General features: G+C 45.5%; 3 protein-coding genes across 3 annotated transcripts in view; 1 reads left to right on the top strand and 2 right to left on the bottom strand.

The window, feature by feature from the left end:
- The window catches only part of LOC106606219 (regulator of G-protein signaling 9), a 28,621-nt gene extending 20,150 nt beyond the window's left edge, over positions 1–8,471 (bottom strand). The window contains exons 1-5 of the mRNA XM_045715841.2: positions 8,251–8,471; positions 7,249–7,345; positions 6,172–6,222; positions 5,842–5,948; positions 441–492 (exon numbers count right to left, since the gene is read on the bottom strand). Coding sequence (XP_045571797.1) covers positions 441–492; positions 5,842–5,948; positions 6,172–6,222; positions 7,249–7,345; positions 8,251–8,316 — 373 coding nt within the window. The 5' untranslated portion in view covers positions 8,317–8,471. The remainder of the gene's footprint in view (positions 1–440; positions 493–5,841; positions 5,949–6,171; positions 6,223–7,248; positions 7,346–8,250) is intronic.
- A 1,562-nt stretch (positions 8,472–10,033) lies between these two features.
- Positions 10,034–43,208, top strand: LOC106594878 (guanine nucleotide-binding protein subunit alpha-13). The gene is made up of 5 exons (XM_045715845.2): positions 10,034–10,381; positions 27,057–27,283; positions 35,769–35,819; positions 37,980–38,180; positions 38,411–43,208. The coding sequence occupies exons 1-5, from the start codon at positions 10,099–10,101 to the stop codon at positions 38,780–38,782; spliced, it is 1,134 nt and encodes a 377-aa protein (XP_045571801.1). The 5' UTR covers positions 10,034–10,098; the 3' UTR covers positions 38,783–43,208.
- An 18,594-nt stretch (positions 43,209–61,802) lies between these two features.
- Positions 61,803–72,089, bottom strand: part of LOC106593002 (monocarboxylate transporter 7) — an 11,656-nt gene continuing 1,369 nt past the window's right edge. The window contains exons 2-5 of the mRNA XM_082972924.1: positions 66,700–66,962; positions 64,676–64,819; positions 63,356–63,484; positions 61,803–62,761 (exon numbers count right to left, since the gene is read on the bottom strand). Coding sequence (XP_082829050.1) covers positions 61,818–62,761; positions 63,356–63,484; positions 64,676–64,819; positions 66,700–66,946 — 1,464 coding nt within the window. The 5' untranslated portion in view covers positions 66,947–66,962 and the 3' untranslated portion in view covers positions 61,803–61,817. The remainder of the gene's footprint in view (positions 62,762–63,355; positions 63,485–64,675; positions 64,820–66,699; positions 66,963–72,089) is intronic.

The following is a 72,089-nucleotide window of genomic DNA, read 5'->3' on the forward strand; positions in this document are numbered from 1 at the left end:
GTGGAACTTGTTCAGTTTATGTCTCAGTTGTTGAATCTTGTTATGTTCATACAAATATTTACATGTTAAGTGTGCTGAAAATAAACGCAGTTGACAGTGAGAGGACATTTCTATATATATATTTACAAAATAAATATATGGGAGATTGGAAATGATGCAGCCAATTACATTGATAGAAGCCACAATCTATCTGCAGTATTGAAGCTGATCTACCCACTAATTTATTATTTGTTTAAATACATAAAAATAAGTATCTGCCAGTGTCTGGACATTCACTCTCCTTTCACTACAGAAGATAAACCCACCATAGTCTATGTCCTCAGACGGGCCACTACAGAAGATAAACCCACCATAGTCTATGTCCTCAGACGGGCCACTACAGAAGATAAACCCACCATAGTCTATGTCCTCAGACAGGCCACTACAGAAGATAAACCCACCATAGTCTATGTCCTCAGCGGGGAACTTCTGCACAGGCCAGAAATAAGGGGTCTGAGGAAAGGTTGGGACAGACAGTGACATGAAGATTAGTCATTTGCTCTGCCTCTGACACGTAGTTACAGGTAGATAGACACAGGTAGTTACAGGGAGATACAGGTAGATAGACACAGGTAGTTACAGGGAGATACAGGTAGATAGACACAGGTAGTTACAGGGAGATACAGGTAGATCGACACAGGTAGATCGACACAGGTAGTTACAGGGATATACAGGTAGATAGACACAGGTAGTTACAGGTAGTTACAGGTAGATAGACACAGGTAGTTACAGGGAGATACAGGTAGATAGACACAGGTAGCTACAGGTAGATAGACACAGGTAGTTACAGGGATATACAGGTAGATAGACACAGGTAGTTACAGGGAGATACAGGTAGATAGACACAGGTAGTTACAGGGAGATACAGGTAGATAGACACAGGTAGTTACAGGGAGATACAGGTAGATCGACACAGGTAGATCGACACAGGTAGTTACAGGGATATACAGGTAGATAGACACAGGTAGTTACAGGTAGTTACAGGTAGATAGACACAGGTAGTTACAGGGATATACAGGTAGATAGACAGGTAGTTACAGGGAGATACAGGTAGATAGACACAGGTAGTTACAGGTAGATAGACACAGGTAGTTGAAGGGAGATACAGGTAGATAGACACAAGTAGTTACAGGTAGTTACAGGTAGATAGACACAGGTAGTTACAGGGATATACAGGTAGATAGACACAGGTAGTTACAGGGATATACAGGTAGATAGACACAGGTAGCTACAGGTAGATAGACACAGGTAGTTACAGGGATATACAGGTAGAAAAGACACAGGTAGTTACAGGGAGATACAGGTAGATAGACACAGGTAGTTACAGGGAGATAGATACAGGTAGATAGACACAGGTAGTTACAGGTAGATAGACACAGGTAGTTACAGGTAGATACAGGTAGATAGACACAGGTAGTTACAGGTAGATTGACACAGGTAGTTACAGGGAGATACAGGTAGATAGACACAGGTAGTTACAGGGATATACAGGTAGATAGACACAGGTAGTTACAGGTAGATAGACACAGGTAGTTTTAGGGATATACAGGTAGATAGACACAGGTAGTTACAGGGAGATAGACACTGGTAGTTACAAAGAGATACAGGTAGATAGACACAGATAGTTACTGGTAGATAGACACAGGTAGTTACAGGGAGATACAAGTAGATAGACACAGGTAGTTACAGGGAGATACAGGTAGATAGACACAGGTAATTACAGGGAGATACAGGGAGATAGACACAGGTAGTTACAGGTAGTTACAGGTAGATAGACACAGGTAGTTACAGGGAGATAGACACAGGTAGTTAGAGGGAGATACAGGTAGATAGACACAGGTAGTTACAGGGAGATACAGGTAGATAGACACAGGTAGTTACAGGGATATACAGGTAGATAGACACAGGTAGTTACAGGGAGATACAGGTAGATCGACACAGGTAGTTACAGGGAGATACAGGTAGATCGACACAGGGAGATACAGGTAGATAGACACAGGTAGTTACAGGTAGATAGACACAGGTAGTTACAGGGAGATACAGGTAGATAGACACAGGTAGTTACAGGTAGATAGACACAGGTAGTTACAGGTAGATACAGGTAGATAGACACAGGTAGTTACAGGGAGATACAGGTAGATAGACACAGGTAGTTACAGGTAGATTGACACAGGTAGTTACAGGGAGATACAGGTAGATAGACACAGGTAGTTACAGGGAGATACAGGTAGATAGACACAGGTAGTTACAGGGAGATACAGGTAGATAGACACAGGTAGTTACAGGGAGATACAGGTAGATAGACACAGGTAGTTACAGGTAGTTACAGGTAGATAGACACAGGTAGTTACAGGGAGATAGACACAGGTAGTTACAGGTAGATAGACAAAGGTAGTTACAGGTAGATACAGGTAGATAGACACAGGTAGTTACAGGGAGATACAGGTAGATAGACACAGGTAGTTACAGGTAGATAGACACAGGTAGTTACGGGGAGATACAGGTATATAGACACAGGTAGTTACAGGTAGATAGACACAGGTAGATAGACACAGGTAGTTACAGGGAGATACAGGTAGATAGACACAGGTAGTTACAGGGAGATACAGGTAGATAGACGCAGGTAGCTACAGGTAGTTACAGGTAGATAGACACAGGTAGTTACAGGGAGATAGACACAGGTAGTTACAGGTAGATAGACACAGGTAGTTACAGGTAGATACAGGTAGATAGACACAGGTAGTTACAGGGAGATACAGGTAGATAGACACAGGTAGTTACAGGTAGATAGACACAGGTAGTTACGGGGAGATACAGGTATATAGACATAGGTAGTTACAGGTAGATACAGGTAGATAGACACAGGTAGTTACAGGGAGATACAGGTAGATAGACACAGGTAGTTACAGGTAGATTGACACAGGTAGTTACAGGGAGATACAGGTAGATAGACACAGGTAGTTACAGGGATATACAGGTAGATAGACACAGGTAGTTACAGGTAGATAGACACAGGTAGTTTTAGGGATATACAGGTAGATAGACACAGGTAGTTACAGGGAGATAGACACTGGTAGTTACAAAGAGATACAGGTAGATAGACACAGGTAGTTACTGGTAGATAGACACAGGTAGTTACAGGGAGATACAAGTAGATAGACACAGGTAGTTACAGGGAGATACAGGTAGATAGACACAGGTAATTACAGGGAGATACAGGGAGATAGACACAGGTAGTTACAGGTAGTTACAGGTAGATAGACACAGGTAGTTACAGGGAGATAGACACAGGTAGTTACAGGGAGATACAGGTAGATAGACACAGGTAGTTACAGGGAGATACAGGTAGATAGACACAGGTAGTTACAGGGATATACAGGTAGATAGACACAGGTAGTTACAGGGAGATACAGGTAGATCGACACAGGTAGTTACAGGGAGATACAGGTAGATTGACACAGGGAGATACAGGTAGATAGACACAGGTAGTTACAGGTAGATAGACACAGGTAGTTACAGGGAGATACAGGTAGATAGACACAGGTAGTTACAGGTAGATAGACACAGGTAGTTACAGGGAGATACAGGTAGATAGACACAGGTAGTTACAGGTAGATAGACACAGGTAGTTACAGGTAGATACAGGTAGATAGACACAGGTAGTTACAGGGAGATACAGGTAGATAGACACAGGTAGTTACAGGGAGATACAGGTAGATAGACACAGGTAGTTACAGGGATATACAGGTAGATAGACACAGGTAGTTACAGGGAGATACAGGTAGATCGACACAGGTAGATAGACACAGGTAGGAACAGGTAGTACAGGTAGATAGACACAGGTAGTTACAGGGAGATACAGGTAGATAGACACAGGTAGTTACAGGTAGATAGACACAGGTAGTTACAGGGAGATACAGGTAGATAGACACAGGTAGTTACAGGTAGATAGACACAGGTAGTTACAGGTAGATACAGGTAGATAGACACAGGTAGTTACAGGGAGATACAGGTAGATAGACACAGGTAGTTACAGGTAGATAGACACAGGTAGTTACAGGGAGATACAGGTAGATAGACACAGGTAGTTACAGGGAGATACAGGTAGATAGACACAGGTAGTTACAGGGAGATACAGGTAGATAGACACAGGTAGTTACAGGTAGTTACAGGTAGATAGACACAGGTAGTTACAGGGAGATAGACACAGGTAGTTACAGGTAGATAGACACAGGTAGTTACAGGTAGATACAGGTAGATAGACACAGGTAGTTACAGGGAGATACAGGTAGATAGACACAGGTAGTTACAGGGAGATACAGGTAGATAGACACAGGTAGTTACAGGTAGATAGACACAGGTAGTTACAGGGAGATACAGGTAGATAGACACAGGTAGTTACAGGGAGATACAGGTAGATAGACACAGGTAGTTACAGGGAGATACAGGTAGATAGACACAGGTAGTTACAGGTAGTTACAGGTAGATAGACACAGGTAGTTACAGGGAGATAGACACAGGTAGTTACAGGTAGATAGACACAGGTAGTTACAGGTAGATACAGGTAGATAGACACAGGTAGTTACAGGGAGATACAGGTAGATAGACACAGGTAGTTACAGGTAGATACAGGTAGATAGACACAGGTAGTTACAGGGAGATACAGGTAGATAGACACAGGTAGTTACAGGTAGATAGACACAGGTAGTTACGGGGAGATACAGGTATATAGACACAGGTAGTTACAGGTAGATACAGGTAGATAGACACAGGTAGATAGACACAGGTAGGAACAGGGAGATACAGGTAGATAGACACAGGTAGTTACAGGGAGATACAGGTAGATAGACACAGGTAGTTACAGGTAGATTGACACAGGTAGTTACAGGGAGATACAGGTAGATAGACACAGGTAGTTACAGGGATATACAGGTAGATAGACACAGGTAGTTACAGGTAGATAGACACAGGTAGTTTTAGGGATATACAGGTAGATAGACACAGGTAGTTACAGGGAGATAGACACTGGTAGTTACAAAGAGATACAGGTAGATAGACACAGGTAGTTACAGGTAGATAGACACAGGTAGTTACAGGGAGATACAAGTAGATAGACACAGGTAGTTACAGGGAGATACAGGTAGATAGACACAGGTAATTACAGGGAGATACAGGGAGATAGACACAGGTAGTTATAGGTAGTTACAGGTAGATAGACACAGGTAGTTACAGGGAGATAGACACAGGTAGTTACAGGGAGATACAGGTAGATAGACACAGGTAGTTACAGGGAGATACAGGTAGATAGACACAGGTAGTTACAGGTAGATAGACACAGGTAATTACAGGGAGATACAGGGAGATAGACACAGGTAGTTACAGGTAGTTACAGGTAGATAGACACAGGTAGTTACAGGGAGATAGACACAGGTAGTTACAGGGAGATACAGGTAGATAGACACAGGTAGTTACAGGGAGATACAGGTAGATAGACACAGGTAGTTACAGGGATATACAGGTAGATAGACACAGGTAGTTACAGGGAGATACAGGTAGATCGACACAGGGAGATACAGGTAGATAGACACAGGTAGTTACAGGTAGATAGACACAGGTAGTTACAGGGAGATACAGGTAGATAGACACAAGTAGTTACAGGGAGATACAGGTAGATAGACACAGGTAGTTACAGGTAGATACAGGTAGATCGACACAGGTAGTTACAGGTAGATAGACACAGGTAGTTACAGGGAGAAACAGGTAGATAGACACAGATAGTTACAGGTAGTTACAGGCAGGTACCTGGAAGCGGTAGAGGGTGCTGTCGGGGACCAGGACCAACTTCCTGTGGTTCTGGAGGGGGTAGATGTACCCGTAGGCCACCAGCATGGTCCCAAACGCCTGGGCCTCTGGTGAAGGGGGGAGGAGGGGGGGAGGAGAGGAGGGGGGGAGAGTTCATATATTATAAAAGCTCTTGGTTATACTTTAGTTTACAACATTTAACTAGTAGTGACTTGCTTGCATAATAACATGGTAATGAAGTAGTAATTACATTTAAAAAATACCTTTATTGTGTTGGATTAATTGATATGAGTACCCATTCAAATCCATTCATAGAATCCAGTTGCTTACCTTCTGTGGTAACCTTCATTTTGGTGACAATCCATGCTAAAATGTCCTGCCCTGTGTGATGGATGACAAGTGAATATTGATATTCACAGCATGACAACAGTGAGCTGGCTCTCACAGGCCTGGTCTACACACAGACTATCTGTTGAAGGTACTACCTGGCTCAGACACAGTGCAGAATCCATCACTTAATAACAATGTGTGGGAGTTTATACCGTATAGCTTAACTTGTGATTAGATTGATCAGTATATTTGATTGATCAGTCTGTTTGTCAGGAAAAACTACAAATTACAATAACAACCAGCACTGAAGCAGGAAGTACCATGACTGTGATGACAATTTCCTGTCTGTCACATGGTCCTTCCTTCCCTTCATCTCCAGCCCTCGTCCCAAATGGCACCCTATTTCCTATATAGTTTTGACCAGGGCCCATAAGGCTACATAGTGCACTATGTAGGGAAATGGGTGCTATTTGGGATGAACAGGAGTGCTGGAGATGAAACGAAGGACCATGTTGCTATATTATTCCCTATATAGTGCTCTAGTTTTGACCACGGCCATAAGTCCATGCAGTGCACTATGCCGTTTGGGATGCAAGTCTGATCTTTCCCCCCTGGCCCTGGTCTTATCCCAGGATTAGAGGGCAGCTTGGGAGCACAAAGCACCCACACAGATCTGATCCAATTGACAGCTGTCTTATATAACCTTCAGTAGCAAGCCTAGCAGCCAGTCTATAAGACAGTCTGCCGCAGCTCTAGAATCTTAGCTAGTCCAATAACTAACCACAACTTCCCAGAATTCAGTTTTTTTAAATAACAACAATGTAGCATTGATGGAAGGTGTTTCCCTACTGTTTCCCCTACTGGGCAGCACCGCTACCTAGCTTTCTATTGGCTTCAGTTGAATGTTTGGGTTGTTTCAGCCCTGCTACATGGCTACGGTGGACATATTTACTCCACCAGGAAAAGGATCTAGGGCAAAACATTGTAATAGTATAATAGAGATGGGAGGGGATATTGTCTGAGGAGATATATCTCTCAGTGGGGCGACCATCTGGTGCTGTGAGTCTCTGGACTCACCGTTGATGACGTGTGGGATGATGGTTACGTTGAGTTTCTGGTCGGCACCCTTCACCCCACTCTTAGGATCCTGCATCTCAACCACAAACACCTCCACCTGCAGGTGGAGCAAGGTGGGGAGAGAGGACAGAAACCCACACTCAAAATACACTTTGGTTTGTTTCAACGAAATGGAAGAAAACAGTCCTATCAGGTCAAAGGTCATAGTGATGTGTTCTGTATGATACCTCTGACCCCTGAGATGTGGAGGACCTGATTGGCTCAGAGCCATTTACCCCGGCTGTCCAAGCAGCTAATTGGTTTAGAGCAGGGGTTCTTAAACTTTTTTAGCTCGAGACCCAAATGAGAAATTGACCGTCCTCCTGTGATACAAATGGTCCATCAACGACCCAAATCAAGAAGAAATAGTGGGTGATTATAGATGTATTCTCATAACTCACGACCCACCTCTCACATTACCCAGGGCCAACTTTGGGACCCCGACCCACAGTATAAGAAAGCCTTGTTTAGCAGTTAGATTGGATCTCTGAGAGGTCTACAATCTCTTCACTGTAAACAAAATAAATATACAGTAGCCTACAGGTCATGAAACAATAGTGTGAGTCTAGTAGCATCTTTAGATGAAGCTATGCAGATGACCACATTGAAAGTCGTGATGACTTCACAGCTGTTCCATTTGTAATTGGATGGGAACAGGATTATGAGCGGCCAAATACACCCAATTAGAACCTCTTGCGAAAAATAACATTTTAAAATGAACTTTTACAAACCAATTGATTCGTTTTTTTAAGACATGAAAAGGGGAAATTTAAACAACAATCTTGGGGCTCCTCATGAATTTACTGTAAACTATAATAATCTATCAACAAGTAGACTATCACCAGCCCACCTAAAATCAATTGACATGATGTGAACTTTTAGTTTATCTAAAGTCTATTACCTTTTTCTCAAAACATTTAAAAGTACTGATAAATGACGTAAACGTACTGGTAGGTAACCTACATTTTTTAGGCATGCCATCCGTGGTCGGTAGTGCTGACCATAATCTCTCAGTGTCCTAATGGTCATGTTTGCCGTCAGTCGATACGCGGACCTAAAGAAGAAAATCCAGGTATGAAATGTTGATGAAATAAAAAGTGATCACACAGGTATAATGGTATACCCGGGGCTGGGACCGAAGCCTATTCCGTTGACCGCGCGTCAGAGATTGCGTGAGAGGGGCCAGAATGAGCGAGGACGGATTTATCAACCAATGACAGCTCGGCTAAACTCTAGTTTAACAACCTGTTACTTGTGACAGTGACACATACATACGTCACACCATCAAGCAGCTATCAATTTGGTGGCATTACGGCAGTAAAACCTTTAATTGAAATGTAACAGTATTTGGATTATCGCCAATTGAAATATAAAAATATTTAAAAAATCCACGTAAAATATTTGTCGCCCAGGAATGTGGTGAAAGAGAAAGGATAAAAACAAGCAACTTTTTTTTGCGATCAATTCACTGGATGATAAAATAATAATAATTTGTCACAGATATACTTGAATTTGATCTCTCATTTAGGCCTATGAATTTCACAGGTAAACTAGGGCTAGCCTACCTCAACAACAGATGGTGCCAAAAACGACACCACAGGTGAAGGTGAAGGTGGTGTCGTGACCGACATGACTCCCCGGGTATACACTGCCCTCTACCGCACCCAGGTGGTACTGCTGATAAATGCATGATATTAAATTATGACGACCTGCATGCAGTGCACCCTTCTGATGTGTTGTCATGTTGTAACCAATATATATCTCACCTCCTGAAGCCTCACCTCCACGATACCACATCCGCGAGGTTGAGTGTAGACGAGAGTGTTCGGAGTGAATCTTGTTGTTGCGTGCCTTTCTTTGTTGAAATTCATGCTTTTTAATAAAACGTTAATCAAATACAACCATGGACTGTTTATTTTGTTGCTGTTTCTCCAATATGGCGACTCATCTTTCTAAGTGAGGCACAATGTGTGTAGGCTATGGTTTGTTACTGTATTAAAGGTATGATTTTTCAATTGTGTTATCAATTATTATTCGCAATTACCTTTTGAACAAATTCCTATATTGAAATTCCCCTAGCCATAAATACATTTGTAGACTGGCCTAAAACAATTAATTTCAGTTAGTCTAGAAATTGCAATGAGTGGGTTTCAAAGTGAAACAAAATTAGAGGATATGGGCAATCTAGACCTTTTGTCATCCGCCCAAACGTTTATTCACACTGAGAAAATTATATTACACTGGCCCGGGTTGAACCGGGCAATGGCCCGTCACATCATCGGGCGAAAACTGCGAGGGAGGAGCAGCCTTCTCAAATCAAACAGCAATCTGCGCCGCTCGGTCATGTTGTCAACAAGGCAGCTAGGTGCATCGTCCAAAAACATTCATCTCTTTTCCATAAAATAAATGTAAGAATTTTCATACTAGTTTTCATTGGGAAGGCAGATAAATCGTTTTTATCAAAAGCAATCACTTTTGTATGTAAAATACAGAACCCTATTCATCACTCCATGTGCTTGAATACGTCACTTTTGTTTTCAGCCGACTTCGCCGTCGTCGGCCAGAGCGGGTTACCTGGCTCAGGCCCGGGAGGCAGCCCGGTTCCAAAACGAATGCAATCACTTTTCACTCGGTTTAAACTCCACACACCGCGGTAACCAGGCCAGATAAACGAACCCCCTCATTGTGCTAGCCCTGTGCGCGCTCACACACCCACGTTATCGTAATCGCGCCCCGCCCCGTCCGCGAGTAGACTCTAGTCGCTAGCCTCAAACCAACTCTCTCTACTGTATCGATGAAGTTGTTTCAAAGATGGCGGATTTCCTGCCGTCCCGGTCCGTTTTATCTGTATGTTTTCCAAACTGTCTCCTCACGAGTAACGAGGCAGAACAATTAAGGAAATCTAAAGAAATAGACAAAAGTATTTCGCGGGATAAGACGTATGTGAAGCGGCTGGTGAAGATTCTGCTACTCGGAGCGGGAGAAAGCGGCAAGTCCACTTTCCTGAAGCAGATGCGCATCATCCATGGTCAGGACTTCGATCAAAGGGCCAAAGAAGAGTTCAAGGCCACGATTTTTAGTAATGTAATTAAAGGTAAGGCACCTTAGGTTGTTCGTTGTACTTTATAAAACGCCACTGGTGAGTTTTTCGGGGCCTTTGTTGACTTATTTGCTCTGTTCAAGAGTTCATGTCTGAGTGGGAAGTAGCCAGCTAGCTAGCATGCTAACAGTAGCCGTAACTTGTGCTTGGTATGTTTGCTAACTAGCTATGTTGAGAGGACGGGCGTACTCACATCTGTTTCTTCGCTAGCCTAGTTAGCTAGCTAACACACACAAAGCTAGAAGAAACGCCCATGTTATTTGAAAGTGTTTGTGCACAGTGGGATTTGAAGAGATGAGGCCACACAGACAGAGCGGGGTTTCCCATTGAACATGATTCAGTTGTCTAAGTATATCTCCTGATATCACGCGTATTGTTTGTCCCATGTCAGTATTATTCAGGGGTTGGAAAATAGTATGACAGTTTATCAGCTGTTTTTATCAGGCAGTTTACCAGCTAGCAGTAAGCTTTGGCTAGCTAATGCGATAGCTAGCTTTGTTGCTGTAGTTAACTTATTTATACACTTATTTGAGTGTTTTTAGAAACATGAATCTTGAACAGTCATAGTGAAATAACTTGGTAGCTAATTTGGAAATCAGAAAGCTTAAAATTGTTTTAATCACAGCGGATATAACTAGATGAAGTATATCATAACCATCATTAAACATATTTTAGAAAACGTCATGCCATATATCTGACTTTTCATGTTATGGAAACCTAACCGTATACGAGGATGGGCATCCTAAGGGATTCAAATGTGGAGACGGATAATAAACTGTTGAAAATGTTTAGGGTGGTTACTGAAGGCAAATATGTAATTAGTAACTCCTTGTTCGTTGGTACGGAGTGTATACTGAACGAAAATATAAACGCAACTATTAAATATTTTACTGAGTTAGTTCATAGAAGAACATAAGTGAATTGAAATAAATTCGTTAGGCCCTAATCTATGGATTTCACGACTGGAATACAGATTCATCTGTTGGTCACAGATACCTTAAAAAATGGGCCTCAGGAACTCGTCACAGTATCTCTGTGCATTCAAATTGCCACCTGTAAAATGCAATTGTGTTCGTTGTCTGGTAGCTTATGCCTGCCCATACCATAGCCCCACCACCATGGGGCATTCTGTTCAAAACGCTGACATCAGCAAACCGCTCGCCCACAGACGCACCATGCATGTGGTCTGCGGTTGTGAGGCCGGTTGGACATACTGTCCCCAAAAAATTAAATGACCTAGGCGGCTTATGGTAGAGAAATTAACATTCAATTCTTGGCAAAGAAGAAATGCTCAATAACAGGGGTGTAAACAAATTTGTGCACAACATTTGAGAGAAATGTGCTTTTTGTGCATATGGAACATTTCTGGGATCTTTTTATTTCAGCTCATGAAACATGGGACCGGCACTTTACATGTTGCATGTATATTTTTGTTCAGTGTATAATGTGTGAATATATGTAGCTATAGAAACAAGAGGTGGCTGGTGGGAGAAGCTATAGGAGGACAGGCTCATTGGAATGGAACTGAGTCAAATCTGTGGTTTCCATATGTTTGATACCATTCCATTTATTCCATTCCAGCCATTACAATGAATCCGTCCTCCTATAGTTCCTCCCATGAGCCTCCTCTGATAGAAACCTTGGAACAGAATGTTTCTTCAAACCTGCACTATAAAGGTGTTTACACACGAGCAGCACTAAATGGCAGTTGAACCGCGAGAAAATCTGGCTACCGTGTAGAGACGAGCGGTCCCGGTTGTTGTCAGCTTGAATATTGTCATTAAAACATTGTTTGATTGGTTGGCAAGATGAACTCTGTGAATTGGTCACCATGTGCTACGGCCGCTCAAGACTTCAGCTAATTTCATCTTCTGGTGCTGAGCCAGCTGTGAGCGAGCACCACGAACCTTGCCACTTCCGTTTTGGCACACGCCGCCCTACTGTTATTGAACTCTATGAGACCTTTGCCGGTTGCCACGGCCCGTCTGTAAACGTGGCGACTCTGCTGTGGTAGACAGTATACAAGACGCGCTTCCGCATAGCCTACCACTGTCAATCACAGCAGAGTTATTATAGGCACCGGTTTGGAGAAAAGTTAGGTTCAGGCAGTTTCCATACAGATATCCACACATTATACAATCGGGACCGATGGACAAGGAATCACGGATTATTGATATACCTTCAGTAACAGGATTTTCGTTAAAAGTACATCCCCTTAAAAATGTGGCAGTTATTTTTTGGGCTTCAGCATTTTAACCAGTTACGACGCCCATGCGCGGAAGCACTGCGTCCTTTATAGGGCAACTCGAGACCATGTTGTTTTGAGGCAGCGATAAGATGTGATCACTCATATTCCAATTGTTTGTATTCAGTCTGTCAAACTTGCTAGCTAGATCAATTGGCTACTTTGTTTCTTACCTAGCTATTTCTTATTTTACTGTAAATAATCTTTACTTGTCGAAGCCCCCCGAATGTTGAGTGTTTAGTTGAAAGTTCAACACCAGTGGATTTCAGTCATGTTTTGGTAGACTGAGGCATTAGGCTTAGCTGTATAAAATCTGAAGAGAGAGAACATGAGGGGTGTTTCTGCCTCCAACTTGCGTGGTCATACCTGGTCTGATAGTCGTGACAACCCAGCCCTGCACACACTAGTCAACGATATTACCAGAGATGTACAGCAGTACCACAGTCAGATAACTCCTGTTATGTAAACAAACATATTTTATGCGGGGGGGAACCACTCTGGGTGGTTTCCCCCCCCCTAGTTGGCTACTTTGTTCATTACGCAGACTACTTTAGGTTTCCTGGAACACACTGGTTTGTTAGTGTAGCAGTCCTGAGGAAATAAATTAATTGTCAACTATACAATTATAGTCATTGTGTTTTTTTGACAACTTTTCCTTTGTGAGTCATTGATCACAATGAAGCTATTTATCTTAGATCTGTCATACATAGACTAAACTCTTCCATTAATGTCTTCTTGACAGGTGCACACACCGTTTCTTACAACTCCTATTAAAGGACCATGTTGAGTCATTGTGTTCATTTTAGATGGGTACTTTACTGTTATTTGTTCATCAGACAGAGGATGTCCCCAGTAGCTCTGTCTGTGTGGGTGGGTGCAGGGGGTTCCCAGCCTCACACGATGATGTCATATCCTTACTGTGAAATGCATGAAGGAGGGGGATATATTTATTTATTTGAGGTCGACCGATTAGGATTTTTCACCGCCGATACCGATTATTGGAGGACCAAAAAAAGCCTATACTGATTAATCGGGCGATTATTATTATGCTTTTATTTTAATATGTGTATATTTTAATATGTGTGTGTATGTATGTGTATATATATATATTTATATACATACATACATACACACACACACACACACACACACACACACACACACACACACACACACAGCTCTGAAGTGACAACGATACTGAAGAGTCTGCTTAGGAGACAAATACTCTCAACTGTTTGAATAATAAAAATAGAATTTAAGTTAACTGTGATGAATGCTGAAAACAAAAACTGTAATTTCTATATGCAGGAAATCCTATTTTAATAATGGGCATGGTAAGAATTGACTACCAAAGTGCGAGTCATAATTCCCATGACACCGTCTAGCAAAATCTGAAAAGCGGTTCCTTCATTTATTCCATAGGATATTTTTAGATTAACTTAAAATAAGGTCTGTGTTTGGTTTAGGCTTACACCACCTTGCCAATTTTATAACTGTGTAGATATCCATAGGATATAACTCTGATCAATATAAGCGAAGATAATTTGTTTTGTAGAGTGGATTTATGAAAATATGTTGACAAACGTTACCTAGGGAGATTTACACGGGTATCAAAACGCCGAGGCGGTTTAAGCACAAAACACAGACCTTATTTGAAGTAGATCAAGACATTCTCTATGGAAGACATGAACGGTAAAATAACGAAGGAACCCCTTTCAAGTTCAGCCGCAAGTTATTACAGGAATTATGACGTGTCCACTATTTCTCTCTAAACCATATATCTTTGACTATTACAAGCCTGCTGCTGCCTACCACCGCTCAGTCAGACTGCTCTATCAAATATCAAATCATAGACTTAACTATAATATAATAAACCTTAGGTCATTAATATGGTCAAATCCCGAAACTAGCATCTCGAAAATATTATTCTTTCAGTGACATACGGAACCGTTCCGTATTTTATCTAACGGGTGGCATCCGTAAGTCTAAATATTCCTGTTACATCGCACAACCTACAATGTTATTTCATAGTTCCGTAAAATTCTGGCAAATTAGTTCGCAACGAGACAGATTCTGTATACCCTGACTCTGCGTGCAACGAACGCAAGAGAACTGACACAATTTCACCTGGTTAATATTGCCTGCTAACCTGGATTTCTTTTAGCTAAATATGCAGGTTTAAAAATATATACTTGTGTATTGATTTTTAAGAAAGACATTGATGTTTATGGTTAGGTACACGTTGGAGCAATGACGGTCCTTTTTCGTGAATGCGCACCACATCGATTATATGCAACGCAGGACACGTTAGATAAACTAGTAATATCATCAACCATGTGTAGTTAACTAGTGATTATGATTGATTGATTGTTTTTTATAAGATAAGTTTAATGCTAGCTAGCAACTTACCTTGGCAACGTAAAGCAGGTGGTTAGAGCGTTGGGCTAGTTAACGTAAGGTTGCATCCTCAAGCTGACAAGGTAAAAATCTGTTGTTCTGCCCCTGAACAAGGCAGTTAACCCACCGTTCCTAGGCCGTCATTAAAAATAAGAATGTGTTCTTTAACTGACTTGCCTAGTTAAAAAAAGTTAAAAAAAAAATAATAATAAATGACATCGGTGGCCAAAAATACCGATTACCGATTGTTATGAATTCTTGAAATCGGCCCTAATTAATCGGCCATTCCAATTTATATCTCAGACAGACAGGAGGTTAGGTCCTAACTGAGGGTGATTGGCTGAGCCCAGGCAGGATCCCCATGAGGAACGCTGTGTATTGTCTTCTATGACAGATGAATGATGTGAGTCCTGAGGTTCGTCCCAAATAGCTCCCTATACACTGTACTAACGTTTTAACCAGCGCCCTATGGACCCTGGTATAAAGTAGTATGGGAAAGGGGGAAAAAAATTATGAAATGTATGCACTCACTACTGTAAGTCGCTCTGGATAAGAGCGTCTGCTAAAATGACTAAAATGTTTTAAAAAAATGTAAAAAGTAGTGCACCATTTGGGGACGAAGCCCCTGATGACGCTGCTCTATTCTCATCGTCAGCGTCCCTCAGACAGGAAATATAGATATAGCCTATAGACCTGGTGGTCAAAGGCCTGTTTTTAGGACGTTATCTCATCTGTCTTCTATTTGTAAACAAAGGGCCATGGCTCATCATGTTATGATTGAAATTCTTTAATCCATCTCTAAATCTACCTCCATTAAGTCTTCATTTCTGACCTGAGGGGGGTGTGTGTGTGTGTGTTTTAGCTAAATAAATGGTCTGTCCCTGTCTCCTAAATCTTGTTCTACTTATTTACATTCTACAGGCCTGTTTTTCTGCACTGTATTTTATCCCTAAGAAGTGATACTATCTCCCCTCCCTTTGTCTCTCTGGAAGAACAGCCTAGTGCATGTCTGGATACTATAGCCTAACTCTAGACGTGCCACCCTGTTCCCTAGATAGTGTACTACTTTTTGACCTGGGCCCATAGGGGGTCTGGTCAGAAGTAGTGCACTATATGGGGAATAGGGTGCCATGTGGGCCAACATGCGTTTTGTAGCATTAATGACATTGGCAGATTTTGGTCCAGCCGACTCGTGAGGAGCTAGCAGGGGCCTCGAGTGTTGCACTTCCTCTTGTGAGGTCATAGATGGATGGAAGGGTGGTGTTAGATCTAGGCTGAACTCTCCCAGCAGTGAGTCATCACTTTCAGTTATTAAACAGAGATGTTAGAACAACTTTATTTTAAAGCCTCTGAGTCTGTGCTGATCTAGGATCAGATACCCCTGTGTTATTCATTGATCTAATAGGCAGAACTGATCCTAGACCAGCACTGTCTCCTACTCTGAGATGCTTTGTGAATATGTGCTATGAACACCTGTTCAGTCTAGGACAGGGTTGCCCAACTCTCTTCCTGGAGATCTACCATCCTGTGGGTTCAGTCCAACCCTCTTCCTGGAGATCTACCATCCTGTGGGTTCAGTCCAACCCTCTTCCTGGAGATCTACCATCCTGTGGGTTCAGTCCAACCCTCTTCCTGGAGATCTACCATCCTGTGGGTTCAGTCCAACCCTCTTCCTGGAGATCTACCATCCTGTGGGTTCAGTCCAACCCTCTTCCTGGAGATCTACCATCCTGTGGGTTCAGTCCAACCCTCTTCCTGGAGATCTACCATCCTGTGGGTTCAGTCCAACCCTCTTCCTGGAGATCTACCGTCCTGTGGGTTCAGTCCAACCCTCTTCCTGGAGATCTACCATCCTGTGGGTTCAGTCCAACCCTCTTCCTGGAGATCTACCATCCTGTGGGTTCAGTCCAACCCTCTTCCTGGAGATCTACTGTCCTGTAGGTTTTCAGTCCAACCCTAATTTAGCATATCTGATTCAGCTAGTTAAGGTCTTGTTGAGCAGCTAATTAGTAGAATCAGGTGTGTTTAAATTAGGGTTGGACTGAAAACCCACAGGATGGTAGATCTCCAGGAAGAGGGTTGGACTGAACCCACAGGATGGTAGATCTCCAGGAAGAGGGTTGGACTGAACCCACAGGACGTTAGATCTCCAGGAAGAGGGTTGGACTGAACCCACAGGACGTTAGATCTTCAGGAAGAGGGTTGGACTGAACCCACAGGATGGTAGATCTCCAGGAAGAGGGTTGGACTGAACCCACAGGACGTTAGATCTCCAGGAAGAGGGTTGGACTGAACCCACAGGATGGTAGATCTCCAGGAAGAGGGTTGGACTGAACCCACAGGACGTTAGATCTCCAGGAAGAGGGTTGGACTGAACCCACAGGATGGTAGATCTCCAGGAAGAGGGTTGGACTGAACCCACAGGACGTTAGATCTCCAGGAAGAGGGTTGGACTGAACCCACAGGATGGTAGATCTCCAGGAAGAGGGTTGGACTGAACCCACAGGACGGTAGATCTCCAGGAAGAGGGTTGGACTGAACCCACAGGATGGTAGATCTCCAGGAAGAGGGTTGGACTGAACCCACAGGATGGTAGATCTCCAGGAAGAGGGTTGGACTGAACCCACAGGATGGTAGATCTCCAGGAAGAGGGTTGGACTGAACCCACAGGATGGTAGATCTCCAGGAAGAGGGTTGGACAGCCCTGGTCTGTGGTCTTTGGGTTTGATAGAACAGGTTGATTTCCAGGAGTCAATCTGTTTAGTCCTGTCTGAATATCTGTTTAGTTCTGTCTTAATAACTGGCTAGTCCTTTCTGAATATCTGTTTAGTCCTGTCTGAATAACTGGCTAGTCCTGTCTGAATATCTGTTTAGTCCTGTCTGAATAACTGGTTGATACCCTGTAAGCCCTGAGCTGATCCTGCCTCTGCGTCCCCAATGCCACCCTATTCCCTACATAGTGCACTATGTTTGAGCAGAGCCCTATGTGCCAAAGTCAAAGACTTGATGATTAGTTGTCTAATTGAATCCGGTGTGGCAGTTTAGGGCCCAAGGAGAGAGAGAAGGGAAACCCTGATGTAAGGAATCGGGTTCCATTTGAGCCTGTCATCTGCTCTGATCCACAGAGGCTGCTGCTGCCTCGTCTCAGCCCTCTGCTCTGATCCACAGAGGCTGCTGCCTCGTCTCAGCCCTCTGCTCTGATCCACAAAGGCTGCTGCTGCCTCGTCTCAGCCCTCTGCTCTGATCCACAGAGGCTGCTGCCTCGTCTCAGCCCTCTGCTCTGATCCACAAAGGCTGCTGCTGCCTCGTCTCAGCCCTCTGCTCTGATCCACAAAGGCTGCTGCTGCCTCGTCTCAGCCCTCTGCTCTGATCCACAGAGGCTACTGCCTCGTCTCAGCCCTCTGCTCTGATCCACAAAGGCTGCTGCTGCCTCGTCTCAGCCCTCTGCTCTGATCCACAGAGGCTGCTGCCTCGTCTCAGCCCTCTGCTCTGATCCACAGAGGCGGCTGCTGCCTCGTCTCAGCCCTCTGCTCTGATCCACAGAGGCTGCTGCTGCCTCGTCTCAGCCCTCTGCTCTGATCCACAAAGGCTGCTTCTGCCTCGTCTCAGCCCTCTGCTCTGATCCACAGAGGCTGCTGCCTCGTCTCAGCCCTCTGCTCTGATCCACAGAGGCTGCTGCCTCGTCTCAGCCCTCTGCTCTGATCCACAAAGGCTGCTGCTGCCTCGTCTCAGCCCTCTGCTCTGATCCACAGAGGCTGCTGCCTCGTCTCAGCCCTCTGCTCTGATCCACAGAGGCGGCTGCTGCCTCGTCTCAGCCCTCTGCTCTGATCCACAGAGGCTGCTGCTGCCTCGTCTCAGCCCTCTGCTCTGATCCACAGAGGCTGCTGCTGTCTCTGCTCTGATCCACAGAGGCTGCTGCTGCCTCTGCTCTGATCCACAGAGGCTGCTGCTGCCTCTGCTCTGATCCACAGAGGCTGCTGCTGCCTCTGCTCTGATCCACAGAGGCTGCTGCTGCCTCTGCTCTGATCCACAGAGGCTGCTGCTGCCTCTGCTCTGATCCACAGAGGCTGCTGCTGCCTCTGCTCTGATCCACAGAGGCTGCTGCTGCCTCTGCTCTGATCCACAGAGGCTGCTGCTGCCTCTGCTCTGATCCACAGAGGCTGCTGCTGCCTCTGCTCTGATCCACAGAGGCTGCTGCTGCCTCTGCTCTGATCCACAGAGGCTGCTGCTGCCTCTGCTCTGATCCACAGAGGCTGCTGCTGCCTCTGCTCTGATCCACAGAGGCTGCTGCTGCCTCTGCTCTGATCCACAGAGGCTGCTGCTGCCTCTGCTCTGATCCACAGAGGCTGCTGCTGCCTCTGCTCTGATCCACAGAGGCTGCTGCTGCCTCTGCTCTGATCCACAGAGGCTGCTGCTGCCTCTGCTCTGATCCACAGAGGCTGCTGCTGCCTCTGCTCTGATCCACAGAGGCTGCTGCTGCCTCTGCTCTGATCCACAGAGGCTGCTGCTGCCTCTGCTCTGATCCACAGAGGCTGCTGCTGCCTCTGCTCTGATCCACAGAGGCTGCTGCTGCCTCTGCTCTGATCCACAGAGGCTGCTGCTGCCTCTGCTCTGATCCACAGAGGCTGCTGCTGCCTCTGCTCTGATCCACAGAGGCTGCTGCTGCCTCTGCTCTGATCCACAGAGGCTGCTGCTGCCTCTGCTCTGATCCACAGAGGCTGCTGCTGCCTCTGCTCTGATCCACAGAGGCTGCTGCTGCCTCTGCTCTGATCCACAGAGGCTGCTGCTGCCTCTGCTCTGATCCACAGAGGCTGCTGCTGCCTCTGCTCTGATCCACAGAGGCTGCTGCTGCCTCTGCTCTGATCCACAGAGGCTGCTGCTGCCTCTGCTCTGATCCACAGAGGCTGCTGCTGCCTCTGCTCTGATCCACAGAGGCTGCTGCTGCCTCTGCTCTGATCCACAGAGGCTGCTGCTGCCTCTGCTCTGATCCACAGAGGCTGCTGCCTCGTCTCAGCCCTCTGCTCTGATCCACAGAGGCTGCTGCCTCGTCTCAGCCCTCTGCTCTGATCCACAGAGGCTGCTGCCTCGTCTCAGCCCTCTGCTCTGATCCACAGAGGCTGCTGCCTCGTCTCAGCCCTCTGCTCTGATCCACAGAGGCTGCTGCCTTGTCTCAGCCATGCATGTTGTTTGTATCCTGTTTACCCTCCCGCAGCCTCTTAATGACTACTGCGCTAGGAGACTGTGTGTGTGTGTGTGTGTGTGTGTGTGTGTGTGTGTGTGTGTGTGTGTGTGTGTGTGTGTGTGTGTGTGAAGCTGTGCCTGTTCGGCCCTAAGGGACTCCAGAAAGGAAATGTGATTCTGACTTTTATGGAACATTGGGAAGGGATTGTTTCTTTACAGCATACTGGTACATCATTCTGTGTCGTGTAGAGAGAGAACAATGTCAGTTGGCATTCTACACAACATTGAATAACTGTGCTGTGTGCCAGCCAGGAGAAACCCTCTGTGTACCTCGCAGAGCCAATGCTCCATTACTTCCCCTGCAGCCAAGTGTTTCTGCTGGGTCAGGGCTTGTTCTGGTATGGATGTGGCGGTGACGAAAGAGCCTCGGCGGCGGTGACGAAAGAGCCTCGGCGGCGGTGACGAAAGAGCCTCGGCGGCGGTGACGAAAGAGCCTCGGCGGCGGTGACGAAAGAGCCTCGGCGGCGGTGACGAAAGAGCCTCGGCGGCGGTGACGAAAGAGCCTCGGCGGCGGTGACGAAAGAGCCTCGGCGGCGGTGACGAAAGAGCCTCGGCGGTGTTTGTTAGCTGCTGTCTAGAGGTCAAAGGTCATTTGAAAACAATGACTGGAGATTGCATCAAGGGAAATACTCAGAATTCCACTGACGTGAAACAGTACACCACACCTCCTGTCCTTAGTGTCAACCACTCAGGTGATCACTTCCTGTGTGTGTGTGTGTGTGTGTGTGTGTGTGGTATATTTTGTGTGTAATAACATCATTAGGCACAGTCTACCAAGAAACCTCAGACCCTAAACTTAAGTGTCTATTCAGTGTTTTCATGTTGTCAGCTGTAGTGTCTGTTTCAGGTACCCCACCTAGCAGAATCTGGGGAGAACACTGTCTGACTTCCAGGGATGGGAGAAAAATGGATACATTAGAGTATTCAATGTATTATTTTTGACAATATTATATCGATTCAAATGCTTTTAGTTGCTAGGTAGCTAATGTTAGCTGCTAGGTAGCGCTTGTCTTCAGTATTAATTCTCCTATAGCTTGGCCTCCGTCTTCTGTTTTTAATTAGTGATCCAATGTGTTTCCAGCACTTTTATTTCCATGACTGATCAAACTCGTTTTTATTATCTCTCTCTCATCCTTCTGCAGCAGACATTTAGTGAGCAGTATGTTCGGATCATCGAAAAACACGTTAAAACCGCAGTATAGAATCTCAGTACATGTCGTATCATGAGTCGTGATGCGTATCGAATCGCGACACTATGGTGCCGATACAATATGTTTCTTGGTAATAGGCTGGGGATTGACAGGATGTCTGGCTTCCCATCATCAACAACACACAAGCCTTTTGAATGTTTGACGTTGTCTGAAAGACCTGCTCATCTTTTACCTATTGGAAGTCTCTTCAGACCTTCATTTACTGATTGATCCCCAGAGAGTTATTTAATTGGTGCATTTATAATCCCCTTTAACCTCTCCAGCGTCTCATCCCGTCAGCGGGATCAAAATCCAGCGAAAAATCATATTGCCAATTAGCATTAAAAAAAATCATAATAAAAAAAAAATATATATATATATATATATATATATTTTTTTTTTATAGATACACCTCTCCTGAATCGACCCACGTCGTCCGATTTCAAAAAGGTTTTACAGGAAAAGCAAATCATTAGATTATGTTAGATGAGTCCATCGTAAAAAGCAGCTTCATAGCCATTTTCCGACCAACCACTTGCATCACATATAATCAAAAAACAGCTAAATGCAGCACTAACCTTTTACAAACTTCATCAGATGACACACCTAGGACATCATGTTATACAATGCATGCATTCTTTTGTTCAATAAAGGTCATATTTATATATAAAAACAGCATTTTACATCGGCGTCTGACGTTGACTAAATAATTTCCCCTGAAATGCGTCCCGGTAAACAATGCTACAATTCCCTAAATTACTATCCGATAACGATTTTTTTAAATTTATATTGTCAATCTAACATTTATAGATGAATATCTCTTGAGAACACCTGTCATACCAGATTTTAAATTAACTTTACTGGGTAATCACACTTTGCGATAAAAGGAGATGCGATACTCAGAAAATGAGCTAATATACAGAGCTCGGCGCCATCTTGGAACAATCGCATGTCACATCTCATCTTGTATAATATTGTCAATAATCGCCTACCTTTAGTTGTCTTCATCAGAAAGCATCCCAGGTCCACAACAGATGTATTTTCGGTCGAAAAAGTCCATACTTCACGTTCCATTAGCCTGCTGTTGGTAGCGCGTCCTAGGGCTCTCTCCAAGCGCAGGGCTGAAGTTCCGGATAAAATAAGATTCTCCCGCCTGTAGGTTCGTTCAAACATGTCAAACGTTGTAAAACATTAATCTTCAGGGCCTGTAACACCAAGAGAGCCAATAAGATTCGAGGGGGATGATTTCATTGCCTTTAAAACCGTTTCCAAAGTTGGGGGTAGACATGGCCGCCGGCGTCATAATGGTGATGGCCCATCCCCTGTGACCAATTTCCAATGACTCTCATTCACTGAGTTTCGACTGTATAAGGCTCAAACCACTGTGAAAAGACTGGCGACATCTAGTGGAAGCAATAGGAAGTGCTCACTGAACCATGGTTAACGGTGTGATTTATAGGGAAAGATGAGAAGTCGAGTCCACAATTCTGAATTCCACTTCCTGTTTCAATCGGTCTCGGGGTTTTGACTGCCATTTGAGTTCTGTTATTCTCACAGACACCATTCAAACAGTTTTAGAAACTTTAGGATGTTTTCTATCCATATATAATAAGCATATGCATGCCCTAGCTTCTGAGTTTGATTAGTAGGCCGTTGAAAATGGGAACGATTTTTTTTCAAAATGCGCTGTGGCGCCCCCTATCCTAGGGTATCCTCAAGAGGATCCTTTAATAATTATTCATCAAGGAACTCGAATGTCCCCGTCATTCTGTCTCTGTAGCTCCTCCGGTCTTTTGTCTCTCTCTCTTTGTGTGTGTGTGTGTGTGTGTGCGCGTGTGTGCTCACTCTCAAAGAAATGACAGTTGAATCTCTGCAGAGAAAGGAACTAAACAGTGATAAGACTGTGGAAGGAGGAAGCTATTATTACCCGTGAGCCCTGTGCTCTAACTCCCAGAGAGGCTCTCTGTTCTGGCCTCCGAAACCCTTAGCTGTGTTTTTATACATTAATATTTGATGGCTCATTAGCATCGTGACTAATGTTTTTCTATGGACGTAGGCTATTGATCGTTAGCATCGTGGCTGTTTTTTCTTTGGGCGTAGGCTATTGATCGTTAGCATCGTGGCTAATGTGTTTCTATGGACGTAGGCTATTGATCGTTAGCATCGGAGCCTAATGCGTGCGATGGATGTTTTGCCATTGATCCTATCCTACATTATTACATCAACAGCCCAGGCCGTGTGTGTGAGAGAGCCCCTGGAAAACAGCCCTGTTTAGTGGGAGAGAGAGAGCGCACCTGGAAAACAGCCCTGTTTAGTGGGAGAGAGAGCCCCTGGAAAACAGCCCTGTTTAGTGAGTGAGTGAGTGAGTGAGTGAGTGAGTGAGTGAGTGACTCTCTGACTAAATCTCCATAGTGTCCTCATGCAGTACTATACATTCTACCTGGTAGTCAATATCTGGGGGGGTTTATTAGGTTGTGGCAAAAATCATAATTGTTTTATTTTAAAAATAAAATGTTTAAACCTTTTTATTTAACTAGGCAAGTCAGTTAGGAACAAACTCTTATTTACAATGACGGCCTACCGGGGAACAGTGGGTTAACTGCCTTGTTCAGGGGCAGAACGACAGATTTTTACCTTGTCGGCTCGGGGATTCGATCCAGCAACCCCCTTGATTACTGGTACAATGCTCTAAACACTAGGCTACCTGCCGCCCCATCCTCACTTTACAAATGAATGAGCCAGCCAAAAGCATTTCCTCCTGCAAATATGCTGCTTCTGCTTATAACTATTTGTTGGTCTGTTATGGTATGGAAATACTGGTCTGTAGCTGGCAGCCAGTCTAATTATACTTCTCCTTATCAGTGGTCTGTAGCTGGCAGCCAGTCTAATTATACTACTCCTTATCAGTGCCTTTAGTCCTTCTCTATTTATCACTGTCAGTTAACTTCTTACGGATCATTGGGAAGCTACCATCCCACCTGGCCAACATCCGGTGAAATTGCAGAGCACCAAATTCAAATTACAGAAATCTTAATATTAAACATTCATGAAAATACAAGTGTCATACATTTAAAACCTTAACAACTTGTTAATCCAGCCGCGTCAGATTTCAAAAAGGCTTTACGACGAAAGCACACCATGCAATTATCTGAGGACAGCGCCCCGCACACAAAAGCATTACATATATTTTCCAACCAAGCAGATGCATCACGAAAGTCAGAAATAGTGTTAAAATAAATCACTTACCTTTTGAAGATCTTCATCTGGTTGCAATCACAAGGGTCCCAGCTACATAACAAATGGTCCTTTTGTTCGATAAAGTCCTTCTTTATATCCCAAAAAAGTACGTTTCAATGGCGAGCTTGACTCAGTAATCCACCGGTTTCCCTCGTTCAAAACGCATATAAAATGAATCCCTTAAGTTACCAATAAACTTCTTCTAAACAAGTCAAACAACATTCCTAATCAATCCTCCGGTACCCTATTATGTAAATAAATGATACAATTTAAGACGGAGAATACTGGAGATAAATAACGAAGTTATGCGCACTCACCGGAATGCGCTACAAACACTACAGCCAAAATGGGAGCCACTTAGAAAAACTCCAAATTCTAGCTAATTTTTCAAAAAACAAGCCTGAAACGCTTTCTAAAGACTGTTGACATCTAGTGGAAGCCCTAGGAACTGCAATCTGGGAGGACTTCATTTTATATTCCTATTCCCAGCCATTGTAATCAGATGTGAGCTGGGGAAAAAAAGAAAATTCTGTATGGATTGTCCTTGGGTTTTTGCCTGCCATATCAGTTCTGTTATACTCACAGACATTATTTTAACAGTTTTGGAAACTTTACTGTTTTCTATCCAATACTACAAATGATATGCATATCCTAGCTTCTGGGCCTGAGAAACAGGCAGTTTACTTTGGGCACCTCATTCATCCAAACTTCCGAATACTGCCCCCTAGCCCGAAGAAGTTAACACAATATTAAAACCTCTATGGCTGTAGTAGTAGTGTCCCTGTACTGTGCTTGTCGTTCATCCCAAATGACACCCCATTCCCTTTATAGTGCACTACTTTAGACCAGGACCCTGTATATATGACTCCTTACTGTAGGGGTCTGGGATATCTATAGGCTGTAGCTCTATGTGGCTCTGCTCTCTCTCTCTCTGTGTGTGGCATTTGGAGACTTTACAGAGCCATCCTGGTTGGCACCAAATGTTCCATGAAGACAATAACATTGTCATAGAACCTTTGGCAACATGGTGGCCGTTTTGAAATTCTAAACCTCAAACCAAGTTTATCAAACTCCATAGAAATAAACTTCAAACTTGATACGGTGTCTATGGGCCTCCTCCCGTAGACCTGCCTTGACCCAGTTTCTGGGTGACTTGACTATCCGTTTCAGCCCTATTTTCACTTTTGACTTCAACAAGACTGACTTTGATTGACTCTTAGTCTCAGCAGGACATGAACTGGTCTGTCAGGTTCCTAGAATCTCCCCAGAGAGAGGGGCTGATTAGAGGGGCTGAGGCCAAGGCCAGGTCAAGGAGGGTAGGCGACCTAGGTCCCTGGGCTCAGCTAAGGATAGACTGTCAGAGCTGTCTGTCTCAGGATGTGTGTGTGTGTGTGTGTGTGTTTGACAGAGAGGAGAAAGGAAGGGGAGGAGGGCCCCACCTCTCACCACAGGAACCACACACAAACACTCAGTCACACACCACCTCCATCACCAGCAGTTGGTGTCACGCACACACTCTGGTCACCACACCACCAGACAGTGACACATCCCTGCAGACTTCACGTGGACCAACCCATGTCAACAGCAGTAAGGTGGCAATCTTTATTTTTTTAACCTTTTATATAACTAGGCAAGTTAAGAACAATTTCATTCACGAGGCTACCTGCCGCCCCTCTGACCGCGAGGCTACCTGCCGCCCCTCTGACCGCGAGGCTACCTGCCGCCCCTCTGACCGCGAGGCTACCTGCCGCCCCTCTGACCGCGAGGCTACCTGCCACCCCTCTGACCGCGAGGCTACCTGCCGCCCCTCTGACCGCGAGGCTACCTGCCGCCCCTCTGGCCGCGAGGCTACCTGCCGCCCCTCTGGCCGCGAGGCTACCTGCCGCCCCGGGTTAAGCCATAACGTCACCAGTGTGGGGGTGAGCTGGCTGTGTGTTTCAGGAGGACCAACAGCCCTGTTTTATATACCAGAGAAACAGTGGAACCCATTACACCCCTAAAGTCACTCCCAAATGGCTCCCTATTAAATGTATGTATGTTTCCAAGGTCCCCACAAAGATAAAGGCTATGTTAGGGTTAGGAGTTGGAATGGGAAAGAATATTGTGTCCCCACAAGGATAGTAAAACATGTACTGTGAGTGCATGTGCCTAAAACTATTTGAGTGTGTTCTTGCACTACAGAAGAAACAGGTTTGTGTGTATGACTGTGTCCCTCGCTCTCGCTCCCTTGCCCCCCCCCCCCCACCACCACCCCCCCTCGGTCTCTCTCTCCAGGGGTGTTGGTGGAAGCATGACCTTCTACTTCATGCCTAGTCATTAGCTCAGTTGGCTAACAGTCAGTGAACTCTCTCCCTCCCAGGGGTGCGTGTGTTGGTGGATGCCAGAGAAAAGCTCCACATCCCGTGGGGAGAGGCGTCCAACCAGAGGCACGGAGAGACCATGATGGGGTTTGACACGAGGTCGGCCAGGATGGCCCACGGCATGGTGGAGACCAGGGTCTTCCTGCAGTACCTGCCCTCCATCCGGGCCCTGTGGGCCGACACGGGCATCCAGGATGCCTACGACAGACGCAGGGAGTTCCAACTGGTGAGGCCCCCCCCCACACACACACACACACACACACACACACACACACAGGCCCAACATATACAACCAACAAAAGGGCTTGCAGCTGGAATGATGGGCACAGAGTAATTGAGTGTTGGACTCTGTCTCTCGCTGTCTTTCTGTTGCTCTCTCTCTCTCTCTCTCTCTCTCTCTCTCTCTCTCTCTCCCTCTCTCTCTCTCTCTCGGTGGTCTTAGTGTTGGCTTGTAAAGCAGTGTGTCGTTCTCTTGTTGATGATCTATAGCTGTACTGAGGACTGTGCAGGGGATTCTCCAAACTGGAACTGATGCTCTTTTTACTCTGTAAACTACCATCACTCATTCAGTTTAGGGACAGTCACCAAGCCTCCTCCAGCTCCAATCCCTCACCCCCCTCTCTTATCATGATAAAACATAGAGCAGACAGAGACCACACACACACTGTTAAAGGACTAGTCCCCCCCCAATACAGCAGTGTCTGTCAGTCTGTCCTACATCAGAAGTGGCTTTCCTAGATGCATGGTGACATTTCAGCTGCCTTGTTCACTGTTACGGTATTTAGAGGCCAGATGAATCCAATGGTTTTGGACTAAGAATCACTTTTCAATGGAGAATATTTTTAGTCTAGGACTAGGCTAATTTGTCTCGTGGAAACCAGCCCTAGTGTTCGACCCTCAGTCACTACACTACAAGGGGTGGTAGTCTCTACCACCTGAACGCCTGAAGGTACCACATTCATCTGTACAAACGCAAGTATAAACACCGTGGGACCACGCAGCCGTCAAGAAGGAGAACGCACTGAAAACCGCAAATCAATCCCGGAACAACAGCAAGTGACCTTGTGAAGATGCTGGAGGAAACAGGTAGAAAAGTATCTATATCCACAGTAAAATGAGTCCTATATCGACATAACCTGAAAGGCGGCTCAGCAAGGAAGAAGCCACTGCTCCAAAAACGCTATTAAACTACACATGGCGACAGAGATCGTACTGTTTTGGAGAAATGTCCTCTGGTCTGATGAAACAAAAATAGAACTGTTTGGCCATAATGACCATCGTCGTGTTTGGAGGAAATAGGGGGAGGCTTGCAAGCTGAAGACCACCATCCCAACCGTGAAGCACGGAGGTGGCGGCATCATGTTGTGGGGGTACTTTGCTGCAGGAGGGACTGGTGCACTTCACAAAATAGATGGCATCATGAGGTTGAAAAATTGTGGATATATTGAAGCAACTTCTCAAGACATCAGTCAGGAAGTTAAAAGCTTGGTCGCAAATGGGTCTTCCAAATGGACAATGACCCCAAGCATACTTCCAAAGTTGTGGCAAAATGTTTTAAGGAAAACAAAGTCATGGTATTGGAGTGGCCATCACAAAGCCCTGACCTCAATCCTATAGAAAATTTGTGGGCAGAACTGAGAAAGTGTTTGCGAGCAAGGAGGCCTACAAACCTGACTCAGTTACACCAGCTCTGTCAGGAGAAACGGGCCAAAATTCACCCAACTTATTGTAGGAAGCTTGTGGAAGGCTACCCGAAATGTTTGACCCAAGTTAAACAATTTAAAGGCAATGCTACCAAATACTCATTGAGTGTATGTAAACTTCTGACCCACTGGGAATGTGATGAAAGAAATAAAAGCTGAAATAACTCTCAACTATTTTTCTGACATTTCACATTTTTAAATTAAAGTGGTGATCCTAACTGACCTAAGACAGGGAATTTTTGCTAGGATTAATTGTCAGGAATTGTGAAAAACTGAGTTTAAATATATTTGGCTAAGGTTTATGTAAACTTCTGACTTCAACTGTATATATTCACTACAAGTGACCAGTGTAGGAATCAACCCCACTACTCTGACGGTGCGTACAAATGAACAGGCTCCAACCAGCGCTGACTCACTGAAGCTACTTTGTCACTGTTTGTCTCTGGAAGATTTTCTGCTGTAAAATCTCTTATGAAGGAACACCTATACCAGGAAGTCAGGAAATAAGACATTCTGTTAACTGATATTCAACTGAGCCATTGAAAGCGGTTGTGTGAACTGGCACGTCCTGCTCCCCCTGATTCCCTGGTGATGTTTCTGCTCGTCTGTCAGCTGTCCTCTGCCAACTCTCTCATCCCAGGGAGGCTGTCATCTGAGACCGGGGTGTGACAGAACCACTGCACGCCATACTCCCTCGCAGTTCTGCTAATACACACTCTCACTTCCCAAAAGCTGACCCAGAATGGACACTCAGTTCACCATTAAGAGGAGGGTTAACATTTTAGTGGCTCAATGTTGACTCCAATTTCTGTCGTGTTTGATGCTTGGGCCTGTTTTGTGGTCTTTTTATCTAATAAATACATCACATTTATATTGTGTATGGTAATATAAAATATGATACCTTATTTTTACTGTTTAATCCTAAAGTGGAAACATTTATTTAAAACAGAGTTTAATGTGGCTGGAGGGGATAGCAGACATTTTACAGGCTAATGACCAATGGTGCTCTTTTGTTTCTAAATGTCTTAACTTCGCGTTGGTGGGAAAATTGTTCATAAGTAAGCATTTCACGGTAAAGTTTACATCTGTATTCGGCGCATAAAATTTGATTTGAAAACAGACTGCATCTACTGCTCTTAAACCACTGCTAATGGCTTCTGAGCTCGCTGCTCTCCACACACACTCTCTTTCTCTCACACTATCAGTGTTTGTGTGTGGAGAAAATTCTAACTCACACACAAATCAAGTCAGCCATAGAAAATGAAAACAATGCCTTTTCTTGCCCCCCTCCCTCCCTCCCTCCCTCCCTCCCTCCCTCCCTCCCTCCGTCCGCAGAAAATGAAGGGAGGGTGCATGAGAGAGTGGTCTGGGACCACACCAAAGTTTTTAATGTTCATATGTAGTATACATTCTCACAACGACATAGTCATATCTGTTCTACACACTCCTTCTAACTCTGTTGTCCTGTGTTGATTGGACCCTCAACAGACCCCATGTCAATGAGGGTGTGGTTTGTAACAGAACACTACACTATAAAGCCTTCAGTGGGGAGGAGAGGAACAGGTTTAAGGCTGTGGATTAGGATTATGCAACACCTAGGATAGGGGGGGGGGGGATAGGGGTGAAAGGGAGTAAGGACGGGGCTGGGGAATGTTTACTTAAAGCATCAAGATCAAGTCTTGTTCTGCAGCCAGCATGTCTGCAGCGAGAGGCTAATACATAAGTGTGTGTGTGTGTGTGTTAGGGAGGTTGTGAAAGCAGGAAGCCTGACATGTTTGGCACTCGGGACACGTGCTCCCTGGATTGCAGCACACAAAGGGGTTTTGTTTAGTTTCTCCCTCGTTCTTTCTCTCCTTCACCCTCCTGCTCTCTAGTGGTGGTGGTACGAGGGATAAGTGGAGTTCAAGCATGCTATCTTCTCCCGCATCTCTCTCTCCCTCCCCCCCATCTCTCTGGGAAGGCTGCTGCTCACTGTCATGTCCGGGACCAGCATACTCCTGTGTGTGTGTGTGTGTGTGTGTGTGTGTGTGTGTGTGTGTGTGTGTGTGTGTGTGTGTGCTGCAGCAATCCCAGAAGCCATTAGTAGAGGAACTGTCTAGTTTAATGGCCAGTAGATGCGGTCTCTCCAGAGTGTTTCAGCTGAGGCCTGAAATGGCCCTTTCCCCTCATCTGAGTTAGATTACCAGGAAGAAGGGAAAGATGGAGGGTAGGACCTGTAAAAGAGAGACCGTGTGGGGGCCCACCACAAGAGAGCCAGCACACTCCCCGTCTGATTGGACCGAGAGCCAGCACACTCCCCATCTGATTGGACCGAGAGCCAGCACACTCCCCATCTGATTGGACCGAGAGCCAGCACACTCCCCATCTGATTGGACCGAGAGCCAGCACACTCCCCATCTGATTGGGCCACACACACTGATTTGGCCACATACCTTTATGTATTTTCTGTTATGACTCTTGTTATCATGTCTTTTTTAAATTGCTGAGACCAATTTCCCATTGTGGGACAATGACGTCTACTACTACTACTACTACTACTACACACCTCCCACAGTCTGTCAGCCTAAGCCAGTCAGGTTCCTCTAAATTCTACAGATATATTAGCCCTGTGGTAGCAGCAGTCAACACTAATATATTAGCCCTGTGGTAGCAGCAGTCAACACTAATATATTAGCCCTGTGGTGGTAGCAGCAGTCAACACTAATATATTAGCCCTGTGGTGGTAGCAGCAGTCAACACTAATATATTAGACCTGTGGTGGTAGTAGCAGTCAACACTAATATATTAGCCCTGTGGTGGTAGTAGCAGTCAACACTAATATTTTAGCCCTGTGGTGGTAGTAGCAGTCAACACTAATATATTAGCCCTGTGGTGGTAGTAGCAGTCAACACTAATATATTAGCCCTGTGGTGGTAGTAGCAGTCAACACTAATATTTTAGCCCTGTGGTGGTAGTAGCAGTCAACACTAATATATTAGCCCTGTGGTGGTAGTAGCAGTCAACACTAATATATTAGCCCTGTGGTAGCAGCAGTCAACATTAATATATTAGCCTTGTGGTAGCAGCAGTCAACACTAATATATTAGCCCTGTGGTGGCAGCAGATATCGTTTCACCGATATCTCCCGATACTGTTTTATTTTTACAATATAGCCTATTGATGTCTGTTAATTTCATGAATACCTGATATTCAATAAGGATGGAAAAGTCTGATCTGAGTCTCATGCTGATCTGAACACTGTGGTCATTCTGATGTCATTATTGTCACAATGTACGCAAATCAACATTTGAAGCGTTTCTTGGACAATTGCTCTTTTGGGTGGCAATTTATGAGAACGCTTTGTGGGAAAATGTTTTTCATTTCCCCCTGTTTAACAGTATATCAACAGACCAAAAAATGGGAATCTGTATCGAACCCAAAAACCCTATATGGACACTGCTCTAACTACATGTACTGTGTTAGTAGCAGAACACACTGACTACAGGCTTCTCTTCAGGTTCCAGTTACCTCAGAGACCGTAACCACAGTAACCCATCGTGGTTACCATGTCCTTTGACCCTCCTCATTCTAGAGATATTTTGACGGTTGATGACAGTTGATCTTCCACCTGCCTCACCAGAGCCTAGTAGTAGATAGCAGGATGACGGCAGAGTAGAGGTGGGGCTGAGGGGATGTGGTTTCCTGACGCGTGTCTGTTCGGCATGCGTCACACCGTTGCTTTACTGGGTAGGGGAACGCAGGGGAAGCGAAAGCACTGACGAACTCACACACACACACACGTCTATGTGGTCAGCAGTATACCAGGTCACATGGGTTATGTTAGACTAGAGAATGTCATGTTACTTCAGCTGGTTCAGTTGGGACAAGAGGACAATATATTATTCTGTCATGCTGGTCTAGTCCACCCTAGAACATTCTATCATGCTGGTCTAGTCCACCCTAGAACATTCTATCATGCTGGTCTAGTCCACCCTAGAACATTCTATCATGCTGGTCTAGTCCATTCTAATTAATAACCACTTCTCAATGGATTCTACCTAATCAGTTTTCTTCCCCTTCGGTATTGGTTCGGTCCATGTGATTTTGGTGCCACTGTCTTGCCGCTCTGCTCAGTGCTGGTGGTGTTGGTCTGACTGGACGCTTAAATAATTTTGTGGAAATACTTCCGTTAGGACTGTCTACACTGGTTTTGCACTGCTTTAAACACCCTCTATGGGTTTTGCACTGCTTTAAACACCCTCTATGGGTTTTGCACTGCTTTAAACACCGTCTATGGGTTTTGCACTGCTTTAAACACCCTCTATGGGTTTTGCACTGCTTTAAACACCCTCTATGGGTTTTGCACTGCTTTAAACACCGTCTATGGGTTTTGCACTGCTTTAAACACCGTCTATGGGTTTTGCACTGCTTTAAACACCGTCTATGGGTTTTGCACTGCTTTAAACACCCTCTATGGGTTTTGCACTGCTTTAAACACCCTCTATGGGTTTTGCACTGCTTTAAACACCCTCTATGGGTTTTGCACTGCTTTAAACACCGTCTATGGGTTTTGCACTGCTTTAAACACCGTCTATGGGTTTTGCACTGCTTTAAACACCGTCTATGGGTTTTGCACTGCTTTAAACACCATCTATGGGTTTTGCACTGCTTTAAACACCGTCTATGGGTTTTGCACTGCTTTAAACACCGTCTATGGGTTTTGCACTGCTTTAAACACCCTCTATGGGTTTTGCACTGCTTTAAACACCCTCTATGGGTTTTGCACTGCTTTAAACACCGTCTATGGGTTTTGCACTGCTTTAAACAGCGTCTATGGGTTTTGCACTGCTTTAAACACCGTCTATGGGTTTTGCACTGCTTTAAACACCGTCTATGGGTTTTGCACTGCTTTAAACACCGTCTATGGGTTTTGCACTGCTTTAAACACCGTCTATGGGTTTTGCACTGCTTTAAACACCGTCTATGGGTTTTGCACTGCTTTAAACACCGTCTATGGGTTTTGCACTGCTTTAAACACCCTCTATGGGTTTTGCACTGCTTTAAACACCGTCTATGGGTTTTGCACTGCTTTAAACACCGTCTATGGGTTTTGCACTGCTTTAAACACCGTCTATGGGTTTTGCACTGCTTTAAACACCCTCTATGGGTTTTGCACTGCTTTAAACACCGTCTATGGGTTTTGCACTGCTTTAAACACCGTCTATGGGTTTTGCACTGCTTTAAACACCGTCTATGGGTTTTGCACTGCTTTAAACACTGTAAACAACATCACAAGACAGACAGGCAGCGTCTGTCTCACATTCAAATTCTCAAAGCTTTATTTGATTGTCAGGTTGTAAACAAACCTGCGGCGTGACAGTTGATGGCAGTTACATTCAAATAAGACTGTGGTTCTCAGGAAAGGAAGAAGACTGTGGTCTGATAATTATCTGATGGTGATAATGACTTTATTAACCATTTAGGAAGCAGAAATAGGCCTGTAAAACACCTACTGTTTTAGCTCTTAGAAAGTATCAGTCACTTCTTCTGGAAACTATTTCTGTATATCAGTGTTCGTTCTATGTATGTCAATAGATCATCTCCATGACTGAAGTCTCGAGGTTTTAACCACAGCAGAAGTCTTGAGGGTCTTTTTCCCCATGTTGTGTATCAGTCACACAAGAGATAGTTTCAGGTGACAGAGTGGAACCCCGAGTGCTATGATTAACATTGGGACTGAGTGATTTGTGACTTGGATGTGGTTGCCCACTTGCCCCTGGATGCTAATCTAAAGCCATGGTCTAACACTACCTAGTCCTTCTGGTTTCACAGCTCCTCACATGCCCCCATGTTAGCCCGAAATAGAAAGTCCCACAGACATAGTTGTGTGTGTGTGAGGGGGTTTCCCCATAGAATGTGTTGTGATCTATTGCTCTTTAGGGGGCGTCGTCTGTCTACTCCTCCCCTCGCCTTGTATCCTGCTGCTAGTGTTACCTCTGTGGTTTCAGCCTCCTCCTGGGGGTTAAGGCATCGTGGTAGTGTTACCTCTGTGGTTTCAGCCTCCTCCTGGGGGTTAAGGCATCGTGGTAGTGTTACCTCTGTGGTTTCAGCCTCCTCCTGGGGGTTAAGGCATCGTGGTAGTGTTACCTCTGTGGTTTCAGCCTCCTCCTGGGGGTTAAGGCATCGTGGTAGTGTTACCTCTGTGGTTTCAGCCTCCTCCTGGGGGTTAAGGCATCGTGGTAGTGTTACCTCTGTGGTTTCAGCCTCCTCCTGGGGGTTAAGGCATCGTGGTAGTGTTACCTCTGTGGTTTCAGCCTCCTCCTGGGGGTTAAGGCATCGTGGTAGTGTTACCTCTGTGGTTTCAGCCTCCTCCTGGGGGTTAAGGCATCGTGGTAGTGTTACCTCTGTGGTTTCAGCCTCCTCCTGGGGGTTAAGGCATCGTGGTAGTGTTACCTCTGTGGTTTCAGCCTCCTCCTGGGGGTTAAGGCATCGTGGTAGTGTTACCTCTATGGTTTCAGCCTCCTCCTGGGGGTTAAGGCATCGTGGTAGTGTTACCTCTGTGGTTTCACAGCTGTTCTGTGTGTGAGTGGTATTCTCAAGGCCACAGCTCGGTTTCTCTTGGTCTTTCTCGCTCTCCTTTCTTGTGTACACACACACACACACACTTATCCTAAACAGACACACACAAACACTCCTGTTTGTTCTGTTCTGTCTCTGCTGCTTCCTGAGCAGCTTGTTACTCAGGGTTTCATTTATAGATGCAGTGTGTGTTTGTTCTGAGATCTCTGCATTTCCTGCTCAGTCCGGCGGTCGCAGGAAGCGAGTTTCGCCACATTGCCTTGATTTTCGCGCAGCGCTGCGTGTGAGAGTCAGAGGTCAACACACTTCTTGTCTTCCTGTTTTAACAGAGTGTTGTAGGAGGCCTTGGCATTTCACCCACACAGCAGTACTTCTGAATCACTTTTAATATGAATCAATGAACTCTAAATTACTGAACCAATCTGACATGAATGTTCTCTCCTCTCTCAGGGGGAGTCTGTGAAGTATTTCCTGGATCATTTGGAAAAGCTGGGACAGCCGGTAAGTCCCACCCATCTCTCTTACACATGTATACACTACTGCTGATGAAGTAACAGTCAGAATGAGAAGAGAAGTGAAGCCATCCCTCTCTCTCCTCACATCTCTCCATCTCTCTGAGATGTCAGGGTGTGTTACCAGCGAAGGCCTGATCTCCTTCTGACTAAAGAGAGGGAAACTGACCTCTCTCTCTGTTCTTTACTGGCAGTGCAGAGGAATGAGGAGTGTGTAACTCTGTATATCTGGCTGGCATCCTGATGGTGACTTCACTGATGGCTTTTCCAGTGCAGCCTGACCTTTTGATGTCACAGCATCTAGAATGTCAGGAATTCTCCTCTGGCATACAACACACACACACACACACGGAGAGAGCGAGAGAATAATTCTGCTTTGCACACTTACACTTCACTTTGGGAAGATGTTTTTTTAACTGGGATTTTTCTGACAGATTCAACAACTAGTTCTGTAAAGATGTACTGATAGTATTCCATTTATCTTTCAGATTCACTGATCAGAGGTCACTCTAGGTGACAATTTCCTTCCTCCAGTTTGTAAAGATCTCCTTCCTTCCTCCAGTTTGTAAAGATCTCCTTCCTTCCTCCAGTTTGTAAAGATCTCCTTCCTTCCTCCAGTTTGTAAAGATCTCCTTCCTTCCTTCAGTTTGTAAAGATCTCCTTCCTTCCTTCAGTTTGTAAAGATCTCCTTCCTTCCTTCAGTTTGTAAAGATCTCCTTCCTTCCTTCAGTTTGTAAAGATCTCCTTCCTTCCTTCAGTTTGTAAAGATCTCCTTCCTTCCTTCAGTTTGTAAAGATCTCCTTCCTTCCTTCAGTTTGTAAAGATCTCCTTCCTTCCTTCAGTTTGTAAAGATCTCCTTCCTTCCTTCCTCCAGTTTGTAAAGATCTCCTTCCTTCCTTCCTTCCTTCAGTTTGTAAAGATCTCCTTCCTTCCTCCAGTTTGTAAAGATCTCCTTCCTTCCTTCAGTTTGTAAAGATCTCCTTCCTTCCTTCCTCCAGTTTGTAAAGATCTCCTTCCTTCCTTCCTCCAGTTTGTAAAGATCTCCTTCCTTCCTTCAGTTTGTAAAGATCTCCTTCCTTCCTTCCTTCAGTTTGTAAAGATCTCCTTCCTTCCTTCCTCCAGTTTGTAAAGATCTCCTTCCTTCCTTCCTCCAGTTTGTAAAGTTCTCCTTCCTTCCTTCAGTTTAAAGATCTCCTTCCTTCCTTCCTCCAGTTTGTAAAGATCTCCTTCCTTCCTTCAGTTTGTAAAGATCTCCTTCCTTCCTTCCTTCAGTTTGTAAAGATCTCCTTCCTTCCTTCAGTTTGTAAAGATCTCCTTCCTTCCTTCCTCCAGTTTGTAAAGATCATGTTTTATTATGTCCGATTGTTCCCATGTTATCTTTTTGGTCTTGTCTCATTGGCTCCTTCTGTGCTGTATGCACCTTCCCATTTACACACTCACCAAGCCCATCCCCCTGCCACCAAGCCCCCCCCCCCCCCCCCCCCCACCACCACCACTCACAACAACAAAGATGAGAGATCACTTCTTCCTCTCTGACAAGCAGTTTCACCTCACTATTTTCATTTTAGGTTTGGTCCAACAGAATGGGTCATATGGACACCACAACACATGGAGACATTATTTTACTGTAATATTGAAGATATCCTTTCTAATGAAACCCTGTTTGTCTCAACTCCTCAGATTGAGAGCAGAGCAGTAACTACTGAAACAGGAGTATCAATGAACATTGATTCTGGAAAATGAATTCTCAGTTTGTCGCACGCTGCATTTGGGTACCACTAGCAGCATCTTAGCCAGACTGTTATACTAGCTGTCTGTTTTTATAAATGTGCAATAAGCATATAACACAGTTTATGTAAGGAATTGTCAACTTGTTCTCATTCTGATAAATCAGGTAGGCCACTTGATTCCAACATGTGAATAAAGTGGACAGGCTAACATGCTGTTCAAACAGCTGGAGATGGACAGAAGGGTGTGTTCATCACAATCTCTTCTACCTTGTTAGCTAGCAAATCTCTCTCTCATTCACTCTCTCCCTCCGACTCAGCAAGATATCCTGCTCGCTTGTAAGCCTACTAAAGGTATCCGTTAGTACCAACCTCCTCCATCCATCACTCTCTCTCTCTAATTCACTCGGTCTCTCCTCCAGGACTACCTACCAACTCAGCAGGATATTCTCCTGGCCCGTAAGCCCACTAAAGGTATCCATGAGTACGACTTTGAGATCAAGAACGTTCCGTTTAAGATGGTGGATGTTGGGGGTCAAAGGTCGGAGAGACGGAGATGGTTTGAGTGTTTTGACTCTGTCACCTCCATCCTGTTCCTTGTCTCCTCTTCAGAGTATGACCAGGTGGGTTTACACACACGTTTCTGTCCTTGTGAATGAAATGAAATGACCAAGAATTTGGATGCACACTCACTCACTTAAACCAGCACACACACTGTCACACACACACACACCTGTCTGGACCTTAAATACAATTCAATATCATTTGTATGCGTACACACTCACTTGAAGTACACAAACTCTATTTCACACACACACACCCTACTCCCCTAACCTCCTCCTCCCCCCCTCAGGTCTTGATGGAGGACCGTCAGACCAACCGTCTCAGCGAATCCCTCAACATCTTCGAGACCATCGTCAACAATCGGGTTTTCTCCAACGTCTCCATCATCCTGTTCCTCAACAAGACAGACCTTCTGGAGGACAAGGTGCGCTCCGTCAGCATCAAGGACTATTTCCCAGAGTACCCCGGGGAGCCACACAGCCTGGTCGACGTACAGAGGTTCCTAGTGGACTGTTTCCGGGGGAAGAGGAGGGACGTGACACAGAAGCCCCTGTACCACCACTTCACCACAGCCATCAACACGGAGAACATTCGCCTGGTGTTCCGAGACGTCAAGGACACCATCCTCCACGACAACCTGAAGCAGCTGATGCTGCAGTGATCGCAGGGGGGTTATGACCTTTTGAAGTCACCTTTTGGCCTTTAACCCCCCCGTGACCCCTCGCCGTGACCCCTGGCCGTGACCCACTGACTTGCAGTGATTGCAGGGTGCTGAACAGAGAGCAAAAAAGTTGTATTGTGCTACACTGTCACTGCCTCTTAAGTCACCTTTTGGCCCTTGACCTTTAACCCCTGTGAGCCCTCACCTTGACCCCTGATCTCCAGTCACCTCTGGTGCAGGCTGTCACCTATGACTCTTGACCACTGAACCCTGTTACCACTTCTAATGGCCTTGTACCTGGCAGTTCTACCCCCCTAAACCACTGTAAATGAGCTCTCCCAATCCCTCCCCTCACACGCCCCTCTCCTCTCTGTAATGGACTATTCCAGAGTCTGTAGATATGTTGATGTGTTCTGTAGGATGAAGTTGCCCTCACGCTGATCCTGGGTCAGTTTTTCATTTCCCCACTAATGGTTAATGACGATATGGAGAGGGGACGCTGGTCCTAAATCTGTGTTCTATATTACTATATTCACTCTGTTGGTTCACTCTTAACTCTCCTGTCTCACTCTGTCACATTGTAACCTGTCTGAGAAGCTCAGACCACTGCTGGAGGTTAGCAGTCAAGGGTGAGGGGGTCAAAGGTCGTCACCCACGGCAACCAGGGAAGAGGGGGTGTTAACGCTGTAGAACAAAATGATGATAACTGTGTTTTACAGGCCTCAGCCTGTCGCTATGCACCTCCACTCCCACCTGCCCTGAACTGGCTTGATTCTACACTTCCTTTTCCCTCAGAGCCTGACTATGACATCACCGTGGCCCCCCACCATTCTGACAGCAAATCAGTGTCGCTATCTGGATGTGGAACTGAAAAACCAACTGCAGCGGAGAGCTTGTTGTTGCTGGGGGGAAGTTAAAGAGTGGGGGACTTCACAGCACTGTACTAAAACTAATCCTTTATGATTCCACAAATAAGGCTTTTACCACTGTCTGATGATTACATATCAAACAGAGCTATACACACACACACACACACACACACAACCTGCCCATAGAGACTCTTCTGACCTGATCCCTGTCTTAGTCCTGGCATTACTGTTTGGAACTTTAGTTTTTAATCAGTTAAATTTTAAACTTTTTTTTCACAGATTTATTATCAATATATGTACCTAAACATTGTCTTAAGTTATATTTGAAAGGTTTTACCCAAGTTTGATTTACACCTGCTGATGGACGGTGTTAAAGGCTATGGAAGAGGCTGTGTGAACACTCAGACTCACTCAGACAGACTTGCTCAGACAGACGCTCAGACAGACGCTCAGACAGACCAGTTGATAAACTACTGAGCTAATTCTCAGGATACATTGTGGACCACTTATTTGTGTATTTAGAGCAATGATATTCATTTGCCTAAGTCCTGAACCACACACACAGGCATCTGTCCATCAGAGGCTGGTAGTCTAAACAAATTGTCGGCCAGCTACATCCCCTCTTCCAGTCCTCCTTTTTTCTCCCCTCTCTCTCCCCTCTCTCTCCCCTCTCTCTGTGTTAGTGTAAGCAAGTGATCAGCCTTGTAAACCCTGTGGAGGCTCATCCTAGAGGGAAGAGACGGTGATCGGCCTTGTAAACCCTGTCGAGGCTCATCCTAGAGGGAAGAGACAGTGATCAGCCTTGTAAACCCTGTGGAGGCTCATCCTAGAGGGAAGAGACGGTGATCGGCCTTGTAAACCCTGTCGAGGCTCATCCTAGAGGGAAGAGACAGTGATCAGCCTTGTAAACCCTGTGGAGGCTCATCCTAGAGGGAAGAGACAGTGATCAGCCTTGTAAACCCTGTGGAGGCTCATCCTCTTATTGCTCAGTCAGGGAAAAGTGATGGGGAAACGGTGTGAAATGATTTTATTATGAATCTTTCTCCTTAACTCCTCACCGACCAAAGTGTCTCTATTCCCAGCAACCCCAATAACAGGCCTTTAAATGAGCTAGACGTTGGGTTTCTACCAACGGAAGGGAAACCAGGAGAATGATACCTTTCACATTGTTGTACCAGTTATCCAGGGGGTGTCTACTCCCTATCTAGTGCACTGCTTTCGTCCCTATGTGTCTTTGGTAGGGCACTACTTAGTGCTCTGGTCAAAAGTAGTGCACTATATTATTATTATTATTATTATTAAGGTAGTAGGGTGCGGTTTTGCACGTAGACCCCTAAAATCTCTCTCGTTCTCTCTCTCGTTGTCTCCCAAGTGAGCGCTATTCCCTATATAGTTTTGGATGCAGGCTGAGTCCTGTTGGCCAAACATACTGCATGTGTAGCTCAAGTCTCTCACAAACAGTGTCAGCCCTGTTAGGGCTTCTGACTGATAGTTCCAGGCCACCCCTTCCATAGCTCCGAGTCATCCCCAGCACAGAGCTCTTTGTCTGGGCTGAGGATGTGTGTCAGGGCCCCTTGGCTGAAGGCCCGAGGCTCTGGAAAGAAAGGCCACCATTTCATCCTCTATACCAGGCGGATGGACTGGTGTGACTGGGACCAGTGTCTCCTCCCGCGCCACACACACACACCAGTAAGTCAGACCAGACTAGGGTCTGTGATTTGCCTTGTCGATGCTGAACAAACAGGTTTTTGAAAACACACACTCCTACAGAAGCAGACCACTTTCTCCTAGGGGATGTACATGTCCACACAGATTGCTATGGAGTTCCAACTAAGATGCAACAGAAACCCAAAACAGCCTTATGGGCCACCATAGTTAAAGAATTTAGCCTTATGGGTGACCTCTGACCTGGGTTAAATAGATGTAACCATCATCACTGTGCTTGCCCACCTTAGGAGCCCTGCTGTTTAGAGTAGCTAGGTCCTTTTAAGAGTGTTGTCTGGTCTGAAGTGGCCTGATCAACAGTATTCCACTGGACCCAACATGTCCCAAAGTGATCATTCTAGAATCATTTGCATTCTAGAACTGTGTCCATTCCAGAACTGTTTCTAGCCATTCTATTTCTATGGGTGTAGTCAGTCGGTGCTTTTTGCCAAATGGCCTCCAGAGTGACTCAATACCCAGTAGACCCATGTCCCTTACTGGTCTTATTTAGTGAGGGAGAGCTCAAATAGGAGTCCCAAATGGCACCCTATTCCCTATATAGTGCACACATTTTGAACAGGTCCCATAGGGTCTATAGTAGTGCTCTATGTAGGGAATAGGCTGTGATTTGGGACAAAGCCCAGACAGATGCAGGCCTTGGTCTGCTCCAGTCAGAGAAAAGGTAGACAGTCTGCCAGTAGTAACACAGTGGTCAGTATTCAGTCACTGCTCCTTCAGGCCGTCTCTCCCTCTGCTGCTGCTGTGGTTTTAAATGTGTGCCAACGCTAGCACACTAGTTAGAATGCACTGCTTCTAAGTGTCATGTTAGTGTGGATGTTGGAATGCAGCCCAAGAGTCAGTTAGAACACAGGGTCATTTCAAATGCCCAGGCCCACTTTGATGATGTCACAAAGCCCAAGCCTGTTTCATTAGGTTTCTGCTACAGACAGAAACCTGCCTTCAGTGGCCTGGTCAGCCTCCACAACTGGTTTTAACCCAGTCTGAGTTGTAATTCATTGTGTCAAAAAGAGTTACAGAGGTTTCAAACTGTTAACTGTGATGTCAGACCCCCGCCCTGCCCTGAGAACTGTCTGTTCCTCTACTACAACTCCTTCCTGCTCTCTCTCTCATCATGACATCACTGAGGGTTCCCACACACAACTACACTGAAAGGTCATTCTAGTTCTATTGATTGTATGGAATGTGGAGGAAGGTTTGGGGCCAGGTCCATTATATCAAGGTGGCGTTGTGAATGTGCAATCTGACATATTGGACCTGGACTGGGAAGGACCTGAGTTGTGTGAGGTGATGGTGTTTTAAAGCTATGCAACAGCACTGTGCTCCAGTCCACACAGCAAAAATACTTCTGTATGTTATGAGAATGATCACGATGATATGTTACTGCTGCCCCATGTAATCAGGTCAGTTCTTTATTAGTATAGAGGAAAATATGCAAATGATCTGCCAAAATATGACTGATATTGTTGTGCCTCCTGTTACCTGACTTCGCCTTTTTTCCCCCAATCAAGTTTTTATACTTGCAGTGTTTGCCTTAGCGGTGTTTTCATGTCCTCATTTCAAGATGATGCCTACGTTCCGAATGGCACCCTATTCCCTACATGATGACCCATTGGCTCTGGTCTAAAGTAGTATAAGTAAATAGGGACATGGGTGTCATTTGGGACAGTATCCAAGAAGATAAGTCACATACGAGTCCAACAAACTGTCTCTCTTGCTTATACAGTTCAGATGTTTTTTTTAGTTTTTTTGAAAATGCTTTCATTGTACAGTCTAACTTATACTGTCTTACCTTCTTACTATTCTCCCAATAAAACCACAAACCATTTTACAAACTGTGACGTGTGTTTTGAAGTCACTTCATTGGCGTGATGTTTGACAGCCATTTGTCACAGCTGTGTGTGTTGGACTGTCAGTTTCCAACCTCACGTGATGTTTCGTTGTTTAAATGTCATGTCAATGTTTTTCATAGTCACTTGACACCACTTAGAATCTATAAAATATATTCAGCTTATCTTTGCAAAAAGTTCATTTATTAAACATCTATAAAACCCAGGGTTAAGGTCATTTTCAACTGAAATCATTGTCATTTTTGAAAATGGCATCTATTTTCAACGACGTCTCAATAAGCTGAAGATGGAGAAGCTATTCAAATGTTTTTCCATTTCTGACATTTTTTAATTCAAATTACTTCCTGAAATGAGTGACTTTTATTAAGCAGCTATTTTTGACCATTTGAATTGAAAACAATCACAGTAAGGTACTTAATTCTTACATTTTTGGGTATTTGATATTGAGATAAGAACCCTGATAACAACCCTGATAAGAACACTAAACCAAGGAAGGGCCAGTCCCCTTCAGTGACCTGAAGGAAATGTCAACAGTTCAGACAGTACTGCCTGCTTCCTCTACTTCTAAACCACAGTACTGCCTGCTCCCTCTACTTATAAACCACAGTACTGCCTGCTCCCTCTACTTATAAACCACAGTACTGCCTGCTTCCTCTACTTCTAAACCACAGTACTGCCTGCTTCCTCTACTTATAAACCACAGTACTGCCTGCTCCCTCTACTTATAAACCACAGTACTGCCTGCTTCCTCTACTTCTAAACCACAGTACTGCCTGCTTCCTCTACTTATAAACCACAGTACTGCCTGCTTCCTCTACTTCTAAACCACAGTACTGCCTGCTTCCTCTACTTCTAAACCACAGTACTGCCTGCTTCCTCTACTTCTAAACCACAGTACTGCCTGCTTCCTCTACTTATAAACCACAGTACTGCCTGCTTCCTCTACTTCTAAACCACGGTACTGCCTGCTTCCTCTACTTATAAACCACAGTACTGCCTGCTTCCTCTACTTATAAACCACGGTACTGCCTGCTTCCTCTACTTCTAAACCACAGTACTGCCTGCTTCCTCTACTTCTAAACCACAGTACTGCCTGCTTCCTCTACTTCTAAACCACAGTACTGCCTGCTCCCTCTACTTATAAACCACGGTACTGCCTGCTTCCTCTACTTCTAAACCACAGTACTGCCTGCTTCCTCTACTTCTAAACCACGGTACTGCCTGCTTCCTCTACTTCTAAACCACGGTACTGCCTGCTTCCTCTACTTATAAACCACAGTACTGCCTGCTTCCTCTACTTATAAACCACGGTACTGCCTGCTTCCTCTACTTCTAAACCACAGTACTGCCTGCTTCCTCTACTTATAAACCACAGTACTGCCTGCTTCCTCTACTTCTAAACCACAGTACTGCCTGCTTCCTCTACTTCTAAACCACAGTACTGCCTGCTTCCTCTACTTCTAAACCACAGTACTGCCTGCTTCCTCTACTTCTAAACCACAGTACTGCCTGCTTCCTCTACTTCTAAACCACAGTACTGCCTGCTTCCTCTACTTCTAAACCACAGTACTGCCTGCTTCCTCTACTTCTAAACCACAGTACTGCCTGCTTCCTCTACTTCTAAACCACAGTACTGCCTGCTTCCTCTACTTCTAAACCACAGTACTGCCTGCTTCCTCTACTTCTAAACCACAGTACTGCCTGCTTCCTCTACTTCTAAACCACAGTACTGCCTGCTTCCTCTACTTCTAAACCACAGTACTGCCTGCTTCCTCTACTTCTAAACCACGGTACTGCCTGCTTCCTCTACTTCTAAACCACAGTACTGCCTGCTTCCTCTACTTCTAAACCACAGTACTGCCTGCTTCCTCTACTTCTAAACCACGGTACTGCCTGCTTCCTCTACTTATAAACCACGGTACTGCCTGCTTCCTCTACTTCTAAACCACAGTACTGCCTGCTTCCTCTACTTCTAAACCACAGTACTGCCTGCTTCCTCTACTTCTAAACCACAGTACTGCCTGCTTCCTCTACTTCTAAACCACGGTACTGCCTGCTTCCTCTACTTATAAACCACAGTACTGCCTGCTTCCTCTACTTCTAAACCACAGTACTGCCTGCTTCCTCTACTTCTAAACCACAGTACTGCCTGCTTCCTCTACTTCTAAACCACAGTACTGCCTGCTTCCTCTACTTATAAACCACAGTACTGCCTGCTTCCTCTACTTCTAAACCACAGTACTGCCTGCTTCCTCTACTTCTAAACCACAGTACTGCCTGCTTCCTCTACTTCTAAACCACAGTACTGCCTGCTTCCTCTACTTCTAAACCACAGTACTGCCTGCTTCCTCTACTTATAAACCACAGTACTGCCTGCTTCCTCTACTTCTAAACCACGGTACTGCCTGCTTCCTCTACTTATAAACCATAGTACTGCCTGCTTCCTCTACTTATAAACCACGGTACTGCCTGCTTCCTCTACTTCTAAACCACAGTACTGCCTGCTTCCTCTACTTCTAAACCACAGTACTGCCTGCTTCCTCTACTTCTAAACCACAGTACTGCCTGCTTCCTCTACTTATAAACCACGGTACTGCCTGCTTCCTCTACTTCTAAACCACAGTACTGCCTGCTTCCTCTACTTCTAAACCACAGTACTGCCTGCTTCCTCTACTTCTAAACCACGGTACTGCCTGCTTCCTCTACTTCTAAACCACAGTACTGCCTGCTTCCTCTACTTATAAACCACGGTACTGCCTGCTTCCTCTACTTCTAAACCACAGTACTGCCTGCTTCCTCTACTTCTAAACCACAGTACTGCCTGCTTCCTCTACTTCTAAACCACAGTACTGCCTGCTTCCTCTACTTCTAAACCACAGTACTGCCTGCTTCCTCTACTTATAAACCACAGTACTGCCTGCTTCCTCTACTTATAAACCACGGTACTGCCTGCTTCCTCTACTTATAAACCACAGTACTGCCTGCTTCCTCTACTTATAAACCACAGTACTGCCTGCTTCCTCTACTTCTAAACCACAGTACTGCCTGCTTCCTCTACTTCTAAACCACAGTACTGCCTGCTTCCTCTACTTCTAAACCACAGTACTGCCTGCTTCCTCTACTTCTAAACCACAGTACTGCCTGCTTCCTCTACTTCTAAACCACAGTACTGCCTGCTTCCTCTACTTCTAAACCACAGTACTGCCTGCTTCCTCTACTTCTAAACCACAGTACTGCCTGCTTCCTCTACTTCTAAACCACAGTACTGCCTGCTTCCTCTACTTATAAACCACAGTACTGCCTGCTTCCTCTACTTATAAACCACGGTACTGCCTGCTTCCTCTACTTCTAAACCACAGTACTGCCTGCTTCCTCTACTTCTAAACCACGGTACTGCCTGCTTCCTCTACTTCTAAACCACAGTACTGCCTGCTTCCTCTACTTCTAAACCACGGTACTGCCTGCTTCCTCTACTTATAAACCACGGTACTGCCTGCTTCCTCTACTTCTAAACCACGGTACTGCCTGCTTCCTCTACTTATAAACCACAGTACTGCCTGCTTCCTCTACTTATAAACCACGGTACTGCCTGCTTCCTCTACTTCTAAACCACAGTACTGCCTGCTTCCTCTACTTCTAAACCACAGTACTGCCTGCTTCCTCTACTTCTAAACCACAGTACTGCCTGCTTCCTCTACTTCTAAACCACAGTACTGCCTGCTTCCTCTACTTCTAAACCACAGTACTGCCTGCTTCCTCTACTTCTAAACCACAGTACTGCCTGCTTCCTCTACTTCTAAACCACAGTACTGCCTGCTTCCTCTACTTATAAACCACAGTACTGCCTGCTTCCTCTACTTCTAAACCACAGTACTGCCTGCTCCCTCTACTTCTAAACCACGGTACTGCCTGCTTCCTCTACTTATTAACCACGGTACTGCCTGCTTCCTCTACTTATAAACCATAGTACTGCCTGCTTCCTCTACTTATAAACCACAGTACTGCCTGCTCCCTCTACTTCTAAACCATAGTACTGCCTGCTTCCTCTACTTCTAAACCACAGTACTGCCTGCTTCCTCTACTTCTAAACCACAGTACTGCCTGCTTCCTCTACTTCTAAACCACAGTACTGCCTGCTTCCTCTACTTATAAACCACAGTACTGCCTGCTTCCTCTACTTCTAAACCACAGTACTGCCTGCTTCCTCTACTTATAAACCACAGTACTGCCTGCTTCCTCTACTTATAAACCACAGTACTGCCTGCTTCCTCTACTTCTAAACCACAGTACTGCCTGCTTCCTCTACTTCTAAACCACAGTACTGCCTGCTTCCTCTACTTCTAAACCACAGTACTGCCTGCTTCCTCTACTTATAAACCACAGTACTGCCTGCTTCCTCTACTTATAAACCACAGTACTGCCTGCTCCCTCTACTTCTAAACTACAGTACTGCCTGCTTCCTCTACTTCTAAACTACGGTACTGCCTGCTTCCTCTACTTCTAAACTACAGTACTGCCTGCTTCCTCTACTTCTAAACCACGGTACTGCCTGCTTCCTCTACTTCTAAACCACGGTACTGCCTGCTTCCTCTACTTCTAAACCACGGTACTGCCTGCTTCCTCTACTTCTAAACCACAGTACTGCCTGCTTCCTCTACTTATAAACCACGGTACTGCCTGCTTCCTCTACTTCTAAACCACAGTACTGCCTGCTCCCTCTACTTCTAAACCACAGTACTGCCTGCTTCCTCTACTTATTAACCACAGTACTGCCTGCTTCCTCTACTTATAAACCACAGTACTGCCTGCTTCCTCTACTTATAAACCATAGTACTGCCTGCTTCCTCTACTTATAAACCACAGTACTGCCTGCTCCCTCTACTTCTAAACCATAGTACTGCCTGCTTCCTCTACTTCTAAACCACAGTACTGCCTACTTCTAAACCACAGTACTACCTCCTCCCTCTACTTCTAAACTACGGTACTGCCTGCTTCCTCTACTTCTAAACCACAGTACTGCCTCCTCCCTCTACTTCTAAACTACGGTACTGCCTGCTTCCTCTACTTCTAAACCACAGTACTGCCTGCTCCCTCTACTTCTAAACCACAGTACTGCCTGCTTCCTCTACTTCTAAACCACGGTACTGCCTGCTCCCTCTACTTCTAAACCACAGTACTGCCTGCTCCCTCTACTTCTAAACCACAGTACTGCCTGCTCCCTCTACTTCTAAACCACGGTACTGCCTGCTCCCTCTACTTATAAACCACAGTACTGCCTGCTTCCTCTACTTCTAAACCATAGTACTGCCTGCTTCCTCTACTTCTAAACCACAGTACTGCCTACTTCTAAACCACAGTACTGCCTCCTCCCTCTACTTCTAAACTACGGTACTGCCTGCTTCCTCTACTTCTAAACCACAGTACTGCCTCCTCCCTCTACTTCTAAACTACGGTACTGCCTGCTTCCTCTACTTCTAAACCACAGTACTGCCTGCTCCCTCTACTTCTAAACCACAGTACTGCCTGCTTCCTCTACTTCTAAACCACGGTACTGCCTGCTCCCTCTACTTCTAAACCACAGTACTGCCTGCTTCCTCTACTTCTAAACCACAGTACTGCCTGCTTCCTCTACTTCTAAACCACGGTACTGCCTGCTCCCTCTACTTCTAAACCACAGTACTGCCTGCTCCCTCTACTTCTAAACCACAGTACTGCCTGCTCCCTCTACTTATAAACCACAGTACTGCCTGCTTCCTCTACTTATAAACCACAGTACTGCCTGCTTCCTCTACTTCTAAACCACAGTACTGCCTGCTTCCTCTACTTATAAACCACAGTACTGCCTGCTCCCTCTACTTATAAACTACGGTACTGCCTGCTTCCTCTACTTCTAAACCACAGTACTGCCTGCTCCCTCTACTTATAAAAACCATAGTACTGCCTGCTTCCTCTACTTCTAAAAACCACAGTACTGCCTGCTTCCTCTACTTCTGAAAACCACAGTACTGCCTGCTTCCTCTACTTCTAAACTACGGTACCCCCTACTTCCTCTACTTCTAAAGCACAATACTGCCTGCTTCCTCTACTTCTAAACCACGGTACTGCCTGCTTCCTCTACTTCTAAACTACGGTACTGCCTGCTTCCTCTACTTCTAAACCACGGTACTGCCTGCTTCCTCTACTTCTAAACTACGGTACTGCCTGCTTCCTCTACTTCTAAACTACGGTACTGCCTGCTTCCTCTACTTCTAAACTCCGGTACTGCCTGCTTCCTCTACTTCTAAACTACGGTACTGCCTGCTTCCTCTACTTCTAAACTACGGTACTGCCTGCTTCCTCTACTTCTAAACCACGGTACTGCCTGCTCCCTCTACTTATAAACTACAGTACTGCCTGCTTTGCTTGCCATCTGAAGGATTATAGAATTGAAGGATGCAGTAGTGAACTTTATGTCCACTCCTTTCCATCCAAACCCCTACAGTATCTAACACTCCATAGTCCAGTTAGTCCTTCAGTACATTACTAATCAGGGATTTTCATTTGTACCTCACCGCTGTGGATAGTTTGGTCCAAGTATTTAAATAGGATAAAGCCAGACCATCAGCAGGGTCTTGTTCATTAGTGCGCATCGTGGCAAAACGTTTTGCAGCCGAACAAGAACACAGGTGTTTCTTATTGGACAAGTTCAGGTCCCTATTGAAGTGTTTTTTTATTCTGTTTGGTGTGTAATGAACAGGGCCTGAAGGGAGATTGGAGAGGGGAGTTCCAGTCAGCTGAGGGGTGCTATGTTGTTGGTGGATTATTTTCCCCACACTTTGAATAATCTACATCCCAAATGGCACCCTAATCTCTATATAGTGCACTACTTTAGATCAGGTCCCATAAGTATGGGTATGATGCGTGTTGGGGGTTACCCTGGGGGTCGGGGTTTACCCTGGGGGTCGGGGTTTACCCTGGGGGTCGGGTGTGGGGCTTCACCAGTGCCATGATTACTGTATATATGTGATAACCTTTGTATGCTTGCAATGATGGAAAAGTACTGGGTAATGGAGATGTTCTAGTTCTCAGGCTGAGAATTGTCTGCACCTGCTGATAGTCACGCAGCCTCAAGGCCGAGATAGTAGAGCTGAGAAACCACAGTCTAGACATGTTTTTCCTCATCTTAGATACTCTGTATCTAATCCAATGCAACAGTGTTAAGATATGATTGCTGGTAGGTTGTATAAAGAGTGTTGTCTCCTGTTTCACCACACAGATCTTTACTATAGACTACTGAGGTCATTCTGTATGTGAATCTGTCTGCAATTGCATTTTATTACTAAAGAGTTTTATACCAAGGTTCCTGTGTCTGTGTCATGTATCTGGAAGACTGATTGTTGAAGGAAACGTACATCACCCCATGCAAAGGACCCCCCAACATATGGCGAGCTTGCCAGGAGAGACCACCACTGGGTGCTCTGCGTCCCACTGTGCAGCTCATCAAACTATAAGGTAAGCAGACACCCGTTAAACCAAAAGTCAGATATTAGAAAAAGCACTGTGTGGTTGATGACTCATTCCGGTATGTAAGTGGCACCTCACTCATGGGGTTAATAATTACAGGACCGGTCGATAACTAAATGTATGTACACGCCTGTTATAGGATGTATATGTGATAAATTACCCAGAATCCACAGGTGTAATAGATAGACATTTCTGAGGGTCTAATTGAACCTTGTGTGAGGAACTTGGTTATAGATGAGGATGAACCAAGTCAGTACTGAGGTACTGGGTGACACGTAATTGAATGTGTTTTATGTATGGTGACCTTACCTGAGGGAAGACACTGGTTTTATGTATGGTGACCTTACCTGAGGGAAGACACTGGTTTTATGTATGGTGACCTTACCTGAGGGAAGACACTGGTTTTATGTATGGTGACCTTACCTGAGAGAAAACACTGGTTTTATGTATGGTGACCTTACCTGAGGGAAGACACTGGTTTTATGTATGGTGACCTTACCTGAGGGAAGACACTGGTTTTATGTATGGTGACCTTACCTGAGAGAAGACACTGGTTTTATGTATGGTGACCTTACCTGAGGGAAGACACTGGTTTTATGTATGGTGACCTTACCTGAGAGAAGACACTGGTTTTATGTATGGTGACCTTACCTGAGGGAAGACACTGGTTTTATGTATGGTGACCTTACCTGAGGGAAGACACTGGTTTTATGTATGGTGACCTTACCTGAGAGAAAACACTGGTTTTATGTATGGTGACCTTACCTGAGGGAAGACACTGGTTTTATGTATGGTGACCTTACCTGAGGGAAGACACTGGTTTTATGTATGGTGACCTTACCTGAGAGAAGACACTGGTTTTATGTATGGTGACCTTACCTGAGGGAAGACACTGGTTTTATGTATGGTGACCTTACCTGAGAGAAGACACTGGTTTTATGTATGGTGACCTTACCTGAGGGAAGACACTGGTTTTATGTATGGTGACCTTACCTGAGGGAAGACACTGGTTTTATGTATGGTGACCTTACCTGAGGGAAGACACTGGTTTTATGTATGGTGACCTTACCTGAGGGAAGACACTGGTTTTATGTATGGTGACCTTACCTGAGAGAAGACACTGGTTTTATGTATGGTGACCTTACCTGAGGGAAGACACTGGTTTTATGTATGGTGACCTTACCTGAGGGAAGACACTGGTTTTATGTACGGTGACCTTACCTGAGGGAAGACACTGGTTTTGTTTTGATATATGTATAATTGGTGGGATTGTAGATTTAATGTGGGACAATTGTTGTATGAGTTGAGTGTATTTGCTAGTCAATATCAATCATTTCTATGTACTGAAATAAATCTAGACTGGTACAGACAACAAGTCTTTAAGACTAGTACCAGAAGGGATACATTTGTGAATTGCGTATTGGGAAAGACATGTGAGTTTCCTCTTGCATTACATCCACGAGAGAGGAGACAGGGAGACCCCCGTACTGAAGTTAAAATACAATTGACACCAATTGTGGTTATTTACCACACATATGTGGAACCATTTACAGTAGTGTGGTTAGTGAAGGTAAACTAAAGAAGAACAGGGGTTAGAGACAATAGAACTGCGTTGGGTTTATCATCCTATGTTAGGTTCTACTGCCCATATTTGGGGATAGAACTGGGTTTTTCTACACTACCATAGAGATAAGTCACTCAGTCCACATTACATAGAACCTGATTAAAACAAAACCACGGGGCACCATGACAGATCCAACCAAAGGCAGTGCAGAGACAGTGGGTCCCACACCACTGAAGGCTGGGCCTGACCTCTCTGTCACTACCCTGACTGATGCTGACTTGGAGCTTTTCGTTGACGGTTCTGCGTATATAGATCAAACTACAGGGAAGAAACATGCAGGGTTTGGTATTGTGACAATTGATAGACCCACTCACATACAACAACCATTACCAGATACTTTCTCAGCTCAACAGGCTGAACTTTTGGCACTAACCACTGCCTGTAACATGGGAGAAGGGAAAAGGATTACAATAATCTCTGATTCTGCTTAAGCCATAGGAGTTTGTCTCTCCTGGTGTGGTGTCTAGAGGAGTAGGGGTTTGTCTCTCCTGGTGTGGTGTCTAGAGGAGTAGGGGTTTGTCTCTCCTGGTGTGGTGTCTGGAGGAGTAGGAGTTTGTCTCTCCTGGTGTGGTGTCTAGAGGAGTAGGGGTTTGTCTCTCCTGGTGTGGTGTCTAGAGGAGTAGGGGTTTGTCTCTCCTGGTGTGGTGTCTGGAGGAGTAGGGGTTTGTCTCTCCTGGTGTGGTGTCTGGAGGAGTAGGGGTTTGTCTCTCCTGGTGTGGTGTCTAGAGGAGTAGGGGTTTGTCTCTCCTGGTGTGGTGTCTAGAGGAGTAGGGGTTTGTCTCTCCTGGTGTGGTGTCTAGAGGAGTAGGGGTTTGTCTCTCCTGGTGTGGTGTCTAGAGGAGTAGGGGTTTGTCTCTCCTGGTGTGGTGTCTAGAGGAGTAGGGGTTTGTCTCTCCTGGTGTGGTGTCTAGAGGAGTAGGGGTTTGTCTCTCCTGGTGTGGTGTCTAGAGGAGTAGGGGTTTGTCTCTCCTGGTGTGGTGTCTAGAGGAGTAGGGGTTTGTCTCTCCTGGTGTGGTGTCTGGAGGAGTAGGGGTTTGTCTCTCCTGGTGTGGTGTCTAGAGGAGTAGGGGTTTGTCTCTCCTGGTGTGGTGTCTAGAGGAGTAGGGGTTTGTCTCTCCTGGTGTGGTGTCTAGAGGAGTAGGGGTTTGTCTCTCCTGGTGTGGTGTCTAGAGGAGTAGGGGTTTGTCTCTCCTGGTGTGGTGTCTGGAGGAGTAGGGGTTTTCACAATGCTTGTGGAAGTCCTATTCGTAATAGAACTATGGTTTTAGATCTCTTGGAGTCTATGATACTGCCCTCTGCTTTGGCTATTGTGAAGGTTGCTGCTCACACTGGGGGAAAGACTTTGTGAGTATAGGTAACACCATGGCAGATCAGGCTGCTAAATTGGCTGCTTCAAAGTGTCATAGCCACTCCATGTTCTTCTCTGCTACTGATGGGAAAGACACTGATGATTTGGCATCTAAACAGGCTTTGGATGTTGGTTCTCATTTGATATGGCAACAGCGGGGTTGTTAACTTGACCCCGTTTCTAGAATTTGGAGACAGACTGTCTGGCAGACCGTGTCTGCCAGCTTGTCTTATTACCTCCTTCTGCCAAGTGCCCCATGGTATATGGCCCATTTGTCAAGGGGGGGATATGATAGAGGTAATTTCTTTGGATTGGTTTTGTCCAAATTTGACTCAGCATGTGAAACAGTTTCTGTTTCGATGTGCTACGTGCATGCAATTTAACATTGCCAAAGGAACACCTCTGAAACCAGGTCATTTCCCTACATCACGAGGACCATTTGTCCATCTTGCCATGGATTTTATAGATCTTCCAGAAAGAAAAGAAAAGGTACTGTTTAGTTCTTACTGACAGGTTCACCAGGTGGGTGGAGGCATTTCCCACCACACACTGTGATGCTGAGACAGTAGCAAAGCTACTAGTGAGGGAGATAATACCTAGATTTGGTGTTCCTGAGGTTTTATCTGCAGACAATGGTACCCACTTCACTGGTGATGTAGTGAAGCAGGTAGCCATAATGATGGGAGTGGACCAGAGGTTTGTGTCCATCTACCACCCTCAGCGTAATGGGGTTACCGAGAGAGATAACCAATCCATTAAACAAGGGTTAGCTAAGACATGCTACTCCACCAAGAAATCTTGGGTGGATTGTTTACCACTGGTGTTAATGAAAATGCTCAGTAGTGTTAATAAAGGCCTGGGGTGTACACCACATGAAATGTTGACAGGAAGACCCATGAATGTTCCCGCACACAGACCCATGACTGACAGACAAATAGGCCTCACTCTAGCTGAAGTAGAACACTTGGAGTACATGAAAGAGCTAACTACTATTGTCAGATCCCTCCACTCTCACACTAGGAAAGCTCAGGAGGTACCAGGTGAGGACCCCGACGACCTGCCTGTGGAGGTTGGAGACTGGGTCAAAATCCGGGTCCACAAGAGAAAATGGATCCAGTCAAGATGGATGGGGCCGTTCAAGGTAACCATGGCAACACCAACGGCGGTCAGAGTTCAGGACAGGTCCGGCTGGCTTCACCTGTCCCACTGCCAGAAGGTGTTCAGCCCACAGGAGATGATGGAGCCAGACACAGCCTGAAACAAGAGGCAGAAGCAGATGTGAGTCGAGACCAAAGACTTGAAAAAGATGAAGGGCCAGACCAAAGCCCTGAAGAACCAACTGTTTTACATGATCAGCAAGGTTATGTTGTAAATAAACAAACCCTCAGGGGGTATAAGAGAGGGAAGACGACAGCATGAGGTCATTGGTGGTTGACTGTGTTGGCTTATCTACACTACTTGATGGTGTGGGTGAATTCCGGCCACGTCAACACGTGGGTAAAGTTTGTTCGAGACTTAGGTAGAAAAGTGTCCCAACATTTTTATTAAGAATAAAAAACAGAAATATCTTATTTACATAAGTATTCAAAATGTGGAAAAAGTCAAGATGTGGAAAAAGTCAAGGGGTTTGAATACTTTCTGAATGCACTGTATATAGAGATTAGGGTGACATTTCGGACACTCACAGTCAACCAGACATGGGAATTATTGGTTTTCAGACCTACTTCCTGGAAGATCAGGAATGTAAGTTAATATTTTAATACTGTCCGTGTCTTGGCATTTAGCCTCTGGACTGTTGCACCTGATTTTCTATGTGGCCAATCACATCCCTGCATTTTGCAGCAGTTGTGGAAAGCTCATACAAATACGATATGATGGTTGTGGGTTTTGTAGTTCTTGTACATCTTCCACACAAAGCTATGTATTGTATTTGTACTGCTAGGAGACTGCCACATATATAAGCTTATCACACATATGGTCCCATAGAATAGACATCCTGTGGCCATATGTATCAAGTGTCTCGGAGTGCTGATCTAGGATCAGTTTGGCCTTTTATATCAAATTAAATTGTATTTGTCACCTGTGTCGAATACAACAGGTGTAGACCTTACAGTGAAATGCTTACTGACAAGCCCTTAACCAACAACACAGTTTTAAGAAAATACCCCCCCCCCCCCCAAAAAAAAGTAAGAGATAATAATAACAAATAATTAAAAAGCAGCAGGAAATAACAATAGCGGGGCTATATACAGAGGGTACCAGTACAGAGTCAATGTCAATGTACGAGGGCACCGGTGTCGAGGTAATATTTACACGTAGGTAGAGTTATTAAAGTGGCTATGCATAGATAATAACAGAGTAGCAGCAGCGTTCCGGGGGGGTGCAGATCCTAGATCAGGATGTAATGTTACTGAGGAGACGCTAGGTGGCAGTGTAACTCAGGAGTTCACACTGTACAGTAGAATAATGTAGTATAGACGCTAGGTGGCACCGTAACACAGGCGTTAACGCGGTACTGTAGAATACTGTAGGAGAGAGAGGGTCACAGCAGCAAGATTTGTGACCTGTTGCCACAAGACAAGGGCAACCAGTGAAGAAAAACACCATTGTAAATACACCCCATATTTATGTTTATTTATTTTCCCTTTTGTACTTTAACTAACATAGACATAATATGACATTTGAAATGTCTTTATTCCTGTGGAACTTCTGTGAGTACGTTTACTGTATATTTTTTATTTCACTTTTGTTTACTATCGATTTAACTTGCTTTGGCAATGTTAACATATGTTTCCCATGCCCATAAAGCACTTAAATTTGAACAGTGAGTGAGTGAGTGAGTGAGTGAGTGAGTGAGTGAGTGAGTGAGTGAGTGAGTGAGTGAGTGAGTGAGTGAGTGAGTGCCATAAATCATCATCAACACCGAGATACATACATTAACCTTCAGCTTCAACACTGACAGACACTCTCTCTTTCTCTCTCTCTTGATGTCTTTCTCTCGTCCAGTAAGTACAGTGCATTCTGAAATTATTCAGACCCCTTGACTTTTTTCACATTTTGTTACGTTACAGCCTTATTCTAAAATTGATTAAATATTTGTGTTTAACACACAATCTACACACCATACCCCATAATGACAAAGCAAAAACAGGTTTTTAGAAATTTTTGCAAATGTTTTAAGAATAAAAAACATAAATACCTTATTTACATAAGTATTCAGACCCTTTGCTCTGATACTTGAAATTGCGACTTGTCCCGAAGCCACTCCTGCATTTTTTGTCTGTGTGTTTAGGGTCATTGTCCTGTTGAAAGATGAACCTACCACCCAGTCTGAGGTCCTGAGTGCTCTGGAGCAGGTTTTCATCAAGGATCTCTGTACTTTGCTCCGTTCATCTTTCCCTTGATCCTGACTAGTCTCCCAGTTCATGCCGCTGAAAAACATCCCCACATCATGATGCTGCCACCACCATGCTTCACCGTAGGTATGGTGCCAGGTTTCCTCCACACATGACGCTTGGCATTCGGGCCAAAGAGTTCAATCTTGGCAGTCTTTATATACACAGGTGTGTGCCTTTCCAAATCATGTCCAATCAATTGAATTTACCACAGCTGGACTCCAATCAAGTTGTAGAAACATCTCAAGGATGATCAATGGAAACAGGATGCACCTGAGCTCAATTTCAAGTATCTTAGCAAAAGGTCTGAATACTTATGTAAATGTATTTACAGGTATTTGTTTTTATTCTTAATATATTAGCAAAAATGTCTAAAAACCTGTTTTCGCTTTGTCATTATAAGGTATTGTGTGTAATTAAAAAATATATATTGAATCAATTTTAGAATAAGGCTGTAATGTAACAAAATGTGGGAAAAGGGAAAGGGGTGTGAATACTTTCTGAATGCGCTGTATATATGCCTCCTTCAATAGAATGAATACATGGACACGTGTTCAAATGTTCATTTGTTATAAACAAATCAATTTAATCAATTAAAAAAGCTGATCAGCAGTGAGTATTACAGCAGAGATGATAGAACTCCCCAGTGGCCCTGTGGTCTAAGACCCTGCATCTCAGTGCAAGAGGTCTGAGTGACAGAGTCGTTGGGTAGGGCATTTAGGCCAGTCTGAGGAAGATCGGTCCCTCTCCTTGTCTCCAGGTCTTTACCTATATAGTGGTGAAAGACTCCAGGATGTTTTGGAGTCGACGATCGAGGAATCAACTCTTTTGTAGTCAAATCTCCACCACTACCTACCTAGGAAGTTTTGTCTTGTCACTGTGGCCTTGGCTTGCTGCAAGCACTTCAAATGCATTTATATATATTTTTAAATAAACACAATATAAATAAAAGCTTTGATTGTTTGTTTGATTGACTGACAGGTAAAGTAGTGATCCACAGAATTGAAACAGCTAGTCATTCACACTGTAATCCATACGTCTTAGTTTCACCTATAGCCCACTGTTATCCATACATATTAATATAGCCTATAGCCTTATTTGGTACTTCTATATCACATTTATACATTACATAGGTACATGAAGTAGACTTTTGAGAAAAACATTGTGTACAGGCTGTGTAGAATACTGTGGTAGTATTGTTTTGGGATAACAGTACTGTGTAGAATACTGTGGTAGTATTGTTTTGGGATAACAGTACTGTGTAGAATACTGTGGTAGTATTGTTTTGGGATAACAGTACTGTGTAGAATACTGTGGTGGTATTATGTTTGGATAACAGTAGTCATTCAGATTCAACCATAATAATAGTAATCAATATGAAGACAGGACTTGGCCTGTTACTACCAGACCTTTGGCATCAACTGAGGGGTTGAGACAGAGAAACAGTCATCATGGTTAGAACTGAACAGTGAGGTCATGTCATGGTTATAACTATGAACAGAAAGGTCATGTCATGGTTATAACTATGAACAGAGGTCATATCATGGTTATAACTATGAACAGAAAGGTCATGTCATGGTTATAACTATGAACAGAGAGGTCATATCATGGTTATAACTATGAACAGAGGTCATATCATGGTTATAACTATGAACAGAAAGGTCATGTCATGGTTATAACTATGAGCAGAGAGGTCATATCATGGTTATAACTATGAACAGAGAGGTCATATCATGGTTATAACTATGAACAGAGAGGTCATATCATGGTTATAACTATGAACAGAAAGGTCATATCATGGTTATAACTATGAACAGAGAGGTCATATCATGGTTATAACTATGAACAGAGAGGTCATATCATGGTTATAACTATGAACAGAGAGGTCATATCATGGTTATAACTATGAACAGAGAGGTCATATCATGGTTATATCAACTTCTGACAGAGCAGTAATCATGTTAAAAGCCTGCGTCTCAGCCATGCATGGAGTTTGGTTGACTCTGAGGAGAGAGACTTGGTCAATAGGAATGCCCCTTAGACAGTTGTTCGCTGCAATGCAAGTGTGTGAATGACATCTGAGAGGGTAAACAGGTCAAAGCTGTGTGTGTGTGTTTGTGTGTGTATACATTCTGCACCACAGAGGTGTTTGTCCAGCACAGTCTCTCAGTAGCATGTTGACAGTGTGTGTGTGTGTATACATTCTGCACCACAGAGGTGTTTGTCCAGCACAGTCTCTCAGTAGCATGTTGACAGTGTGTGTGTGTGTATACATTCTGCACCACAGAGGTGTTTGTCCAGCACAGTCTCTCAGTAGCATGTTGACAGTGTGTGTGTGTGTATACATTCTGCACCACAGAGGTGTTTGTCCAGCACAGTCTCTCAGTAGCATGTTGACAGTGTGTGTGTGTGTATACATTCTGCACCACAGAGGTGTTTGTCCAGCACAGTCTCTCAGTAGCATGTTGACAGTGTGTGTGTGTGTATACATTCTGCACCACAGAGGTGTTTGTCCAGCACAGTCTCTCAGTAGCATGTTGACAGTGTGTGTGTGTGTATACATTCTGCACCACAGAGGTGTGTTGTCCAGCACAGTCTCTCAGTAGCATGTTACAGTGTGTGTTCTCTTATTTGCTAGATGGTTGGGTGTTTCTTCTCCATTCTAACCACCTGTGAGTTTCTAGCGGTCGAGGTTCTCCTTGGTCGGTCAGTTTGGCAGCGGTCGGCTAAATGCTGTCATGTATTTTTTAATTGAACCTTTATTTAACCAGGTCGTCCCATTGAGTTCAGAAGACTTGTTTTTCCAAAGGAGACCTGGTTCTGTCTTAGTTATTCAACCACGTTCAGACCGCGTTCAGACCACGTTCAGACCACGTTCAGACCGCGTTCAGACCACGTTCAGACCGCGTTCAGACCGCGTTCAGACCGCGTTCAGACCACGTTCAGACCACGTTCAGACCACGTTCAGACCACGTTCAGACCGCGTTCAGACCACGTTCAGACCACGTTCAGACCGCGTTCAGACCACGTTCAGACCACGTTCAGACCGCGTTCAGACCACGTTCAGACCACGTTCAGACCGCGTTCAGACCACGTTCAGACCGCGTTCAGACCGCGTTCAGACCGCGTTCAGACCGCGTTCAGACCGCGTTCAGACCACGTTCAGACCACGTTCAGACCGCGTTCAGACCACGTTCAGACCACGTTCAGACCGCGTTCAGACCGCGTTCAGACCGCGTTCAGACCACGTTGGTCTCCTGTTTTGGGGACCATTTAGCCGGACTGGTCTCCACAGTCAGATCAACATCTAGATAATCTGCTGATCCACTGTCCTGAGAAACCTTCTCCTCCTCCTCTCCTCCTCTCTCCTCCTCTCCTTCCTCCTCTCCTTCCTCCTCCTGTTTTCTCGTCTTCCCGCGGAGGCAGAGGCCGGACTTGGCAGGCCCCACCATGGCGAGGAAGATGGCGCCCAGGCCCATTCCCACAGCACAGGAGTAGAAGGCTGAGCCATAGTTCTGGGTCTTGTCCACCAACAGGCCTGGGGAGAAAACACAGGAGGCAACGTCAGAGACGCCTAATGATCTGCCAAGACCCTCCAAGATCATCAGGTTGGCGCAGCAGCAATCAAAACCTTCTAGATTAGTTGGATTACAGACAGACAATGAAAGGATTCACAAAGACAGATATTCAGAGAGGGAGATATGGAGAGACGAAGAGACGGAGAGATGGAGAGGAAGAGATGGAGAGAGGAAGAGAGGGAGAGAGGGAGGGATGGAGAGATGGAGAGAGGGAGAGATGTAGAGACGGAGAAATGGAGAGGAAGAGATGGAGAGAGGAAGAGAGGAAGAGAGGGAGAGAGGGAGAGATGGAGAGGAAGAGATGGAGAGAGGAAGAGACGGAGAGATGGAGAGGAAGAGACGGAGAGAGGGAGAGAGGAAGGGATGGAGAGATGGAGAGAGGGAGAGACGAAGAGATGTAGAGAGGGAGAGAGGGAGGGATGGAGAGATGGAGAGAGGGAGAGATGGAGAGATGGAGAGATGGAGAGATGTAGAGAGGGAGAGATGGAGAGAGGAAGAGAGGAAGAGAGGGAGAGAGGGAGAGATGGAGAGGAAGAGATGGAGAGAGGAAGAGACGGAGAGATGGAGAGGAAGAGACGTAGAGAGGAAGAGAGGGAGGGATGGAGAGATGGAGAGAGGGAGAGATGGAGAGATGTAGAGAGGGAGAGAGGGAGGGATGGAGAGATGGAGAGAGGAGAGATGGAGAGATGGAGAGATGTAGAGAGGGAGAGAGGAAGAGACGGAGAGGGAGAGACGAAGAGAGGAAGAGAGGGAGGGATGGAGAGATGGAGAGAGGGAGGGATGGAGAGATGGAGAGAGGGAGGGATGGAGAGATGGAGAGATGGCGAGATGGAGAGATGTAGAGAGGGAGGGATGGAGAGATGGAGAGATGGAGAGAGGAAGAGAGGGAGGGATGGAGAGATGGAGAGAGGGAGAGATGAAGAGAGGGAGGGATGGAGAGATGGAGAGATTAGAGAGGGAGAGATGGAGAGAGGGAGAGAGGGAGAGATGTAGAGAGGAAGAGACGTAGAGACGGAGAGAGGGAGAGACGGAGAGAGAGGAGAGCAGAGGAAGAGATATAGAGAGGGAGAGATGGAGAGAGGGAGAGATGGAGAGAGGGAGAGATGGAGAGATATAGAGAAGACTATGATCCAGACAGTCAACCATCTAGGGTCTCTTACCCCCCAGCGGTGGTCCGGCCAGCCCAGCAAAGCTCTGGATACAGACATAGACCCCCACGGACGAGGGCATCCTCTCTATGCCCACCACGTCGTCCTCTGCCAGCATGGGGATGTGTGTAGAACCCACGGTGCCCATCAGGAAGCCATAGAGACAGCAGCAGGCTGCCAGGCCCCAGAACTCAGTCACCAGGGTGAAGGCAAGCAGCACCAGACACAGCAGAACTACACATCCCAGAAGCACCTGGGTCTTACGCATCCGCACCTTGTTTAAAATGACCCCGATGGACAGGCGCCCGCAGACCTCGGACACCGCCATTACAGAGAGCATGTAGGCCGACTTTTCTGGGTGGACGCCGCGGCTCTTACTGAGTTCTATGATGTAAAGTGACGGGGCGAAGAACCCCAGCGTGGCGAAGAGGCCAAACAGAGAGTAGCAGATGAACGCTCCATCTTTTAACACCGCAAAGTCTAGGAGTTTAGGTCTGGAGGGTTGGACAAGGGGACCCGCCTCACCCTGCTCTTTCTCCCCAGCCTCCAGCTGATTCTGTGGGGTTCCAAGGGTTGCCTGTCCCCCCTGGTTCTTCTCCCCCTGGTCCTCCATGAGGGCCCGGGTCTCAGAGGGGTCCTGCGTGGCTGTGGTGGCCCGGAGGTCAGCACTGGAGGCAGACAGAGAGGTGACCCCGGAATCCCCTGACTCCTCAGACTCCCCGGAGCTAACGTTGGTCTGAGTGTCCTCATTCTCCAGCTCATAGACCGTCTGCAGCTTAACGGACAGCTTCTCCTTATTGGACACCTCCCCTGACACTTCCTGGTCAGGCCTGATGATGATTGGTCGAAGCAGAGCGCCGCAGCCAATCACGGAGGCCTGCATGAGACCGATGACAATGAGGCAGTGACGCCAGCCGATGATCTCCTTCAAGGCCATGAAGGCTGCAGAGGAGAGGAGATGTGTGCTTTTAAATGACTGGTGGAAACATTCAAAAGTCCTGTTTTTTAACGCTCCTCCACAATGCTTCAGGTTTTATTTATAGAACAGTATCAGTCACTATATCTGCCTTTAAGATTCATTAGTCTGTGTCTGAAATGGCGCCCTATTCCCTATATAGCACCCTACACCCTATGGGCCCTGGTCAAAAGTAGTGCACTATATAGGGAATAGGGTGTCATTGGGCCCTGGTCAAAAGTAGTGCACTATATAGGGAATAGGGTGTCATTGGGCCCTGGTCAAAAGTAGTGCACTGTATAGGGAATAGGGTGTCATTGGGCCCTGGTCAAAAGTAGTGCACTATATAGGGAATAGGGTGTCATTGGGCCCTGGTCAAAAGTAGTGCACTATATAGGGAATAGGGTGTCATTGGGCCCTGGTCAAAAGTAGTGCACTATATAGGGAATAGGGTGTCATTGGGCCCTGGTCAAAAGTAGTGCACTGTATAGGGAATAGGGTGTCATTGGGCACTGGTCAAAAGTAGTGCACTATATAGGGAATAAGGTGCCATTTCGGACACACATGAAACCGCAACGTACCTGGTGCGAAGGCAAACATGGCAAAGGACTCCCCTGAGGAGGCCAAGGCGGTGACCAGGGACCTCCTTCTGTTGAAGTACTGAGACAGGATGGTGATGGTGGGCAGGAAGGTCAGGCAGTACCCCAGACCTGGACACATTAGAAAATGACAACACATTATTGTTCACGCAATCTGGAAATCACATGATTAACATAAAACCAAACAACATGAAAACACGATTACAAGAGTACCTTGTCATCAAGATCATGTCAAATAACGTTTACAAAGTGAATACAGTCACTGTGCAAAATGCTGTTGACGGTTTCACGTTTCAGTCCATGTCTTAGATATATACACATCATTGGTCCAGCACAGGACACACAGAGGGGTGTGACAGCCACTGGCACTGCAGCAAGGTCAGGGGTCAGAGGTCAGAGGTCAGGGCTGACAGGTCACTCTGATGTCAGAGGTCAGGGTTGATAGGTCACTCAGGCTTGTTGTCGTGGTGACTGCTGAAAGAGGACGCAGTTAAAAACAAAGAGAAGAAGAGAGAAGACAGAGGTTGTTAAGTTAGCTGCTGTCTGTTTTAAAGGAAGGTGAAGAGTTATTTAGTGGGACAGCTAGCAGTGCTTCGTTCTGTAAAAGAAAAGTTATTTGGATCGGATCTGAAAGGAAATATTGGTTTATTTTGGACAATTTGGGGAATTGTGATTTTTCTGTTGTGCAAATCTGTCCTACAGACTCAAGATGGGGGAGTTTAGGCCACATTGATACCACACGTTTCATTCATATCTTTCCATCTGAATTGAATAAAGCTTTGACAGTGGGGTTGGGAGTTTTTACCCCACAAACACAGGCCAGGTCTGGAAGAGACAGACATCAATCAGCCTCATGCACTGCTAGGAGTCCCTTGTTTCATTCAGATCTTTTTCAGCTGGAATTCTAAGCATGAATGTAACAGCTAAACATAGATCATTATTCTCCTAACATGTTCAAGGTGTTTCTAATGAATTTCACATATGTATCACAAGATAGACCATTGCAGGAAGCATGAAGTACTGGTGTGTGAGTGAGTGAGTGAGTGAGTGAGTGAGTGAGTGAGTGAGTGAGTGAGTGAGTGAGTGAGTGAGTGTGAGTGAGTGAGTGAGTGAGTGAGTGAGTGAGTGAGTGAGTGAGTGAGTGAGTGAGTGAGTGAGTGAGTGAGTGAGTGAGTGAGTGAGTGAGTGAGTGAGTGAGTGTGTGAGTGTGTGAGTGTGTGTGTGAGTGAGTGAGTGAGTGAGTGAGTGAGTGAGTGAGTGAGTGAATGAGTGTGTGTGTGTATAAAGTAGTTAGATCGTTACCTGAGACGATGCCGATGGTGACGTACATCTCGTTGATGGAGGAGACGAAAGCAGAGCTGATGGTACCCAGACTGATCAGAAAACCCCCCAACATCACTACGGGACGGTACCCAAACCGGTTACTGAGCACCGTGGACAGAGGGGCTGGAGGGAGAGAGGGGGGGAGAGGAGAGAGGGGGAAGAGAGAGAGAGAGAGAGGGGGAAGAGGAGTGAGGAGGAGAGAGGGGGAAGAGGAGAGAGGGGGAAAAGAGAGAGAGAGAGAGGGGGAAGAGGAGTGAGGGGGAGAGAGGGGGAAGAGGAGAGAGGGGGAAGAGGAGAGAGGGGGAAAAGAGAGAGAGAGAGGGGAAGAGGAGTGAGGGGGAGAGAGGGGGAAGAGGAGAGAGGGGGAGAAAGAGAGAGAGAGAGAGGGGGAAGAGGAGTGAGGGGGAGAAAGAGAGAGGGGGAAGAGGAGAGAGAAGGGGAAGAGGAGAAAGGGGAGAGAGGGAGAAGAGAAGAGAGGGGGAAGAGGAGAGAGGGAGAGAGGGGGAAGAGGGGAGGGAGAGAGAGGGAAGAGAAGAGGGAGAGGGAGAGAGGGGGAAGAGGAGAGGGAGAGGGAGAGAGAGGGAAGAGGAGAGGAGAGGGAGAGGGAGAGAGGGGGAAGAGGAGAGAGGGGAAGAGGAGAAGGGGAGAGAGGGGGAAGAGGAGAGAGGGGGAGAGAGGGGGAAGAGGAGAGAGGGGGAGAAAGAGAGAGGAGAAAGAGGAGAGAGGGGGAGAGAAGGGGAAGAGGAGAAAGGGGGAGAGAGGGAGAAGAGGAGAGAGGGGGAAGAGGAGAGAGGGAGAGAGGGGGAAGAGGAGAGGGAGAGAGGGGAAGAGGAGAGGGAGAGGGAGAGAGGGGGAAGAGGAGAGGGAGAGAGGGGGAAGAGGAGAGGGAGAGGGAGAGAGGGGGAAGAGGAGAGAGGGGAAGAGGAGAGAGGGGAAGAGGAGAGAGGGGGAGAAAGGGAGAGAGGGGGAAGAGGAGAAGGGGAGAGAGGGGGAAGAGAGAGAGAGAGGGGGAAGAGGAGAGAGGGGGAGAAAGAGAGAGGGGGAAGAGGAGAGAGGGGGAGAGAAGGGGAAGAGGAGAAAGGGGGAGAGGGGGAAGAGGAGAGGGAGAGGGAGAGAGGGGGAAGAGGAGAGGGAGAGGGAGAGAGGGGGAAGAGGAGAAAGGGGGAGAGGGGGAAGAGGAGAGGGAGAGGGAGAGAGGGGGAAGAGGAGAGGGAGAGGGAGAGAGGGGGAAGAGGAGAAAGGGGGAGAGGGGGAAGAGGAGAAAGGGGGAGAGGGGGAAGAGGAGAAAGGGGGAGAGGGGGAAGAGGAGAGAGGGGTTAGAGAGGATTGTTAGTTTTACTACAGACATGTTTTTCATTTACCTTATACACTATTTAATGAAGTAGTTGATTGACACAGTTCAGTGAGTAGGACAGATTCTGTGTCTAAATACTGTTCACACAACTTTACTGGCCCATATTCATAAAGCCTCTTATACGAGCGCTGATCTGGGATCAGGACCCCTGTCCATAAAAATCTGATCCATTATGATCTAAAAGGCAAAACTATTCCTAGATCAGCACTGCTACCCTGATCCTAGACCTATGAAGACGATGATAAAGAGGCTCCACCTGTGAAGGTAATGATGAGGATGACTAAGAGGCTCTCTCTGAACCACCTGTGAAGGTGAGGATGACTAAGAGGCTCTCTCTGAACCACCTGTGAAGGTGAGGATGACTAAGAGGCTCTCTCTGAACCACCTGTGAAGGTGAGGATGACTAAGAGGCTCTCTCTGAACCACCTGTGAAGGTGAGGATCATTTAAGAGGCTCTCTCTGAACCACCTGTGAAGGTGAGGATGATTAAGAGGCTCTCTCTGAACCACCTGTGAAGGTGAGGATGATTAAGAGGCTCTTTCTGAACCACCTGTGAAGGTAAGGATGATTAAGATGCTCTCTCTGACCCACCTGTGAAGCTGAAGATGCTCTCTCTGACCCACCTGTGAAGATGCTCTCTCTGACCCACCTGTGAATGTGAGGATGAAGACGCAGATTGCGATGACCCAGGATACTCTGCTGTTGCTCTCCCCAAACTCTGTCATGAGGTCCTCGAGGAACACCCCCAGAGACTTGATGGTCCCGTAAGTAAACACCTCAACGAAGAAGAAGGCCACGGCCACCGCCCAGCCCCAGCCTCCGTCTGGCACTGCCTCGTACACACATGGACCCCTGCACCCCCCGGACCCCCGCACCGCTGACTTTAACCCCCGCATGGCTGGGTCTGAGCACCTGGGAGAGAGGGACAGAGTGTCAATCAGGGAACTTTTAAAGTTTCTTCAAGTGTAGTCAAGCGCTATGATGAAACTGGCTCTCATGAGGACCGACACAGGAAAGGAAGACCCAGAGTTCCCTCTGCTGCAGAGGATAAGTTCATTACAGTTACCAGCCTCAGAAATCGGCAATTAACTTCACCTCAGAAAACAGACACATCTCAACATCAACTTTTCAGAGGAGACTGTGTGAATCAGGCCTTCATGGTCAAATTGCTGCAAAGAAACCACTATTAAAGGACACCAATAAGAAGAAGACACTTGCTTGGGCCAATAAACACAAGCAATGGACATTAGACCGGTGGAAATCTGTCCTTTGGCCTGATGAGTCCAAATTTTAGATTTTTGGTTCCAACTGCCTCGTCTTTGTGAGACGCAGAGCAAGTGAACGGATGATCTCTGCATGGGTGGTTCCCACCGTGAAGCATGGAGGAGGAGGTGTGATGGTGTGGGGGAGCTGGTGACACTGTCTGTGATTTATTTAGAATTCAAGGCACACTTAACGAGCATGGCTACCACAGCATTCTGCAGCAACACGCCATCCCATCTGGTTTGCACTTAACGGGATTATCATTTGTTTTTCAACAGGACAATGACCCAACACATCTCCACGCTGTGTAAGGGCTATTTGACCAAAAAGGAGAGTGATGGAGTGCTGCATCAGATGACCTGGCCTCCACAATCACCCAACCTCAACCCAATTGAGATGGTTTGGGATGAATTGGACCGCAGAGTGAAGGAAAAGCAGCCAACAAGTGCTCAGCATATGTGGGAACTCCTTCAAGACTGTTGGAAAAGCCTTCAAGGTAACTACCTCATGAAGCTGGTTAAGAGAATGCAAAGAGTGTGCAACGCTGTCATCAAGGCAAAGGGTGGCTACTTTGAAGAATCTAAAATCTAAAATACACTGCTCAAAAAAATAAAGGGAACACTTAAACAACACATCCTAGATCTGAATGAAAGAAATAATCTTATTAAATACTTTTTTCTTTACATAGTTGAATGTGCTGACAACAAAATCACACAAAAATAATCAATGGAAATCCAATTTATCAACCCATGGAGGTCTGGATTTGGAGTCACACTCAAAATTAAAGTGGTAAACCACACTACAGTCTGATCCAACTTTGATGTAATGTCCTTAAAACAAGTCAAAATGAGGCTCAGTGGTGTGTGTGGCCTCCACGTGCCTGTATGACCTCCGTACAACGCCTGGGCATGCTCCTGATAAGGTGGCGGATGGTCTCCTGAGGGATCTCCTCCCAGACCTGGACTAAAGCATCCGCCAACTTCTGGACAGTCTGTGGTGCAACGTGGCGTTGGTGGATGGAGCGAGACATGATGTCCCAGATGTGCTCAATTGGATTCAGGTCTGGGGAACGGGCGGGCCAGTCCATAGCATCAATGCCTTCCTCTTGCAGGAACTGCTGACACACTCCAGCCACATGAGGTCTAGCATTGTCTTGCATTAGGAGGAACCCAGGGCCAACCGCACCAGCATATGGTCTCACAAGGGGTCTGAGGATCTCATCTCGGTACCTAATGGCAGTCAGGCTACCTCTGGCGAGGGCTGTGTGGCCCCCCAAAGAAATGCCACCCCACACCATGACTGACCCACTGCCAAACGGGTCATGCTGGAGGATGTTGCAGGCAGCAGAACGTTCTCCACGGTGTCTCCAGACTCTGTCACGTCTGTCACATGTGTTCAGTGTGAACCTGCTTTCATCTGGTGTTCTCTGGCAAATGCCAAACGTCCTGCACTGTGTTGGGCTGTAAGCACAACCCCCACCTGTGGACGTTGGGCCCTCATACCACCCTCATGGAGTCTGTTTCTGACCGTTTGAGCAGACACATGCACATTTGTGGCCTGCTGGAGGTCATTTTGCAGGGCTCTGGCAGTGCTCCTCCTGCTCCTCCTTGCACAAAGGCGGAGGTAACGGTCCTGCTGCTGGGTTGTTGCCCTCCTACGGCCTCCTCCACGTCTCCTGATGTACTAGCCTGTCTCCTGGTAGCGCCTCCATGCTCTGGACACTACGCTGACAGACACAGCAAACCTTCTTGCCACAGCTCGCATTGATGTGCCATCCTGGATGAGCTGCACTACCTGAGCCACTTGTGTGGGTTGTAGACTTCGTCTCATGCTACCACTAGAGTGAAAGCACCGCCAGCATTCAAAAGTGACCAAAACATCAACCAGGAAGCATAGGAACTGAGAAGTGGTCTGTGGTCTCCACCTGCAGAACCACTCCTTTATTGGGGGTGTCTTGCTTATTGCCTATAATTTCCACCTGTTGTCTATTCCATTTGCACAACAGCATGTGAAATGTATTGTCAATCAGTGTTGCTTCCTAAGTGGACAGTTTGATTTCACAGAAGTGTGATTGACTTGGAGTTACATTGTGTTGTTTAAGTGTTCCCTTTATTTTTTTGAGCAGTATATATGATGATTTGTTTAACACTTTTTTGGTTACTACATGATTCCATATGTTATTTCATAGATTTTATGTCTTCACAGTTATTCTACAATGTAGAAAATAGTGTGTGTGTATATTGAGTGTAAAAAAACATTAAGAACACCTGCTCTTTCCATGAAATAGACTGACCAAGTTAGAGGTCGACCGATTATGATTTTTTTTCAACGCCGATACCGATACCGATTATTGGAGGGCCCCCAAAAAAAAGCCGATACCGGTTAATAATGACAATTACAACAATACTGAACACTTATTTTAACTTAATATAATACATCAATAAAATCAATTTAGCCTCAAATAAATAATGAAACATGTTCAATTTGGTTTAAATAATGCAAAAACAAAGTGTTGGAGAAGAAAGTAAAAGTGCAATATGTGCATGTAAGAAAGCTAACGTTTAAGTTCCTTGCTCAGAACATGAAAACATATGAAAGCTGGTGGTTCCTTTTAACATGAGTCTTCAATATTCCCAGGTAAGAAGTTTTAGGTTGTAGTTATTATAGGAATTATAGGACTATTTCTCTCTATACGATTTGTATTTCATATACCTTTGACTATTGGATGTTCTTATAGGCACTTTAGTATTGCCAGTGTAACAGTATAGCTTCCATCCCTCTCCTCGCTCCTACCTGGCCTCGAACCAGGAACACATCGACAACAGCCACCCTCGAAGCAGCGTTACCCATGCAGAGCAAGGGAAACAACTACTCCAAGTCTCAGAGCGAGTGACGTTTGAAACACTATTAGCGCGCACCCCGCTAACTAGCTAGCCATTTCACATGGGTTACACTAGCCTAATCTTGGGAGTTGATAGGCTTGAAGTCATAAACAGCGCAATGCATTGCGAAGAGCTGCTGGCAAAACGCACAAACGTGCTGTTTGAATGAATGCTTACGAGCCTGCTGGTGCCTACCACCGCTCAGTCAGACTGCTCTATCAAATCATAGACTTAATTATAATATAATAAACACACAGAAATACGAGCCTTAGGTCATTAATATGGTCGAATCCGGAAACTATCATCTCGAAAACAAAACGTTTTTTCTTTCAGTGAAATAAGGAACCGTTCCATATTTTATCTAACGGGTGGCATCCCTAAGTCTAAATATTCCTGTTACATTGCACAACCTTCAATGTTATGTCATAATTACGTAACATTCTGGCAAATTAGTTCGCAACAAGCCAGGCGGCCCAAACTGTTGCATATACCCTGACTCTGCATGCAATGAACGCTAGAGATGTGACACAATTTCATGTTAGCAGGCAATATTAACTAAATATGCAGGTTTAAAAATATATACTTGTGTATTGATTTTAAAGAAAGGCATTGATGTTTATGGTCTGGTACATTTGTGCAACGACAGCGCTTTTTTTGCAAATGCGCTTGTTAAATCATCACCCGTTTGTCGAAGTAGGCTGTGATTCGATGATAAATTAACAGGCACCGCATCGATTATATGCAACGCAGGACACGTTAGATAACCTAGTAATATCATCAACCATGTGTAGTTAACTAGTGATTATGTTAAGATTGATAGTTTTTGACACAAACTTTTTTTTCATCCCCGAAAATGTCCACTTGGATGGCCCAACTAAGAATTTTCTATACAGAAAAAAACCTGTAATTAGCTCCAATTCGTGTCAGATGAACAGTAACAGCTAGCACTCTAAATGTTCCTGTAGTCTTCCAGTCATTGTGCTAACGCTAGTTAGCATTGGCTCAGTTAGCATTGGCTCATAAAACCACCTATAACTTCCTTTATACTGGACGCAAAGACATACAAATGGTATCCATTATGGTATTCTGTTGCAGCTAGCAATATTCATAAAGTAATTATTTTTCACCTAAAAAAATCCCCCAAAATATTTATTAAGAAAACAACAACGCGGAAGCCCTGCAGTACCTCCGTGGACCCATAGGGTCACAGACCCCAGTTTGAAAACCCCTAGGCTACTACTGGTAAGTCATCACTAAGCAACACTCTGGCCTTACATTTACATTTTAGTCATTTAGCAGACGCTCTTATCCAGAGCGACTTACAGTAGTGAATGCATACATTTCATACATTTTTTTTTTTTTTCCCATACTGGTCCCCTGTGGGAATCAAACCCACAACCCTGGCATTGCAAACACCATGCTCTACCAACTGAGTGAGCATCACAGCTTGCTTGGCAGCTGAGTGAGTTGGCCACATAGGGTGAGTGAGTTGTTCACATAGGGTGAGTGAGTTGTTCACATAGGGTGAGTGAGTTGTTCACATAGGGTGAGTGAGTTGTTCACATAGGGTGAGTGAGTTGTTCACATAGGGTGAGTGAGTTGTTCACATAGGGTGAGTGAGTTGTTCACATAGGGTGAGTGAGTTGTTCACATAGGGTGAGTGTGTTGTTCACATAGGGTGAGTGAGTTGTTCACATAGGGTGAGTGATAGGGTGAGTGAGTTGTTCACATAGGGTGAGTGAGTTGTTCACGTAGGGTGAGTGAGTTGTTCACATAGGGTGAGTGAGTTGTTCACATAGGGTGAGTGAGTTGTTCACATAGGGTGAGTGAGTTGTTCACATAGGGTGAGTGAGTTGTTCACATAGGGTGAGTGAGTTGTTCACATAGGATGAGT

This window comes from Salmo salar, chromosome 03, assembly GCF_965601325.2.
Source record: "Salmo salar chromosome 03, fSalSal1, whole genome shotgun sequence".
Classification (NCBI taxonomy): domain Eukaryota; kingdom Metazoa; phylum Chordata; class Actinopteri; order Salmoniformes; family Salmonidae; genus Salmo; species Salmo salar.

Bases quoted from the DNA above. Each gene is read 5' to 3' on its own strand.
- LOC106594878 (XM_045715845.2), top strand. From the start codon at position 10,099: ATGGCGGATTTCCTGCCGTCCCGGTCCGTTTTATCTGTATGTTTTCCA. The intron at 27,284-35,768 runs GTGAGGCCCCCC...CTCCTCTCTCAG, and splicing joins GACGCAGGGAGTTCCAACTG to GGGGAGTCTGTGAAGTATTT. The intron at 35,820-37,979 runs GTAAGTCCCACC...TCTCTCCTCCAG, and splicing joins TGGAAAAGCTGGGACAGCCG to GACTACCTACCAACTCAGCA.